This window comes from Solanum lycopersicum, chromosome 7 (genome assembly GCF_036512215.1).
Source record: "Solanum lycopersicum chromosome 7, SLM_r2.1".
NCBI classification, from domain to species: Eukaryota; Viridiplantae; Streptophyta; class Magnoliopsida; order Solanales; family Solanaceae; genus Solanum; species Solanum lycopersicum.
In genome coordinates, this window is record NC_090806.1 from 7,216,282 (window position 1) to 7,281,272 (window position 64,991).

The 64,991-nt window shown below is 34.2% G+C and overlaps 3 protein-coding genes across 3 annotated transcripts; 2 read left to right on the forward strand and 1 right to left on the reverse strand.

The window, feature by feature from the left end:
- Positions 1-12,476: 12,476 nt before the first annotated feature.
- HKT1;2 (sodium transporter HKT1;2) lies at positions 12,477-18,147 on the forward strand. The gene is given in 3 exon segments (NM_001302904.1): positions 12,477-13,567; positions 17,364-17,585; positions 17,949-18,147. Coding segments are annotated over 3 exon segments (1,512 nt in total).
- Positions 18,148-24,577: 6,430 nt separating this feature from the next.
- LOC101245180 (Na+ transporter HKT1,1) lies at positions 24,578-27,845 on the forward strand. Its single transcript, NM_001308344.1, has 3 exons — positions 24,578-25,828; positions 26,457-26,687; positions 27,379-27,845. Exons 1-3 carry the CDS (start codon positions 24,591-24,593, stop codon positions 27,575-27,577), a joined length of 1,668 nt encoding a protein of 555 aa, NP_001295273.1. The 5' UTR covers positions 24,578-24,590; the 3' UTR covers positions 27,578-27,845.
- LOC101252001 (dolichyl-diphosphooligosaccharide--protein glycosyltransferase subunit 2) lies at positions 27,621-38,798 on the reverse strand. The gene is made up of 20 exons (XM_004242829.5): positions 38,310-38,798; positions 38,081-38,220; positions 36,168-36,360; positions 35,975-36,064; positions 35,657-35,719; positions 35,481-35,550; positions 35,266-35,330; positions 33,564-33,618; positions 32,123-32,250; positions 31,920-32,035; positions 31,704-31,773; positions 31,237-31,338; positions 31,027-31,116; positions 30,757-30,905; positions 29,810-29,921; positions 29,648-29,731; positions 29,251-29,331; positions 28,855-29,079; positions 28,530-28,652; positions 27,621-28,136 (listed from the first exon to the last, which is right to left on the reverse strand). Exons 2-20 carry the CDS (start codon positions 38,215-38,217, stop codon positions 28,020-28,022), a joined length of 2,070 nt encoding a protein of 689 aa, XP_004242877.1. The 5' UTR covers positions 38,218-38,220; positions 38,310-38,798; the 3' UTR covers positions 27,621-28,019.
- Positions 38,799-64,991: the final 26,193 nt, after the last annotated feature.

A 64,991-nucleotide genomic window follows, 5' to 3' on the forward strand; every position in this document is an offset into this window, starting at 1 on the left:
TCAAGGAGATCAATGCTGTCATTAAGGAGGAGGTCGAGCCAGCTGGCATTCGTGATGCTGAACTAGGGGAGATGCTGCAAAATTGGACGACCACGCCATTCCTGATGTCCCGAACTCTGTGGTAGAAAGGAGTTATTTTGTGCATACTAAAATCGGTGGTCATCCGAAAGAGGCCCGAGACCCACAATTTCTGCATTTTTCTTGATTTTGAATTTTGTTGTGATGTTTAAAAAGCGACATAGACCTTTGCCATGACCCAAGTTTGCATTTTGTTTGATTTAAATGAAAGCCTCCTTATTTTGACTTTGTTTATTTAATTGCTTGTTATATTTTACTTTCCTAATTTTGTCTGTTTATGATTTCAATAACATAAGTTACAAACCTGCCAATGTCATGTCATGAGCAAAATGAGCAAAATGAGGCAAATAACGACGAGGTTGACGACTATGACGAAGAAATTGGGGAACCGGATTATGTGGCAGAAGAATTTCGACAGTTCGAGAATCAACATAAACCGAATCTGGAGAGGTGACAGAGACAGTGAATTTGGGAGATTTAGAATATGTAAAAGAGGTTAAGATCAGCACTCACCTGAATGAAACTCAGAAGGAGAGCCTGATTCATTTGCTTGCCGAACACAGTGATGTGTTTGTTTGGGAAGTTGGTGATATGCAGGGTTTGAGTACCGATGTCATATCTCATAAGCTACCTATCAACCCAGGGTTCAAGCCGGTGAAACAAAAGACTCGGAAATTCAAGCCTGAATAGAGATTGAAGATTAAGGAGGAAATCACCAAGCAGATAAAGTCTCGATTGGTAGAAGTAACGCAATATCCAACCTGGTTGGCCAATGTCGTTCCGGTCGCCAAGAAAGATGGAAAAATCAGGATTTTTGTTGATTACAGAGATCTCAACAAGGCTAGTCCAAAGGATAATTTTCCGTTGCCAAATATCCATATTTTGATTGACAACTGTGCCAAACATGAGATGCACTCATTTGTGGATTGTTACGCAGGTTATCACCAAATTTTGGTGGATGAAGAAGACACAGAAAAAACGGCATTCATTACACCTTGGGGTGTATATCACTACAAGGTCATGCCGTTCGGCCTCAAGAACGCCGGTGCCACTTATATGAGAGCCATGAAGACTATTTTTCATGACATGATTCATAAAGAGATTGAGGTGTATGTGGACAACGTCATAATCAAATCCCGTGAGAGTTCGGATCATTTGACATATCTGAGAAAATTCTTTGAACATTTGCGTCGGTACAACTTGAAGTTAAATCCCGCTAAATGCGCTTTTGGAGTCCCAGCTGGGAAGTTGTTGGGGTTTATAGTCAGTAGAAGAGGTATTGAGCTTGACCCCTCCAAGATTAAAGCAATTCAAGAGTTACCTCCGCCGAAGACGAGAAAAGAAGTGATGAGTTTCTTGGGGAGGTTAGACTATATCAACCGGTTTATAGCACAATCAACAGTGGTATGTGAGCCCATTTTCAAGTTGCTGAAGAAAGACGCCCCGACTAAGTGGACTGAGGAGTGCCAGACCGCTTTCGACGCTATCAAGAGCTATTTGTCTAACCCACCAGTATTGGTTCCTCCGCGAGAAGGGAGTCCTCTGTTACTGTAATTGTCTGTTTTGGATAGTGCCTTTGGATGTGTACTTGGCCAACACGATGAGACAGGAAAGAAGGAAAAGGCTATTTACTACATAAGCAAGAAATTTACTCCGCACGAGTCTCGGTATACTTTGCTGGAGAGAACGTGCTGTGCTCTGACATGGATCGCCCAGAAATTCAGACACTACTTGTCTTCATACACCACATATCTCATTTCCAGAATGGATCCATTGAAGTACATTTTCCAGAAAGCGATGCCGACTGGAAAGTTAGCTAAATTGCAAATGCTGTTGAGTGAGTTTGATATCGTGTATGTGACTCAGAAGGCAATAAAGGCACAAGCTTTGGCTGATCATCTTGCGGAAAATCCCGTTGATGAAGAATATGAACCTCTCAAGACATATTTTCACAATGAAGAAGTGTCATTTGTGGGTGAAGATATTTCTGAAGCGTATCCAGGATGGAGATTATTCTTTGATGGAGCGGCGAATCATCAGGGTAAAGGTGTTGGAGCGGTCTTAGTATCAAAATCTGGTCAGCATTATCCTATGGCAGCTAAATTGCGATTCAACTGCTCAAACAACATGGCTGAATACGAAGCTTGTATTCTTTGTTTAAAAATGGTCGTTGACATGAATGTTTACGAGTTATTGGTTATTGGAGATTCAGACCTTCTGATTCATTAGGTTCAAGGTGAATGGGCTGTGAAGAACTCGAAAATTATATCGTACGTACAGTGTGTGCAAAATCTGTGCAAAAGGTTTCGCAAGATCGAGTTCAGACATACTCCCAGAATACAGAATGAATTAGCTGATGCTTTTGCCACCATCGCTTCAATGATCAAACATCCGGATACTGTTTACATCGACCCGCTGGATATAGATTTGAAGGAGCATCCAGTCCATTGTTCACATGTTGAATCAGAACCAAATGGCTTGCCTTGGTATTTTGACATAAAGAGATACTTGGAGTCTGGGACATATCCAGAAGATGCTACATCTAATCAGAAGAAGTCGATACGTCGTATGACTCTCAATTTATTTCTGAATGGAGAAGTCCTGTATAGGAGGACTCCAGATTTGGGTCTTTTAAGATGCGTGGATGCTGCTGAAGCTGTGAGACTTATTGAACAGATACATGCTGGAGTTTGCCGCACACACATGAACAGGCTTACCTTGGCAAAAAAGGTTCTTCGAGCCGATTATTTCTGGATGACTATGGAGAATGATTGTTGCAAATTCGTGCATAAATGCCACAAATGTCAAGTGAACGACGATCTGATACGGGTGCCACCTCACGAACTTAATACTATGAGTTCACCTTGGCCATTTGTAGCTTCTGGAATGGATGTCATCGGTCCTATAGAGCCGTCCGCTTCTAATAGACACAGGTTCATTTTGGTTGCCATTGATTATTTCACCAAGTGGGTGGAAGCAGCCTCTTACAAGTCGGTAACCAAGAAAGTGGTGGCCGATTTTTTCCGCAACAATCTGATATGCAGATTTGGAGTTCCAGAATCTGTCATTACTGATAACGGTGCAAATCTTAACAGTCATTTGATGAAGGAGATATGTGAACAATTTAAGATTGTTCATCGAAAGTCAACTGCTTATCGCCCCCAAATGAACGGAGCTGTAGAGGCCGCCAACAAAAATATCAAGAAGATTTTGAGGAAAATGATTGACAAACAGCGAGGTTGGCATGAAATGTTGCCATATGCTCTGCTAGGTTATCGAACGACGGTCAGAACATTGACTGGGACTACTCCATACTTGCGAGTATATGGAACAGAGGCAGTCGTACCTGTTGAAGTCGTGATACCGTCGTTGAGGATCATCCAAGAAGTCGAATTAAGTAACGCCGAATGGAATAGCAAGCGGATTGATCAACTAGCCTTGATTGATGAGAAGGGAATGGTCACCGTTTGCCATGGCCAGTTGTATAGACAGAGAATGACTCGCGCTTTTCACAAAAGAGTAAGAGCCAGAAATTTTGAAGTTGGTTAGTTGGTTCTTAAGCGTATTTTTCCTCATCAAGACGAGTACAAAGGAAAGTTCGCACCAAACTGGCAAGGCCCCTACATGGTTCGTAAAGTACTATCTGGAAGTGCTTTGGTCCTGTCAGAGACGGATGGCGCTGTGTGGCCCAGACCTATCAACTCAGATGCTGTCAAGAGATACTATGCGTGAAGTTTCATTTTGCATTTTTCTGTTATTTACTTGTAATCGTTCCGTTGGCTTGTATTTGTTCAATTTGAATTATTATCCCTCTTGTAACGAACTACGTCTGACCTGAATTCTCGAGGACGAGATACGTAGGCGTCCTATGTCGGTTTCGATCACCCCATTTACCCCCCTTTAATTATTTATTTGCATCTGAACTACGTTTGACCTGAATTCTCAAGAATGAGATACGTAGGCGGCCTTTATCGGCCTCGGTAAGTCTTCTTTGTAAATTTTATTCTTGTTAACCTTTAAGGGGAACTACGTTTGACCTGATTCCTGCCTCAACGGGATACGTAGGCGCCACACGGGCTCGGTCATATCTCTCGTAAGATTTCTATTCCCCTTTACAATAGGACTGGGACAGAATTTTTGAGAAGATCTCAAAAATTCCGCGATCTGTGCAATTACAATGGAAAGATAAGCAGGACAGTAAACTGGGACAGAAATTTTGAGGATAGCCTCAAAATTCTGTTATGCGTCTTCCCTACAAGTCCAGAATGCCTCTGGAAACTCATCAGAGAGTGTTAGATTCAAAGGAGCTCGTTAGGCCTGACATGACATGACTTGGCAGTGACTTTTTCAAGATACTATTTCTTAAAAATTCCTTGTTTCTCTTAAAATTTCCCTTTTATATTTCATTTGTTTTGGCATAAGATATTTTCTTATCTATCAAGAGTTGAGAAATCGGGAAATCAATCGGAGATGTCAAGACAAGGAGCAAACAACCGAAGGGATCGACACAGATCAGTATATTTAAAATTGATAATTTTTCTGTGGATGCAGGTTTATAGCTTTGCTTTGAAATTGGCCGAATTCTTCCGACGGATGAACACGGAGAGCTCCCAAAGAGGAGAAAAATATCTCCAAAACCAGTGATTTTACTGAAAACAGGAGACATTTCATATCGTTTGTGTCGAGATGCTTGTGAATGTGCTTGTTTATTTCAAGCCATTCCCCCAACAATATGAAATTTACAAAAGTGTCTGGCCAGATTCAAAGGTGAATCAAACAAGAATCTCAGCAAAGATTTCGCGATTCCTATAGAAGACGCCATTTGCATTACGTCATCGAAACAAGATAATTATTGTCGATCAAGACGACGCATTACCCCAGAAGAGATAGTTATTTTATTATTTACTTATCGATCAAGTCGATATAGTATTTGGAGGTCGTCTTGCCGTTATCATCAACAAAGACGATATGAATATTTATGCATTGCGGAAATCATGCATCACGAAAATCATGCATTGTGGAAAATCATGCATCGCAAAAGTCATACACTGAAGATCATGCATCGCGGAAATCATGCATCGCGAAAAATCATGCATCGCAGAAGTCATACACTGAAGGATCATGCATTGCAGAAATCAAGCGTCGTGGAAATCATGCATTGCGGAAGTCATTGCGGAAAATCATGCATCGCAGAAGTCATACACTGAAGGATCATGCATAGCGAAAATCATGCATCACGGAAGAGTCATGCATCGCGGAAAACCATGCATCGCGAAAATCATGCATTGCGAGTTAACAATTATGTGCGATGAGAAGATTTCATGGCTCGTCAAAATTTATAAATCGCGAGAAGATTCCATACCTCGCTGAAATTAAACGTCGCGAGAAGAATTTATACCTCGCTGGAATTCATGCATCACGAGAAGAATCCATGCCTTGTTGAAAATCATGCATCGCGGAAAAGTCATGCATTGTGGAAAATCATGCATTGCGAGTCAACAATTATGCACGACAAGAAGATTTCATGCCTCATCAAAATTTATACATAGCGAGAAGACTTTATGCCTCGTTGAAATTTAGACATCGCAGAAAGATTTTATGCCTCGCTGAAATTTGGACATCGCGAGAAGAGTTCATACCTCGCCGAGATTTATGCATCACGAGAAGAATCCGTGCCTCGTTGAAATTTGAACATTGTGAGAAGATTTCATGCCTTGCGAAAATTTACGTATCGCGGGAAGATATTCATGCCCCGCAAGAGGACATACACGGATAAAGAAAGAGCATCACTTATCCACTGGCCTCGATTACATCCTGTTATTTCTTATAAAAGTAATCATCAAGAAGAGCATCGAAGATAACGACAAAAGAGACATCAATATCACATCAACATTTATTTATTTATTGCGACATCATGTATAGAGTACATTGAAGATTATATTGCAAAGCACAAGGCATAAGCTTTATTTGCTGGACGTCAGACCGATCGAGTCAACGTCGACTATTGAGGAGAACAATGAGGTGTCGACATGGTAAAAAGACACTGTCTCCCATCCTAATTGCATTTTTAAGCTGACGAGTTTTATCTCAGTCTTTGTCGAGAGCATCCAAAAGGATGAATTCTCCGAAAACCACAGGTGCGGACGACATCACAAAGGATGCAACACAACGTGGAACTTTTTCTTAGTAGCGAACTGGGACACAGTCCAAAGAGGAATGTAAAACTCTTAGGACGCGAGCAGAGGAGCGACTTCCACCACAATCGAACCACCCTCTCGAGGCATGCAGGTCTTTCTTTAGTTCTATCAGTTTCAGTCTCGCGTCCGGAAGTTTTGATTTATCGGAAGCAAGTTTCCAATCTGAGTGACGATGCGCCAAGAGCTTTGGAAATCATGTCCGTGTAAGTTCTTAATTATAGGTGTGAAGCGCGCCACATTCATGGTTAAGAGGTTACAAGCCTCCTTTTCATACTCGTTTAATTTGTAGCTTGTCTAAAACCGAAGGTTATCTAGCATAATAGACTCCTTTTCCACCGATCGAGTCGAACTACACACAGCCTGATTCCTGAAGCTTTAAGGATATGTAGGCGGATTCAATGTTGAAAACTCGGCTGTATTCCAACATTAGCTCTCGAATTCTATTCTCGAGCATTTCGATACCTTCATAATTCGGTATCGAGGTGGATTTTGATTCTTTCAAAATCGTGCGGCAAATCAAGCTTATCGAACTACAAGTGGCCTGAATTCTCAAATAGCCTAAGATATGTAGGAAACTCATTTCAGGGGTTCGGCCATAACTCCTAAACCCTTTGTCGAATCCTTCCTTTAGAGAATGAATGGGGTTGGTCAAAATTAGCTTAGTCAATTTCATTTTCCTCGAATTGCTTGCATCAACCCGAGTAAAATGAGGGACAGTTGTTGACACCCAATTTTTGACCCGCGTCGATATAAATTAATTATCGAGCATCTTAAATTTTCCTAACGATTTAAAATAATTAGTTTTACAAAATTTGCGAAAATAATATATTAATATAATTGTGTGCTATTTTTGAATAGTTTTGTCATTTCTTATAACCTTTAGATAATATATATGTTTACGTAGTTATGTATATAATTGGTATATTTTACGTTTATTCGAAATCATCCCAAAAATATTTAAGTTTTGGTAAGCATCTTATCTTAATTTAAATTGTAATTATACTTTGAATCACTATTTTATAATTATATTACTAAAACAAAAAAAAGGGAGCTCGTGAATTAATTAATATAAATTCATTTTTTATTTAAAGTTTGGCCAAATTCATTATATTGGCTCGAATTGGCCATTTATTAAATAAGCCTTTTTCCCTCAAACTCTTTTGAAAGACCAATTTGGGCCTTTTCTTCAAAAGTGAGCCCAACCCATTTGAGTTTTACTTTTCAGACCGCCCCATCCCCTTTCCAATTAATTCCCAGCCCATAAATTAATCCCCAAGCCCATTCCCCTCCGACCCAACCCAACTCCCCTTCTCTTCCTTCACCCCAGGCCCACTTCTTATCCCCCAACCCAATTAATCCCTCAACCCGGCCCAATTCTTTTTTTTAAAAAACCCGCCCAACCCTCTTTTGACCCAACCCAAATCCCCTTTCCCCCTTCCCCCCACGCGATATCCCCCAACATTTCCAGAAAAACGCCAAAAAAAAACCAGAAAAAGCAAACTCCCAAAAAACAGAAATCCCTTCCCTTCACACGCGATTCCTATGCAATTTCCCCCCACGCAACTCTTAGCAAAACAGAGCCCCCCACACAGAGTTAACTCCTTTTCGTCTCCCTCACGCGCGATGGTTTTCGGAAAGGATGCCCAGCCAACTCGCAGCAACGAAAACCTGCACTGCAGCTGTCGCACGACTCTGCAGTGCACAAGGCGACGCAAAATCGTCCTTGTAGCACGAGATCGCCCCACGTCGTCTCGCAAGGACGCACAATTCATCTCGACCCTTCGCTTCCCCTTTTTCGTGCAATTCTTCAGCTTTTGGAAGAGAATTTCGAATTTCAAATTCGGATATGGGCCGAAAAATCATCTTCCCGCCCTCCTCCACAGAAACCCTAGTTTTTCTTTATAAAACCCCCTTTTTCTTCTTCAAGGAGGGGGTTAGAATTTGTTGGGAAGAAAATTCGGAAGGAAGTTTTTTTTTCTTTTGGCTCTAATGTTCATTACGGAAAACTAATACAGCAGGTTGGAAAAATTTTGTTGAGAGCGAAAACCCTTGGACCGTTTCTATCTGCTTCAGAAGACGGGAATAGAGTATAGGTGGGAGTATAAAGTAGACTTGCGTTTCAATTTCGATCGCGATATCGTCTTCCCGTTCCGGCGGCGCCAGTCTCTTTGAGCAGGTTCGGGGTGGAAGCACTCTTTCGAGCTTGTCGTCCCTGTTTCACTTCCATCAAAGAGGTAAATCCTGTCATCTTCATGCGTTTTTCCTCATTCATGTGTGTTTCTTGATCGATATGGGGGTAGTCTGTTTGTTGTCGCGTGGGGATTCTGGTTGCTTTCCGTCTAGTTGTTAAATGTTGTAAAGTTTGACTTTCGTCGTTTGATTTGGGATTCATTGTCTATCTGTTGAGATTCCGAATAGAATCCTTCCCTTGCCCGCCTTGTTGAGACTGTTTCTAGCTATTTTTTTTCTTTTCTTTGATAAAAAAAAAGAAGAAGAAGAGATGTGTAAGGTTTGTTCCTACTTGCCTCTCCTCTGTATTGCATAGCAACTCTCTTGCTTATTTTCTCCTATATGTTAGGTGAGTTGGTTAGTTTGTTCGAAATTGTGTATAGAGTCACGTTTGGTCCTGTTGTTGTTTAGGTTTACTGTCTTCTCCAAGTTGAGGCTTAGATGTTCTTTGTTGTTCTTGTAGCTATTTCCTTAAGGAACACCAACTAGACTTATTCAATGTCTTGTTTGGTTTTCTTCGAGTTTTCTCTTGTGTTTATCGCTTTGAGTTGCGAGCAAATTCGGGTTGTCTTTGGTTCAGGTTAGAACCTCGCGTCTATTTAGTTCTGATCTAAACGTTGGAAATAGCACTCGAGAATAGTGAAGGAAGGTCGTTGTTAAAGTTCAGTTTCTTATTGCGTTGGTAGCCAGACTTTCGCACCTACTTAAGGTCAAAACATCGTAACTGTCGATTTGGTAGCTTGAGTTACTGTTTTATTTTATCTCAGCATGATACAAAATCCTTGAATGTCAATTTGTTTATGATATTTTCCTTGGGATGTTTTATTTATTAATGTTGGCAGTTGACATCTTTGCTTTGTTGGAAGTTAATGAGTCTTAAAGTTAGCTCGTTGGCTAACCTTGGCTATTGTTGGTTGGTTTTCATTTGGTTTTCTATAGAACTATTTTCTTTATTTTACTTGTTAGGTTTCATTCGAGATACATTTGATTTATTTTGTTGTTTCATACGCTAATTTGTCTCTACTTTGTTGTATGGGAAACTCTTTCTCGAGTCCATGTTGGACTCCACTTTATCATCGCATTTTGGAGAGCCATGAAGGCTCGGAAACTCTGCCAAGTCAACCCATCAAGGAAAAACATGCCCGATTCGAAATATCATGAAGATCGAAGACAGTCGAAGGCGTCGGATTAGAAGACCTCTTATTATATATATATATATATATATATATATATATATATATATATATATATATATATATATATATATATATATATATATATATATATATATACATACATATACTCTTTTTGTATTTTGTTTGTAAATGGGCATAAGCCCTTGTCACTACTTTCCTTATAATTATTTGTGTATGTTTAGACTAGGACAGGTACGAAAGAAGACGGGTTAAAAACCCAAAAGTAGGTGGGTCCAATATTCGGTCAAGGCGAACAGAACCGAAATTGGACCCAAATCTCTCTCTCTCTCTCTCTCTCTCTCTCTCTCATTATTACTTGTTTGTGCGTTTTTTTAAATGTTGTTAGCTTAGAGTTAGTAAACTCCAAACCCCCATCGAACGCCTTTTGCTTTATCAAACTCAAAACTAAAAATTGAAACTTTAAAACGATAGATATTTAAATTAGCGAGTTTGATTAGAGTTAAGGTTTAAAAGGTTTAACTTTAACGGAATTTTAAAACCATAAATATCACAAAATTCGTAAAAAAATTTTTGTCTAGATAAAACTTTAATAAGTTCAACTTCTAGATTGCAAAAGTTAAAATAAAAATAGTCAAATTGTTAATCGCCGGAAAACCGTATTTAACGGAGTGTCTTAGGTGCCTTCAACACCTTCCTAAGACACTAATAAGAATCCCGAACCCTTAAAAGTTTTCGAACAATTTCCTGTTTAATTATTTGAAAACAAGTTTTCTTAATTTTCTCAAAATTAAGTGGCGACTCCTAAAAGTCAAAAATACTTTTAAAATCAACAAACTCTTTCCGAAATTAATTTTTCCGATAAAACAAATATTGTTAAATATTTGCCAACTAAGATTTTCTCTTAAAATGGCCTAAAACAATGTCACATATTTAACACCATTGCTCCCTCTTTTCAAGTCTTTTTTATCAACCAATTAAAAGATTTAGATAATATTTTCAATTGAAAAATGTGATTTCGTTCCACTTTGGTACTAAAAAGATGTACTTAGAATATGTAAAGTATTAAATGATGATAAGAATATAATAAATAATAAATAATAAAAAACAAACATATGCACAAACACGTATGTGGAATGGCCACCCATTCCATCATTTTTTTTTAGTGATGTTTAAGTTTGGTCTACATGAAAATAAATTCAATTGCAACCTCCACTTCAGCTCGTGTGTTGTTGGGAAATAATAATTCCATTTAGTAGTAAGATCCACCTAGAAAATAAGAATAAGAATAAGAATAAATAAATAATAAAAATATCATGTGTCATAATCAAAAAATTGAGACCATTCATAACAATATCTATTCAATTTCTCTAATGGAATCATAATTTAAATTTAAATCCATTTTAATATTATATTATAACATGTAATAACATACACTTATCGTATGCATAAATGATTAAATGAAATAAATCATGATTTATATGTCTAAATAAATTTTATCGATAAATTTAAAATACATTAATATATTAATTAAGCCTTTAAAATCATCATGGCAAACAAGTTGATGATATGACATGACCTGCAATGACCAATGATGCATGTGTATCTTACTACACTTTGACACTTTCATTAAAAATCAACGCAGTGCCAAATAAGTGATCGATAGGTCCAATATAATAAGATGTGGCTAAAATCATTTCAATCAATATCAATTATAATAATTTTATATTATTTCGTATTATTTATTTGGCTATATATTGTCGGTGTTATTTGCAAGCTAAGTCACGTCTTTAGTACATTATATAGCATCATGACGGTGTTAGCTATGCGAGATTCAACTAAATCCACGAAATTCCCTTTGTTTCATTTATGGATCGACTAAATCAATAAAAAGTAAAGAAGTACACAAATCTATAATTTGAGATCATAAAATTAAAAAAGTTCTATTATATTTTAAATTTTGTGCCTGAACAAACTGAGAAAATATATATAGGAGGAGTACCTTTTTTTCCTCTTGACAACCCTCTCCCCACCCATGCCACCCTCTTCTCCTACTATGATGCATATTCAACAAACTAATTATTTACTTGAAAAAATTCTTCATTTCTCACATCCCACAAATCTCACCTAAAATAATAATTCCATTAACTAATCTCCAACTTTGAAAAAATCTTATAAAAGCAATCTCAACAAATTAGTAGATTCTCATGCGAATACAATTATCGCTCTAAACATTAGATGAGGTGGTCACACACTTTAATAAGATTTCAGAGCAGGTTGAAATCTTGTGATCGAATCTCACTCCACTTATGTAAAAAGAATTTTCACATGCTTTGACCCATAAAATTTTTTTTGAATAAGATAATCTCACACCTCAACATATTCATCAGTCTAACTCATGTAAATCATCCATCTATATACTCTCTCTCACAACACTATATTACTAAGTAGATACTAATTATGAACTTGAAATGCATAGAATGCCTATTTTAACACGTTTTTAACAAATAATAAATAAGTTGTATAGCATCTTATAATTCCACTAACTCTATGATAAGGAAATATCAGTGATCATTTGGCAAGAATTATTATATTCTAACTCCTTTTGGTACGTACCATATGTTGTTGGGATTAATTTAAATCATTGGTAAGAATTATTATATTCTAACTCCTTTTGATACGTACCATATGTTATTGGGATTAATTTAAAGCTTACACAATGTGTCTAGTATAGGCATTCCACTACACAATTTTTACTATAAATTGAACCCTTGAGTATTATAATAAAACTTAAGAGACAAACAAATTTATTTTACTAATGAAGTCATCACTTTCAATTTCTTTCTTTAAGATTATGATGAGTCTTAGGGTAAAGCCATTTTGGATTGAATTAGGGTATTTCACAACCCTTTCATTGTTAGGTTTCTTAGCTTTGAATTATGTTTCAAAACCTAGAACCCTACCGTCTTTTCGTCCTCAAAACCTAGATGTTCTTTTCACTTCTGTTTCTTCAACCACAGTTTCTAGTATGTCCACTATTGAAATGGAAGTTTTCTCAAATGTTCAACTTGTTTTCATGACCATATTGATGTTTCTTGGTGGGGAAGCTTTTACCTCTTTTCTTAGCCTTAAACTCATCAAGAATAAAGAAAGCAAAGATAAATCTTTTAGTAACAAAGATTATGAGCTAGGGAATGTAATAAACGTTGACAATAAGTTAGAAGATGTGATAATAATAAACCCTATCGAAGATCATATTCATGATCATCACGATGAAATTATAAAGATTAAATCGATAAAATTGTTGAGTAATGTGGTTTTTGGATATATTCTTGTTGTTATTCTTCTTGGTTCATCGTTAGTTTCTCTCTATATAATAATCATCCCTAGCGCCAAACAAATCCTTGACCAAAAAGGCCTTAATTTACATACTTTTTCACTATTCACCACAGTATCAACTTTTGCAAATTGTGGTTTTTTACCTACAAATGAAAACATGATGATTTTCAAGAAAAATTCAGGTCTTCTTCTCATTCTTATCCCTCAAGTCCTTCTAGGGAACACTTTGTTTGCTCCTTGTTTACGCATCGTTATAATGTTCTTATGGAAAATCACAAAGAGACATGAGTATGAGTATATTTTGAAGAACTCAAAATGTGTTGGATATTCACATATTTTTCCAAGTTATGAAACAATTGGTATTGCTATTACTGTTGTGGGATTAATAGTATTTCAATTTGTTATGTTTTGTTCATTGGAGTGGAATTCTGAAGGTACTTCTGGATTAAGTACTTATGAGAAGATTGTGGGATCTTTGTTTGAAGTTGTGAATACAAGGCATGCTGGTCTATCTGTATTTGATCTTTCAACTTTTACTCCATCAATCTTAGTATTGTTTGCCTTAATGATGTAAGTATTCTCTACAATCTATGTTCTTTCGTGTTCTGTCTCAATTTACGTGACATATATACTACTTCTTTGTTTTATATCTGTGTCTCTGGAAGAATTAATGTCAACTTTCTATAGTTAGAAATAACTTAATTTTCAAATTCCCTTTTTATCTTTGATTCACATGAATATCTAAGATTTGCTTTATATTGCAAATTTTCAAATTTGATGTTAAGTTATTAAAAAGTATCACATGAACAAGAGAGAGGAGAAAGTAGTTCATTGTTTAGAAATTTATCATCCACATGCAACTATGTTAATACTAACATATTTGTTTAAGTTGTTGTAATAGGATATGATAAACTTTTAACAACAAATTAAGTTTAACTATTAAACAAATGTGTTAAAAGTGTTACACCACTATTAAATCACTTCAAAATAAAATATGAGTGCACGTTTATAGGAAGAGGGGATTGATGACTTTGGAAAAATGATATAATTGAAATTAATTTAATTTAAAATTCTCTTTTTATCTTTAACAAAATGATTTATAGTTATTCAAATTTGTTTTTTTAATTTAACTATACTATCAAATCAAACAATATCACATAAGTTAGGAAAGTACAATCTTTTAATCTATGTTGATAGTGTAATTTATTTTTATATTACTGTATGTATATTTTTTCTGTCCCAATTTATTATGTGAAGGTGTTTAACTAGCTATATTTTGTTTTGTGTGGCTGGTTGAAGAGTTAAAATTCGAATATGGCTGTGTAATAAAAGTATAAAACTTACATAAATTTGAGTCTGCTCAATAATTGGTGAACACAGGCTGGCTAGCATTTGTTTTAGAAATGAAGAGATATAGCATATATCCATAGTTCATTCTCCACTAACAATATTCATGATAAGTTTGAAGTACTACATATTCATATTGTCTCTATTTAATTTCAATATTTTAGACTTTTGAACTTATTTTTCCAAGCCACAAAATTTTCTTAAAAGATCTCAGGGTATTAAGAGATTTTACATCTTATATATCATTTATCAATCTTTCTAATTGTTAATGTAAGACTACACGTGCGTCTATCAATTCTTCTCTTGAACTAAGTTTCAGATGACACGTCATGATGATTATTTATGTTGAATTAATTTTTGAAATTCACTGCGTGCACTTATATTGTGTGAGTATTTTATGGCAATAGTAGCCCACAACTAGCTTGCCCCACACTATCATCTTCCTTCATCGTACTAGTCCCCCGTAGTCTAAGCTTTGATATCAATTGTTAATATAAATTAGTTAAATGATACTTTTAATATAATGTGATATAGTCCGCTTTGAAATAAGTCCTCATGATTTTACCACTACAAGAAAATAAGGAGACAAAATTTAGTACTTAAACAATAAAATTTTATGGTAATTCCATTTAGGAGCGTCAACGACGAATTATATGAAAATTCAAATTCGTTAGGAACTAATTAATGACAAATTAACTATGATTAATTACTGTTGAAAAAAAACAACTACTCCTTCCGTTAACAATTGTTTGTTTGGATTTTTTTAAAGAAAAATTTAATACAAGGTGTAATTTTACTAATATAATCCTACTATAGCAAAAATATCAAAAGTTTACATAACTTTTTAATTCAATAACATGAAATAATTATTAAGGACGGAATTGGAAAAAAAAATGAATTATTTCTTAATTGTTTAAATTAACAATTAATTTTAAATATTTATTTTTAATATACCTATCAAATATTTGTGGAGAGACGAAGCCAAAAGAAACGATGTATTACTACTCCATAAATAGATAAGTCATGTAGATACTCTACTTTTTGGATATTCCATTTTTAGTGTCCCAAAACAATTCTTCATATAATGGAATATCTAAGAAGAACATATTCTTCTTTTCTTTAAGCCACAAATCAATTTCTTATTCTTAGACAAATATTCATCACTATTTATTTTTATTTTTTTATTTTGACTATATACCTTGACTTCAAATCAGTGATTTGGTGTATCTAGCACATTGCATTGGATCCAACATAGGTATTTCTATTAAGGTTTTAATATATTCATTAAACATCTCATTTAATACTGAAACATTTTGTTATAAAGCTTATTTAACTAATTAGGTTACACTTTATATCTTCTCAAATTACTTTCATCATTCTTTAAACCTTTTAGAGCATCTATTTAAGTAACCATAAATTTTAAAAAGATATTCTTTTAATTTTTCTAAAACTCACACTTTTCGTATAAGGAAAAAACTTAAATATGTCATTGAACTTTGAGAAAAGAATTCATTTATGTCATCTGTTAAAATTTAAAAATGTGATTCTATCTTATGTCATTTTCATTCGGAAAAAAAATTCATCCATTTCATTATTTGTTAATTGAAAATAATTTTGATTGATTTTGCAAAACTTCTTTTACCCGTTGTGAATTATAATTTGACCGCGTCATTAATCAAATTATTTTTTAAAAAGAAAAAAACTTAAATAATTCATTGAACTTTGAGAAAGCGCTCATTTATGTCATCAGTTAAAAGTTTGACTCATCTATGACATACAAAAGTTTCTTCTAAAAAAGAAATGACATATAAGTCAAACTTATAACAAATGACATAAATAATTTTTACCCAAAATTCGATAACATATTTAAATCTTTTCTATTTTATATATATATATATATATATATATATATATATATATATATGCTTCTTGTCTCTCCACATCTTCAGTTTTTAGTTCTTGATCCATGATTCACTTCTATATACTATATACTAGGCATCTAATATTTCTTGCCCACTCTTTTATTATCCTTTTGCAAGATTTATTCTTATCATCTCCCACTATGAAAGGAGAAGGTGAATAAGATGCCAAAATATTATATTTTATAAACCTTATTAAATATTTTTTTAGGCATCTCAGTTTATATGATACTTTTTTTGTCAGTCAATATAAATAGAAAATGATATTTTTTAATGTTTAGTAATAATTCGATTTTAAAATATTTATTTTTATTTTTAATGAATTCATCTATAATCACAAATATCTATGACTTATTTCAGCTTACTAGTTTTAATAGCCTTCCCTTTCTTTTTCTAAGGACGTGACCCTGTCAAACACTATCATATATGTAGGGTCGGAACCTCTCAGTAAAAAAATAACGTTATATATATCGAGAAAGTAGATGTTAAATTCTCTTTGACTTCTTTTTGTTTTTAAATCTACATATTTAAATCCGTTTAATGAAAATTTGATTTTGCCAATTATAGGTATTGAGGAAGTATGTCATGTAGTATAACAATTACTACTCTATTATTGTTATACACAATTATTTGTAATGAACATTTTTGCAATAAATTATAAAGTGACAGGAAATAAATTGTTACCACATATAAACTATGAAGAAACCAAATAGTTTATTGACAAAAATTGTGGGTATAACTTTGTTTCTCCCTTGATTCTTTTCTCATACGATTTATCTATGATTCGCGGGGTATTTCTCGAATTAGGATGATTTGAATTTAATCTCTTTATGAATATTCTATGAATTTTATGGAATATTCGAGATGTTTTCAAGTTATTATAGTACTCTTTATGTAGACATGAACTAGGGTTTAAGACTGAGTACCCTCCAAAATCCTAGTAGGAATTGGATACATCTTGTAGAGTCTAACTCGAATTAAACACGTATTATGAAGTCTCAAAAAATTTCAATGTCGAAAGCTTTCTATTATAAAGTTAAAATGTAAGAATTGCATTGGTTGTTAACTTGTTTTAATAAAATTTTGTTTTGTCACTGCAGGTATCTATCATCCTATACTACTTTTTTGCCTGTTGATAATTATGAAGAGAAGTCAGAAAAAATGAAGAAGAGAAAGGGAAGAAGCTTAATGGAGTACATATCATTATCACAACCTTGTTGTTTGGTCATCTTTACCATTCTTATTTGTGTTGTGGAGAAAGACAAAATGAAAAATGATCCACTCAACTTCAATGTACTCAACATTCTCTTTGAAGTCATAAGGTGAGTCCACCACATATTCTCTTCATAAAGTTTAATTGACACACACACACACAAAAAAAAAGAATCATATGGAAAAATTAGAAACTTCCTAAAAGGATCTATTTTTCTATCATATATTTTTTCAGTAAGCTGATTCGATCGAAAATGAATGAAAAAAATCATGTTATGTAGCCAACTTGAAAGTTGATTTTATAACATTTTTCATTGATCCACATGCCAAAAAGAGAGTGTATGTGTATTTATAGCCACTCAATTTGCCACATCAGCATCAAATAGCCAAATTTATGAGTTATTAAGACTACTGATATTAGTTTAAGAGATGTAAATAAAAAAGGGTCTAACTATAATATGATAATTTTGCAGTGCATATGGGACAGTTGGATTGTCAATAGGGTATAGTTGTGCAAGGCAAATAAATCCAGATGGTCATTGCAAGGATGTTACATATGGATTTGCTGGAAAATGGAGTAATACAGGAAAGTTCATTTTGATAATTGTCATGTTTTTTGGAAGGTTGAAGAAGTATAATCAAAGAGGTGGCAAGGCTTGGAAAGTATTATAACTTCACAACTATGGACTACTTAGGTACAAATTGTATGTAAAATAAATATAAATGTGCAATATCTTTGAGCTTTCTTTTGCACTTTTGTTTCTCCCATGTAAAACAAGGTATTGGTATATTATGATATATAGTTGGTTATCTTCCTTGTATATATATGTGAAATTTGTGGATGAATTGGAAAATTCTACTATGATATCAATTTTACATAAGGTCACAAATATAATGTAATATGTTTGTCAATATATTCATGTCCTTTTGTTCTATGTTAAGTCCTTAAATAGAGAATATTTTGTTTCTAGTCCTTACTTTAAGCAATTGTTAGAAAAACTTGGTAAATAGTCTTTTAGTGTCAATTCATCCATCAACATTTGCACACTTGTTACATAAACTTGTTCCTAGTTGTTTTTTTCCATATATATGTACTTCTTTGACACACATTCGTCCTCATTAAACAATTGTATACTCATAGGGTCTTTTGGTATCTTTATATGACATTGATGTGCTTCATCCATCTTTTTGTATTTAACTTGTTCCTAGTTAGTTTTGTGCTTCATCCATCTTTTTGTATACTCACTATCGCTAAGCATTGGGTGATAGTTTAGGTAGGAAACTTATACTCGCAATGCTTCAAGTGAAAAACTAGTTGAGATGCGTTTTGCTAACCATAGTTCAGGCACGTAGGAAACTCATACTCTCAATAGTTCAGGTGTGAAACTAGTTGTGCGCTAACCATTGAGCGATAGTTCAGATAGGAAACTCACACTCTCAATAGTTCGAGTGGGAAACTCAAAAAATTGAATAGCGTAAATATGTTATTTACCCTTAACTCTTAGTTAAACAAGTATGTCGGAGCTAAATATTTTTTTAGGGAAAATTGTATATAATAACAAACTATTAATTCAATTTAAATGCTATAAACATAGTTTGATTTAATTGTATCCCATTGCATTCTGTTGCTATTTCGCTTCTCTCCCTGGTGAATCTCGCTCACCACTCTCGTTCTCGCTGGGTAGTCTCGCTCGTCTCTCTCGCTTTTATACAAAAACAAATGTAAAAAATGTGTTTGTGTTTGTATAAAGCGAGAGAAAATTGTATATATACATATATTTTCGATTCCTTTCTCTTCCCTCTCCCAAATCTCGCTCTCCACTCTCTCAGATCTCGCTCACCTATCTCCCTTTAAATAAAATAAATCTATACATTGTGTTTGTGTTTGTATAAAGCAAAAGAAAATTGTATATACAAATACAAATGCATACATTTTCGTCCTATACACTTATGATTATACAAATACGGTCTTCCCCTCCCATTTTTCTTTTGTCTTTTTCTCTTTCTCACTTTATACAAACACAAATTTTACAATTGATTCTTTTGTATATGTATACCGAAATAACTTCTTTTGTATATATATATTAGCGAAATAGTCATACAAACATAAAGTTTGCTACGAAGCGCAATTATACAAACGATAACTATGACATACAAATAAGATTTTTGTGTTTGCTAGTTGTGAAAATTACTTTTTTTTAGTTATAAACTGGGTGTAGGTCAAATTACAACCCAAGCCTAGATGGTCAAACCTCAAAATATATTTATATCCCCAAGTTATCCATAACTCTACAAGTCCAAATCCTTTAATATGAAATTACATGTTTGTAAATCAAGGTCAAACTCACCCAATGTCCACATCATGGATCTTGTGTTGTAGGTGTAATAATTCCTGAAAATTCAAACATAACAATTAAATTAGGCGTTATAAAGCTAAATTCAAATTAAATATCGCTATATAAATTAATACTAAAGTAATATTATCTTGCACAAAATTTTATATTATGATAAGTTATTTTAGTACCATCAACCGGACAATCTCATAAAAACCTCAACATACACAGGTTCATGTGATTGATAACAAATAAAAGAAGAAGTCAAATTGACAATCATAAAAAAAAAATGGAATTGTTAATAATTGGATAAACAAATAATTTGTAAGAACTTATTTTTATTAAACCCTATTCTTTTATATATTTAATTAGGATTAAAAAATTGTACAAAGGTTGACACGGTTTCTACACGGCTAGCTATTTTATTTTATTTTTAAAAAAAATTCAAACATGGCTATCATTGGTTAGTATAAGTGAACATGCAGAATTATTGATCCCTTTTTCTTTTATTTTTTTTAGTTTGAGGGAGGATTTGGGGGTAGGGATACATAACATTGATTGCCAAGAGAGAGGTCATTTCAATCGGTGTTTTAAAAGGCGGGAACGTGAGGCGAGGCGAGATGAGACTTTTATACAGTTCGAAATATATCTTCATGTATATTTAATTTTATAATTATATTATTAATAAAATAAATAAAATTGAGGTGAGGCGAGACGAGACGAGACTTTTATATAGTTCAGGGCATATCCTCATGTATATTCAATTTTATAATTTTATTACTAATAAAATAAATAAAAGTAAATCTTTCAATGATTTATAATTTTTATTTGAGATAAGTATTAATAATAAATAATGAAAAAAAGTATTATAATTATTATTTGAGAAATATTATTACACCAATAATAAAAAATATGACTTAAAGCAAAAAAGATTTAAAAAATAAATTAAAAACGCTCGAGCATACGTTTTTACGCCTAGTACTTACGATTTTATATTTAGGACTTACGCCTCAAATTTTAGAACTTACGCATTATGAATCTATGTTTTATTTACGTCTAAGAGCGTTTTTGATACACCTCCCAAAAACTCCCTCCAAAAATGTTTTCGAAAACACTGATCTGGACCTTCACATTGTATTGATTTATTTGATGAATGTAAGTAGAAAATAAGCATTTATTACGAGAGTTTTTGGTTAAGGTTATAAGTTTGTATAACTGATTTATGAGTAGGGGTGGGCATTGGATTAATAAAAGTAAAAATTGAAATCTAACTGAAATTACTTTGATTTGGTCCCATTTTCTAAAATTTTGATTCGATTTTTCAATTTACACTTATCATTAAATTTCTAAGATTGGTAGATTATGAAAGAATAGAAAGAAAAAAACAAAGTTGAAGTAAAAAAATACTTTTAAGTTGTGCAGTTAAACTATTTATAAAACAGTAATTGTGAATGATAATTATTATAAATTATAGTAATATATGATAAACACATATCATATGTTTGTTAAATTACGTAATTTTAAACATTCAAAGTATTTACGAGACAAGTGCTCATAGTCCGTGAATATCGAAATTTATGGACTCTACTAGATGAGCACGATTTGATTAAGTAACGATTTTTTATAGGCTAATTTATATAAATCCTAGTCCATGTCTCTAAAAGATACTTAATATATTCTCTGAAAGAGAGATTTCGAAAATTTTATGAACTCATAAAATATTTACAAAAATATCAAGATATAACCAAATTCACGCTTACTATTAAAATACATTTGTGAAAAAAACATTTCTAACTTAAGTTTCCTTTTTTCATTGCATATGAAGGTTCCTCCTTTCCTATATAAAGTAGCAAATATTTTTTTTTTTATTGTTATATAAAATAAATGGTTGAATATCTTTTGACATGAAAATAAAATTCAAGCAAAGGGATTGAAAATTACTTTAGGTTATATGCACAAATTAAAACTAGGACCTTATTAAAAAAATTGTCTCTCTTTATATAAATTTCTGATTTTGTGATATAGTGACTAGGCTGCCCCCACCATCTTAATAATCACTAAACGTCTATCATGTTCATCTTAACAATTATGATTTGACCCTAAATCATGTGTGGGATATATAATTAAGGTTTTGATGATGAAACTCTAAATACAATGTTTCTCTTTGGTTAGGATATTCCAAGGTATTTCATCATAGGATACAAAAAAAAAAAATTATTTCATCGAATGATTGATTTTAAAATATTTAATCCTCAATTATGGAAGAATTGACTTAACTTAAAAATTTAAGATGATTGCCATGTTATACCAATTAATTGAATGCAATGTATTATTCAGCCACGGAATCAACACACAATTGCATTTGTTATATATGGAAATGTGGCATGCCACAAGTTAAAATAGTATTGGTTAGTCTAGTTATAACTTAATAGTAAATGATTCAAACATGTTATTGTAGGCCTAGCACTATAAAAACAGCGTGAATTACTGTAAAAATTCACAGGTTACTTATTATTTTTGTAAATTTTCATACTGATTCGCAGGAAAAAATTTCTACATAATTTACAGTTTTCTTATATTGTAGGTTGCATATCGATCGATTTGATTCATTACTTATCAATTTATAGACATATTAAATCGTTTTAGAATCATATGCATATGCAGTACTGTTGTAGCTATATATTGTAACTTAAATAGTAAATGATTCAACAAGTTGCAGTATTATAGCTTAAATTATTTGTATATCTTTGCCCCCTTAAAGCCCATTATAACATGTTACTACTATTTACGAAAAATTCAAACTATTTTCATGATCCATATTTCTCTTGCCACGTGTTGCTTCCTAATTTGACCATGTGTCAAGCACGGTTTGTACCCCCCTACTATACATAGTATATACATATATATACATATATAAAAATGCAATAATGCAAAATTATTTCTCTAATATAAATTGATCAAAACTCCATGGCAGGTGAGTTGGTACTTCTAGAGGCCCTCTTAATTTCAAGCAACCAACTAAAATAATAACAATAATTGAAGCCTCAACTAAGATAAATTTTCGATTCAAATATTAGACGTAATTTACAACATTATTGTAGGTATGACACAAACAGGATGAAAATTGTTGCATTAGAAAATCGACATTTCAATAGTTTTTAATATATAAAGTAGTAGCAATTATTTTGTAATTTTCAATATATACTTCTACATCTATTCCCCTAGTAAAGTGTTTAGAATCTTAATTGTTTATATATATATATATATATATACATATATATATAAAATAACATCACAATTTACCATTAAATCCTCCCTTATCATGACTGTATATGTTTGGATGTATCGTACTGTGTTATAGTATATTTATCGTGTATTTTATTGTATTATTTTAATTAATATAATATTTGAATATATTGTATTGTTCTCCGTCATTACATCAATAATTTAAATGATAAACCTACAAGGAGAGTGGATATAAGATAGAGCTACTATAAAATGGTAGTATAATGGTAAAAAGGATTATTAAATAATAAGTAAAAATAAAACGAGAGAAAATATTAAGATAATGACGTGATCACATCAAATCGATCGTTATATAAAATGAAACTTTTTATCGACAATAAATTTAAACAATACAATAACCTACCAAAACAAGCATTATATTAAACTAAACAATAAAATAAAACACAAACGGTAACAATCATCTAAACAAGGTGTAAATTTCTCTATGATCACTAGTAATTCTCTAGCTCACTACTAAAAATAGGAAATTAGCAACTCACTAAATTATTAATGGAACAACAAAAATTTCATATTGATTCAATTTAGTTATAAAATAGCGATAAATTATAAAAAAAAAATCAATGAAAGTAGAAAATCTTTTAGCAACAAATTATTTAGGAATAACTAATAAATTTCATGATTTATATTAGTAGACCAACACTTGGCCTAAAGATTGTCATATTTTTTATTTGATTTATTAACTTTCGATAGTTAAACAAGAATCATTTAAAACAGAAAAAAAAAACAGTGGTTTATTATACTACAATTATTATCCTTGAATTTAATTTAACCAACAAGATCATGTTACAAGAGCATCATATACATGTACTTGTCTTTGTACGACCCATTAACTTGTATTATTTTAATAAAAATATTTGAATCATTTAATGTTGTTAAATTGATATATATTTGTTTATTGAAACATTGACTTCAGAAAGCATAACTAGTCAATTATTATGAATCAATCATTCTAACGGATAATATATTTCCTCCCTCTCATATTTGTTTCAAAAAAAAAAAAAAAAGATATATTCTTGGGAATCAAAGTGATCTCATAAAAGTAATATATGATCTCAAGTAAAGTATATACAGATCTTACCATTACTTTAGAGTAAAGAAGTTGTTTTTGATAGACCTTCAGCTCAAGTAAAATACAAATAAAAATAGTACAGAGAAAAAAAAATCATAAATAACCTATCAAATCATCCTAATTTAAGAGTAGTGATCATAATAAGATAAAACAATAATAGAAGAGTAAGAAACTATACAATTTTCTAGTTAGTTTTTTAGAAAAAAATCAAAAAAGACAGAGTGACCTACCTTAACTCATGGGAAGTTTAAAATTAGTAAATCATTGATAATATTTCTTCTGAAATAAATTAAATAAGATAGAGAATAATTCATATAAATCTAACTGAAATATTGTGTGTATATATATATATATACCTTACTACTCTAGATCCAAAATTAATAGAAGTGGTTGTAGTTTTTTTAAAAATGAGTAGCTTATCTTATTTGGGAGAAAAGCTACAACATCTTTTTAGCTCTATATTTTTGTATGTGTCTTGTTTGTGTGGATCAACATGTTTTCTCATTTCTTCTTTATATAGATCTATTCTTTTTAAAGTTAACAAGTTTTTCATACAACTTTTTTACTTCATCTTCATCTCTATTTTTGGTTTTTTGATTCTCAGAAACTTGAACCCGAGACATAGTGAAGATTTTACGTCTACCAATTTAGACTTATTCTTCACTAGTGTTTCTTCTGCTACTATTTCAAGTATGTCTACTTTAGAAATGGAAGTCTTTTCAAATTCCCAACTCATTGTTATAACATTTTTGATGTTCATAGGTGGTGAGGTCTTTATTTCTATGATTGAACTTTATTTAATAAGACCTAAGTTTAAACCATGGAGAAAAAATAGCAAAATTGAGTCAATACTTAGTAGTAATAATAGTACTACTTCTAGCCCAAGAAACTCAAATTTTAATAATGATGACGATTATAATATTGAATTGGACATTGTTGTTTTACCTGATTCTCCAAAATCTATTAAGTCAGATAAAGATAAAGATGATTTTACGTCATCAGATAATAATCTCAAGTACCAATCTATTAAATTCCTTGGAGTTGTAACATTAGTTTATCTTCTAGTCATCAACATTGTTGGTATGTCACTAGTTCTAATGTATTTAGCCTTTGTTTCAAGTGCAAAAGATGTATTAATAAACAAGGGGCTAAATACCTACATTTTCACGATTTTTACAACCATTTCATCCTTTGTTAGCTGTGGATTTGTTCCAACAAACGAAAACATGATGGTGTTTAGCAAGAATTCAGGTCTTCTTTGGATTCTCATCCCTCTACTTCTTGTTGGGAACGCGTTATATCCAATGTGTTTGAGATTTTCGATTAGGTTGATGGGAAAATTATTTGTGTCTAAGAAAAGAGAAGCTAAGTATTTGTTGAAGAATTCAAGAGAAATAGGACATTTACATTTGTTTTCAAGACAACATTCAAGATTGTTGGTGGTTACTATGTTTGGTTTCATTTTGGTGCAATTCATATTGTTTTGTGCTTTGGAGTGGAACTCTAATGGTCTCAATGGACTAAATAGTTATCAAAGATTTGTGGGATCATTGTTTCAAGTTGTGAATGCAAGACATACTGGTGAAACTATTGTTGATATCTCCACTCTTTCACCCCCAATTTTGGTGATGTTCATAGTCATGATGTAAGTTCATCTATTCCATTATATTTTATTTTTATTTCAATCCTACTTCGATAACGATATTTTTTTTATCAAAATTAGTATTTATACCCCCACAAAAGTGGGGGTATGGTTTACATACATCTCACTTTTGGAATTACACTAGGCTTTCAAGATGGTGACCTAGTGATTAATGAATTATGGTTGAGAATCCTGAGTTCTTAGGTTCAAAACTTAACAAATATTTAAAAAAAAAACACTAGGCGATTCTTCTTATCTATCCTTACTTTGGTGGACGGAGTTATCTGATACTTGTTGCTAGTGCGAGGTAACAGATATCTCATTGAATTAGCGCAAAAATTGGCTCGAACATCATGATCATCAAAAAAAAAAAAATTATACTGAAATTGTTATTGTTGACTCGCTCCTCCTTTTTCTACTCTCACTATACTAACATTTTCTCTGTTTCAGTTTGTTTTGTCTTAGTTTTAAAAAGAACTATTTTTTTGAATATCTAATTTAATAACACGCTGTTGTCACTTGACATGTGTAAGACAAGAAGTCATACGATATGTTTGGTAAATTATACGTATATTTAGTTTAATGTAAATAAATAGAGGGCAAAGACATTAATTGTTTCACTTTTTTTCAGGTATCTTCCTCCATATACATCATTTATACCAGTTAAAGGTGTTGAAGAGAACACGGAAGAATATTTATTTGGTGAAAAACAAAAAAGAGGAAAAGTTGTAGAAAACTTCATATTTTCCCAACTTTGTTACCTATCCTTGTTCATTGTTCTTATTTGCATAACAGAAAGGAAAAAGATGAAGGATGATCCACTAAACTTTAATGTCCTCAATATCACTCTTGAAGTTATAAGGTACTCCACAAAAATTTTTATCTCTCAAAAATAATTCGTTTCTTTTTTGATAACTTTTTAATTTAAATTTTCAAATGACATATTCAAGATCATAAAAATAGAGGACATTTTGTTTTAGATACCATAATCAATCTTTTAGGGATTAGTTTATGTCTCCCATTTACTGAGGCTAATTGCTAGACTATAATGATAATTCCTAAGTGATGTTTAAATATACTGCACATTTTCTTGGATTTAAATTCCATGTAGTTTGACTAAGGATAGTAACACCATGTTTGGGTGGTCATTTATTTCTCATTGTCTTGTATTGGTTAGTTTAAATATAATGTTCGTTTTGAATATTGTTACTCAAATTTTATTTTATCCTATCATTAAGCTCATCGCTAGATAAATAATTGAAAGTCTCGTTTCGTGTAACGATCGATATGGTATCCTCACCTTTATTTTTTCTTCTTCTCATTTTGTCTTTAACTTATTTATATAATGATCTTATTTTATCACTCACCCTATCTTAGCTCTATCTTGTATTCTACTTTTCTAGTAGGTTTATCCTTCAAACTGTTGATATAAAACCTTATATACATAGAACGATATGATCTATTCAACGTTATATTCATTAAAATAATATAACAACCATTTAAATAGAGTTTAGATTGTGAAATAATTCCTAATTTGAGTTTTTTTCTTGTAGTGCATATGGGAATGTTGGTTTCACAACAGGATATAGTTGTGATAGGATGATAAATGGAGACCAAAGTTGTAAGAATAAATGGTATGGATTTGTAGGAAAATGGAGTGATGAAGGTAAGATAATTATCATTATTATCATGTTTTTTGGAAGATTGAAGAAATTCAATATGCAAGGAGGGAAAGCTTGGAAGCTCTTGTAATTACATTAGAGAATGGTATTCAAAGTTTTTATAATAAGAAGAATTATTTAAACAAATTTGTAAATATTTCCCATTCTCAATGTAATAGATCTTTGAACTTTTTAACAATATATGAACTTCTTAAAAATGCATTTAGACAATACAGTCTATTAGGTGAAAACTTCTGCAAACATCAGATACAAACACAAGTGATGAATTACCATAAGTCCTCATAGTAAGTACTGTAGGTATATATTCATGATGTCGAGAAAAACGCCCCTCAGACAAATCACTGCAACTTTACCAGGTTAACGTAGCAACTATCGATCATTTGAAGACAAAATCTGGTGTAGTTAACATCATACTAGATACGTATGTTTGTCGTACAACAAAATTGGATTATCCAACTCTCTTTTCTATTCAAGGCTTCCTCACATCTATAATTAGAAGTGATCTGTCTAAATTAGGCTGATTTCAACTTGGCAGATGATGATGCTAAATATGAAAGGGTTCTATGCCCAACAAACATCAAGAAGATCCCCAAAAATCCAAGCGCTTGGAGTGTTGTGAATAGATTCAGCTGCACGTTAAGAGGCAAATACGTATGTTAAATTAGCAAATATAAACATGCTCGACAAATATATAGGCTTCAATTAGAGCATTCACAAACACACTAGAGGGTATGTTATGGTTGACAGAAGTCAGTTCATCATGGTCAATAGGAAACAAGACATTCTAAAACCTTGCTGACTTTCCAGCACTGAAACACCAGTGTTTTTTTTTGTTAGACAACAGTAAATTTAGTTCAAGGAATGGGAGGAAAAAGGATAGGGAAGTTGAACTAATTTCTTTCTCCATTTCTTGGTGTTGTTACCTTAATTAGAACGGAAGTAATAGAAATGCTGCAAAAAGAAAGTTGAGCAATTTCATATAAAAGACAGACAACCAGAGATTAAAGAAAGCATGGACGGACCTTCAACCAAAATAGTAAATAGAGTGTTAAGACAGCTGCTATGCCAAGGTGGAAAAGAATGGCAAATGTAGCAAGTGCTGATGCTTTTGGGAAGTTCTTCAGGTTGACTTGCAGCCTCAAAAGCTGTTGAGACATGGAAAACAAAATAATTATCATAACAAAAGTATTATAGGAAAGAAAAGGGAACAAAGCTCCCCATTAAAGTAAAGACAAAAGCAAGTAATAAGGAGAAGAACCAAACATATACTAGCCATTATCTCTTTTCATAAGGGAGAATAATCAACTGTTCACATCAACTAATCAAAATAAAAATTCAAGAGCATACCCCGACCAAAAATCCAATAAATGGCAAGAGAACAAGGGCCAAAAAGATGAGAGAAAGCCCCTTAGGAGGTCTTTTCTCGGGAGCTCTGAATATGTGAGATATTTCTGCCTTGGGCCCAAATCTTGAGGTAGAATCAATAGGTTGTGGAGGAGGGCGAGTTGCCTTTTCTGGAGGCTCCGGCAGATCTAATTCAATTGAACCCAGTAGTAGGAAGAACGAGTTTTCCTGGAGGAAAAATTGATCTGTTTAAGATACAACTCAAAATGCTTCCAGATCAAAATTCAAAGAAGAGCGGGTGCCATAAGAAGAAATTTCTTTACTGTTGTTCTACTTATAAATTGACCAAAATGTACACAATACTTGGAACATTTATGGAGCGAAAAAATCAATACTTACCATGACAGCATCCCCAACTGTAAGTTGGATGTCATATCTACCTGATAGATAGAAAAACTTCTCAACTAGTCCAAGAAAATCCTACAAAACAGAAATTCATTTACAATACAGCAGGGTTAGCTCTGCTCATCATTGTTGGTATTGGAACAATTTTAGTGATGCTTTTTATTGGCTTGGAACTTGAGGCTAGGAAATTATTGATGTTTCCTGCATAAGAACTTATTGGCAGATCACCAACCCCATCAACTGGGACGGTAAATATGGTAAAGATATTGGTTGAAATAACACTAAGAAGAACAAACAAACAGGCTTGTGCTAAATTTACGAACACGTCCATAGTGCACTCTATGTTAATAGGAGGTAAGATATATAGAGCAAACGATTAAGAAAACTTAACTAGTATTATTTCAAAGTTTTTTCCAGAATTTTCCACCACAAAGATGTGTTCCACTTTGCTCTCATGTCTCAACTTGAGGAAAGCCTGCAAAGGAGAACAGTAAGTCCACCAATGTTCTATTACAGAAGACAATACACTAAAAGGACAAGATGAGCTTTCAACCTGATGTGGCTTAAAAACATTCCCAAGAGGAGAAGTTAATTGGAATGACAACCGTAGCTTTTGAAGATGGTTTGCTGAGAGAGAGAGTGTGTTCTTCCCTGCCAAATCAAATCTGTATGGAAAACACACATGGATAAGGATACTATTGCTGTGGTGAAGGCACAAAACACGTTGCACAATTTTCAATTTGTATCAGTAGGCATAGAACTGTCCATATGATGATATGAAAAAAAGTACAAAGAATAAGTTAATAAGACAGTAATCAAATGATAATAATAATTAGATGAGGTGAAAAAATAGCACCTTCCGTAAAATCAAGGAAAAATCGTAATGCAGTGGAAACTATATAAAGGTAAAACTGTATGTCAGCTTCTAAGTTTCATTGAGTGACTGACTGTTATAATTCTAAATAGGTCGATAGGAATGCAATGTAAACAAAGTCAAAACTGATCATCTCTATCAAAAAGGAAAACCATCAACAGAACATCTCTATCAAAAAGAACTTCAACCAAGCTATTTAACCTAAAGGGGGAGCACTACCCAACACCTATCCTTGTGGGCTGTAGCAAGCGACCTTGTAGATTAATTGAGATACAAGCAAACTAAGACCAAACACCACTATCATTAGGTAAAGTGGCCAGTTCTTCAAATCTAATTAATGGCAATGTGATACAGCATGTAGAAAGAATCTAGATCTAGCTTAATATTTTTCTTCTAAATGAAATGCTTAAATGTCAAAACAGTTAATTAGTGTCATATGTTTCATAATTGAGGCAAGATATTTGCATTTATCATAATAGAGAACAAGTTAACTGTAATTATCAATACAACGGATTACAAAATGAAGACAAAAGACCAAATAAATAGTCAAAGATTAAAACAGAAAATCAGTCCTTAAAGTATATATGTGCCAAAAGTAGAGTAAAAGAAGAGCAGAAATCTCATACCTCTTTTGAGTTTCCACATTACCAAGATCACTGTCAAGCACAGCAACATCTGGATGGTCAACTTTGATAAATCCCGTCACATATATGGGTACTTTTGTTCGTCCTCCAGTGGCATAGATCTTTTTATCCTCTGGATTGTCAAGGACAATCTAAAAAGATCATCCAGAAAAGAAAGATAAAATAAGAATCAACGTAAAGGCATGAGAGATTCCAAGGGATGGAGAATGGGAAGCTGAACATTTTCACAAGGAAAAGAGAGCTAGGCCATACCTCCAAAGAAAAAATGTAACTGCCAACATCAATGTTTTCTGGCAATGCATCCAAGAAATGCACAGCATTTTCAGGATCAAATTTGAGATACTGCAGAGTACAAATTTGAACAAATTAAAGTTTAATAAGAGCAAGGAAATCTACACTATCTTAATCAAATTATTTTAACTGCTACTAGATATCCATCGGCTGTATTAGATCACAAACAACCTGATCAATGATTGAAGCATCCTTTGAACCAGAGCTGAAGATCTGCTTGAGTTTCACAGACAGAGAAGGTGCAGCAGAGCCCAAAACAGTGTTTACATTCACCTGATTTTAAGAATGATAAATGTCAACAATTGAAATCTAGCGGTGAGCACTTAAACAAACCAAGACAACCAAATTCTATGTGCAAGCAATAATGCTGATAGCACTTGCACATGTAAATCAAGGCCAGCTTAACCTTCTTGTGAGAAACCCCTTTCAAGCCATCATTTTATTTTTACTCTAAACCAGTCTTTCAAGCCATTAATATTGTTTTATTGTACAGTATCACTAAAGAAACAAAAATAATCAAGCAAATGACATCAATGAGACTAAAAGCCAAAGGAGTGGTTAGAATAGACATGTATGAAGGAAACTAAGCAATACAATGTACTCAAAACATAAGGGAAAAAAGGATCAACATGACACACCTTAAGCTGGTCTTTCCTAGTCAATGAAAGCACAGCAGTTGGGAGCGATAAAATCAATGGAATGGAGACCCTGTATTGAAAATAAGTTCTTATCATATATAAGTAAAGAATGCTGCTAACTGATAAGGTGCTTCATCTGAAATTTACTACAAACAAATTCCCTGAGTTATTGAATTTGCGAAAAGGGAAAACAGATTAAATCGTAGCCAGGCCCACCGGTTGTTTTCTAAGGAAGCCAATGCATCAAGTTGATAAAACAAGTCTTCTGCATTTGCAGGTATTCCAACACTCAGGAAAAACCTTGCTAAACCTAAAATTTTGTCACCTGGCAGCTGCATATAATAGAGGAAAATTATTATTAAGTGTGCATATGATAGTTCGAAAAAAAAATGAAAGGATCAACTATTACACTACCGTACATTTAAATCTTCATCAGATGCTGTGGCAAATGCTGTGATACCACGCACCACCGCTGATGAAGCTGATAGGGGACTCTGATGTCCATGAGCATCAACAAGCTTTTCATCAAAGTAATAGGCGCCATCATCTGTAACATGACAACAAATGTTTTTAGAATGATGTTGAGTTGAGTTCCCCAGCATGACAAGGCAAACTGCCGCATCAGCTCTAAATAAGCTTGAACGGTATTAAATTGATTCATGAACTACTTCAATAACATCTTCTATGGAGAACTACAAAAGACATCCCTTGTAATTATGGACAGCTGCAGTTTTATGTTGCAGAAAATAGTTATACAAAAAACATTACCTTCTCAAAAAAATTTCATAGAAGACACAAATAACATCTAGTGAATGTGTCAAAGACCAAGCACATCAGAGCTGCTCAATCAACTAGCATCAGATATATTTAACAACGGGAATTAGTTTTACTTTTGTCAGTTAGACCGTCCCAATAAACATGCTTGGCTTCTGGCCCCCCTTTCCTTACCTCTTTCTCGACCAGCTCATCAACCACAACAATTTTTGAGTCGATCACATGTTTATACATTTATGAGTCATGTATTTCTCTAGATTAAGTAGGTAGCCCTTCTTGCATAGACTCAGCTTTAATTTATTTCTTGATTAATGGTACAGACAAGAGAGATAATACCTTAATATACATCATTATATCCTACTCCAACAACAACTCACAATATTTTTTTATTGACTTTATGCTTTCTTTCTTTTCTTGGCCCGCACCTAAAGCGACATACATTATCAGATGAAGGACATGTTTCACATTGTTTTAATTTGCAGCATCCATTAATGACCACTTCTCATTTGAACTTTCAGTATCAAAAAAAAAGGCATGCACATCATATTCATTCCTTCATTTCATTTTCTGATAGGTCAATCCTTTGTTTCTACCACACTAATATCAATAACCACATAAAATAGCAAGAACAACAGATTTCATCTAAAATAAAACTATGGAAAAGAGCAATTATACCCTTTTAACATGCATCAGTAATTCAGTATCACCTACTCCGACGATTAATCAGAAACATTCACAATATTTACAGACTATGTTTTCTTTTTCTTGGCTGGAAACTATTGCAAGAAAAATTTGAATACTATATCTTTTTCCAGTATCTTAAAGTTGTGCTTTGACAAGAAAATATTATCTGGTACATCCAAATGAATAGCACAGACCTAAACAATTACAACCAGCTTATGCCATTTATTCTATCTAGCATAAGCACATCATTGTACATCCCTGTAAGTTCAGATCTCAGAACAGAGAATCTCAAGCAAAATTTACTAAAAGCTACAGAAAACATCATCAAGAAAAACAAAGAAAAAGTATCAGAGTGAACAAGAGAATAAGGAGAACATACGAAAGAACAGAAGAGGTAGATACCATATTTCTCAACACCATCTAGAAGCTTTGATATGTCATTTTTCACCAGGCTAATCTGCCAACACAAAGACATAGAGTTAAAACTAGTTAACTCACGAATTCCTGTGCACGTAGAAAAAAAAATCAGTGATGACATATGATGTACTTCCAAATGAAGCAAAACACAAATTTAGTGATAAGCACATACTGGTCCACAAAATTCAATACTACCTAGACATATATGATAGACATGCAGTTTTAAATCAAATGACCGTCAATCCTTTGTCTCTGCTTTATCTCCTTTATGTCAGCCTGCTCAAACATGTTACATTCTTATGTTCATCCTTTTAGCAAAAACAGCAGGAAAAACATAAGGTTTCAGATAATTAGTATCACATGAGAGGTGTTATAATATTTTATTGATCCCCTTAGAAAATCACCCAACAGCTCAGTCAATCACCCCATATTCCCAAACCTTGTAATATGTGAACTTAAAAGGCATATTTTAAACACACATTAAGTGGCACAATAGTAGAAAGCAAAATGAAATAAATGCAATAACACATTCAGTAACCTCTCCAATGATAGCTGTAAGGAATCTCACATTCAACACCATCGAATGAACTGAAACAAAATGAGCAGTGTACTTGAACCATAAACAGCTATGTTGTAAAAAAGAAACAGCTAAACTTGAACTGCAAAGTGAATCTCAATATCAAGTATTCCAACAGGATCCCATATTTCCAAAGCAAAATGCTCATTCAAAAGAGGTATGCATGTGCCTCCACGACTTCCGTGTAGTTATAAAAGCGTAGCTTCTAAGGTGTGGTTTAGGTGCACGTTAGATATTTTTGTCTGGTATTTGGAGGCTGAAGGGTAGAGGATGGGCCCATTATCCACCGAATTTTGAACCTTGTGCTATACTGCTATTTACCTTGGAATTTCTATGTTATCCAGAAAAAAAAAAAGAGGCATGCACATAAATGTGGTAGGGGTTTCCGTGAAATGTAGGTGACAAAGCAGAAAAGCATAGAAATGCATCAAAATCTGTTGTGGCTTTAACAAAAAGCACAATTGAAGTGGTACTCTAGCAAATATGGATGGACTCCACATACATGCATGCATGCGTCCATACATTATACACACATACATAATTACATAAGCATTACACATAAACACATAAGCTCAACTTAATAAAGAATGAAGAACAAAACACTGTTTTTATAGACAAAAGAACTGAAAAAAACTGCAATTAAATAAAATATTCTTTTTGGCAACGAGAAATTATCAAGGGCGACAATTACTTCACCCCTCCACTTCTCCACTTTAATACCATATTTTTGTTAATAGATGATAATGAACTCGCGACGTGCACCTAACCCACACACGTTGTGCTCTTACCTCAGGACCAAAGCCATCAGGTTGAAACAATGTAAACATTTAATTCAAATTATAAGTAATTATACTAAGTTTCTAGATTCATATCCATAGTGCCGAAACGCACATCTTAGCATCTTCACGTCTACATGGAGCTGCCTTAAGCAAGGCAAAGCACCCAGCCTGTGCTATACCTAGTTTCTGGGCTTATGTGAGCCTTCAATTACAGTGATAAGGAGGAATTTAGTGCTTACTGAAGTGAATGATTTTACATAAAATACCGGTGACCAAAGTACAAATTAATGTTCTCGGGAATTGATCAGTAGGAAGGACAAGTGTCACTCACCAGAGAATGATCGATCTCAGAAGATGCTAATGAAATGACACCAGCCAGGCTCTCAAGTGCAATTCCTGTAAAGGAATATTTAAACCAGGAAAATAATAACAAAAAATACAGCAATCAAACAAGAAGAGGGGGCACCTTAGGGACTCATGTTTACAGATAGCCAATTGTTTTTGTAATATAATGCAAAACTATTGTCTTCTAGAGAAAATAATCACCTGCAGCAAATGTACTAGACTCGGGATTATTGGAGCTATAGCGCCATCTTCCATCACTTTGGCTAAGAGCCTGCCAAGAGTTCTCAAGCGTCCCTTATGCATTCTTAGACCAAATATTACAGAAACAAATATTGAGCAACAACATGTAAATGATAACAGCAAGTGCAGTTAGAAACCTTTATGGCACGGAAAACTGAATCAGCACCTCCAAGATGTACATCAACTTCAGAAGTTTGACCCTACAGAGGAACAATGACAAGGTAAGAACAGAAAAACAATCTTACCAAAATTCAACTCCGTTATGAAACACATTCACAGATATTGCCTACTCTATATTACTGAGAAGCTTCAGCTTTGCTTTATAAAAATCTGGTTTTGTTTACATTCTTTCAAGGGGTTGAGAGCATGAGAAGGAGTATCAGTTAAGTCAGGTCAATATAAAAGAAAGCAGGAGACATAAAGAAAGTATGAGACATTGCTCCTTGTTGCATTACCTTGATAAGAACTAAACTACCAATTGAATAGTAGTAGTCCAGAAGCGAGCTGGCAGTGTTCACAGAATCCTTAAGTCTTGAAGTTATGCCCTTCACACATACACAGCAGTAGCAGAAAAAAGGAGGATATAGATAAATATAATGTACTAAAAAGAATTACCATAAATCAGATTAGCAGTAAGCTTAAACATACAGCAAAAGTCTCCTTGCTAAGCTCGCACTTCAATATCCCATTTACTTCCAATGCTTGGAACAAATCCTTCAATGTGGAAGATGGAGACCCAACAGTATCCACCACTGATTTACATGACTTCGCCTTGATGTCAAACTGATGTCCAATCCCAAGAACCTTAAATGTCCTTAAGGCCTCGTATGTTTCTTTAAGGCTGGAGAGAGATAAAATTATCAACCGCCAGATAGATGCAATTGAAATTTCAAGATATACCACAAATATCAGCTATGACTATAAGTTTGTAAACACACAAAGAGTGCAACTAAACAATTTTGAAATTGGTGACCAGCAACAAAATTTTAATATAGAGAGCACAGTGAACATAAAATTGTGTTCATCCCAGGCTATCACAGATTCTGATAAGAATCGTACAATGAGGTGCCAATAATTGTTTCCTTCTTACCCCTGTATTTCTTGTAGAGGAGCTGCAAGAAGAGTTTAACAGATACCTTTTAGCAACATATCGAGATTGCCAATGACCAAACTGTCTAGGAAACGAACCTTGGTCCTAATTCAACAAAAGGTAGCTTTTTGAGGAGAGGATTGCTCAAGATCATATAGGGATACAACTCATTCCCTCAACTAATGTAGGACACTTTACAGACCCTGCATTATGACGTTCGGAAGTATGGAGCATGGAGAAGTTAACATGGGGGACAAACTAATAATATGAATGGGTCTGCCTCTGCTATCATATTGAGAAAATGGAACCTTGGCCTAACTCACTCAAAGCTAGCTTATGAGGTGAGGATTTCCCAAGACCATATAAGGAAGCAAACAGCCCATCCCGAAACCAATGTAAGACACTTAACACCAACTATTCCTCCTCAATTGAGTTTTTTGGTAACCAAGAAATACGTTATTACTAGCTTCGAAACTATGTCAGTATCGCGCGCACCCCTCTAACCTTCTCCACTTGAATACTAGACTTGGGTTCACAAGTTAGCTTTCGGACTTGTGAAACTTTCCTCCTCAGTTAATTACAATTCTCACAATGACTTACATATATTGCTCAGACTTATATATTCTCACAATTCTTCTGGGCTCGAACATAATTTTTGCATATATATAAATTATTCGTACTTGTGAAACATGCAACTGCAACTTTTTAAGATATCTACAATTTCCATATGTGCTTCTGTGGACTCAAAGATTCTCACAATTGTTCTTCTTTTTTCCTCTTCTTCTTTGGATTGAACATGCATCTATATAATACACACAATTTAAAAAGAAATAAAGAGTAAGATGAGGTTCATAATTCTAAAATCTCTTGTTTTATCTCATTGCCCTGCACTTAATTTCACTAATCCTAATTATCCTGGATATTTGATTTTATAGTCCACTATAAATGTCATTTTAGTTATATGACCTTCTCAACAGAAGATCAATATCCATATACAAAACACAAGATATCTTTGTAGGTTCATTTACTTCTATTCAGATTGTAAGTGGATGATCAATTCCTAGGATTATCCTTGTCCACTTCAAATCCAAGCCCCAACAACTTCCCTCCACCAACAACCCAAAAACTAAAACTAGTATAGCTATGCTCTTGCAATGCCCCAAAATAATATTCCAAGAGCAACAAAATCCTAATAAAAAAAAATCAAATCACCATATTGGGGGGCAATAGTACTCAAACTGGACGAGTAAATACAGGTCAACAAGGGAAAGAGATCTGACACCAAAAAAAATCTTAGCTTTATAATCATCATGATCAAATTTGTACAACTAACAAGCCAATGTTCAAAAATTCAGAAACCCTTCAACTATATCTCCTTATTCAAACATTATAACATGACACACTCAACACATCCAAAATCACTAATTTGCAGGCTGAGAATCAAGGGGGTTTAGTGAGGGTTTAATCAAACCTAGTAAAAGATCCATCTTTGGGTGTAAGCAACTCCAACGCAGCAGATCGGTGAGAATCTGAAATAGGTCTGAAAATTGCAGCTTCACAGATCAATGCACACAACGCTAGAATCAAAATTCCTAAAATTTTCCCCATTTTCTGCAGCAACAAAATCAATAGAAACACAATTTTATGTAGAAATTTACGCTAAATTGGAAATGAATTCGAATTCGGGGAAGAAGACTTACGAGTCTGCGCCACAGTAGGGACTGGTAAGAGTGAGGCTAGATGCACTATTGAAAATGGCCAAAAAGCGCACACACACACCCAAACTTATTACCGAATTTTTAACTACGCATTTATTTTTTACGGAAATTCTATAACCCCTAAACCTTTTAAATGTGAAATATCTATCCCCTACAAACTCATGCCCAAATTCGTATTAGATAGTCATCAACACAATACGACGTAATATTACCCATTTTTATATTAAAAATATTAATTATATTATCCTTTTATATATTAAAAAATTAATTATTATTATTATTGTTATATATATATATATTCATCTTCACCTTTTCTCTTTCTTTTCCATTTTTCCATTTCTTTTTCTTTGAAACTTCTCCAAATTTGACAATGGAATGCCATGACTATTGCATCTTCGACTTTCACCAAAACTCTAAACACCACGAAATCTCATTCTCTAAAGCTAGCGACAGAGGAAAATTTTTATCACTGATTAACAATTTCAATTAAGGGTCTTCTTTATAAGGGTGTGTCACCCAATGATGAATTCTTCTCCATTAATTAAATATATTACTTAGGGTCTGTTTGGAAAGCCACTTAATAGTTGGAATTGGTGTAATTACTAGGGTAGTAATTATTAACCTAGTAATTACGTTATCTAGTAATTACACTAACTTATTTGATTGTCACGGTGTAATTACACACGTCCTATTTGGATGCCACAGAGTAATTATATATGTTCTCTTTGGATTCACATTGCAATTATAAATTATAATAAATTTAAAAAAAAATTAATTGTCTAAAATTTTACTAGACAAATAAGAAACTTTATAAATTACATTAAATAAAATATTCAAGAAGACCGGAGTCTACCTTCGCATTAGGAGTTCATATATTCTTTTTAAAAATATATATTAATTAATAACATATTTTCTGTAGCTAATATTATGAAAAAATAATTGATTTATAGTTTTTCAAATCAAAATATTTCATTTGAATTGACAGTAAAAACTAAAAGTATGTTGTTTCTACGAACAACGTGAAATGTATGTTTGATAAAAAGAATAATATATAAATATAATGTCATAAATTATTGAATATTTGACAAAAATATAATCTATCAAGTCTAATTAGAAAATGGCGTGCAATGTAAATTCAATATTACTAAAACAAATGAACTGAAAATATAACATAAGTTATAAATTCAAAACAAAAAATTTAACATATTACTCTTATAAGAAATTTCAACATAGCAATAAATATGATTTATTTTTATTTTTTCTTAATTTAAGAAAACATAAGTCGATAACCTTACTTAATCATAAATCTTATTTTAATTTAAAAATTAGAATACTAATAAAATTATGCTAATGAGAAAATAATAGATAATACAAGAAAATTACATAGAATCACGTAAAGTAAGGTTGAAAACAAGAAGAAATGAAATATATAAATATAAAATAAAAACAAACTTTTACGATTTTTAGAATTAAAAAAATAAAAAAAGAACTTAAAATAATAGAAGTAAAAAAAAAAAAAGGACATCAGGTGGTAATTAGACCATCTAATTACCAGGAATTCACAGTCTCTGTCTGTGAATTGTAGAGTGCAATTACACTCTGTCAATTACACCAATTACCTGTCCTTCTAAACAGGATAAGACAGTGTAATTACACCAATTACTCTAAATTCAGTTACCAGGGTGTCCTTCCAAATAGGCCCTCAGTGAACTCCTCCATTAATGATTAGCCTAAAGTTCGATTCTTCTAACTTTCAATTCTGATTTTGATTCTGACCTACCAACAAATTTTTAAAGTGATAAAAAGTGGAGATATGATGAAAAGTATGTGATTTGAATATATGAATTGGCTTAGTAATGAAAAGTTGATGAATAACGAATTTATGAATGATTTTGAATTAGGCAGCATTTGCTTGAAGATTGGGATTCCCGTGTTACAAAAGTGCTAAAGACGTCCGTTATAATTGAGTTGGAAGTGATTGTTAGTTCGCCGAAGATATACGATTACACTGGATTTACAACAACGGCGATGGCAAAAGCGGCAGCAGAGGTGAAATTGGAAGTGAAACTAAATACGGCGACGGTTATCCTAGTGGTCGAGGTGAGCCGCTGAAATCTATGATTTTATGAACATTGAATGGAAAAGATAAAGAAGGTAAAAGAGATAAAAGAAAAGATAATTTCTTTTTCTTATAAATAGAATATTGATATGAAATAAATTAAATATTTATAAAGTTAATATTTTAATCATCTTTTAATCTATCACTCTCACAAAGAAAGTGGACTACACCTTCTTTGCAATATCAACATTTAGAGACCAAATAACTACACTTTAACATAGTCCAAGGGGATAATAGGACTCTTGTAAAGTCTGAGTATGTAGTTGAATAGGTTGGGGAGTCTTTTGGCCATTTTCTCTGTAAAGTCTGAGTATGTAGTTGAAAATTCGGCTATAGGTTGGGGAATCTTTTGGCCATTTTCTCTTATTTCCTTTTTAAGTTTGTAATTAATGATATAACATACACATCATATTATATTATTTTTACGTCATAAAGGATCAAAATTGGGTGCCAATACCGACATGTTATATTGTTATTAATTGCATGGAATGCGTGTGTTTAATTGGTGTACAAGTCTAATTGTATTCGTTGTGATTGTGGCTATGATTGTAATGTGTGATTGTTGGCTCGGATATCACATTAGATACAAGATATCTTTTAGTTGACTTGGGTATCACACTTGGCACATATTAAAGGTTGGCTAGGGTACCACATCTAGTACGAAATATCTATATGGTTAGCTCGGGAATCATGTCAGTACAATTAATTAATAGTTAGGTTAGATACCATATCAATATAATTAACTAATGATTGGTTCGACTACATATCGATACAATTAACTAATGGTTGGCTCTGTGATTGTTTCTATGTGTTGGTTTCATGAGTGGGACCAAATATATATAATATATTATATTCATCACATATTAGTCCTTGAGTTACTAGATTAGTGTATAAATGTCAAGATAATTCTTTTATAAACTAAGATTACATGTTAAAAAAAATCTTTAATTGTCTGATTTACATTGAAAGGTGTAACGAATTAGGCATGAATGATTGTTATGATTTTTAGACATGTCTCATATGAATGTTAAATCAGAAAGTTAACAGAGAGTTTTTTTATTCACTAGCTTATATTGTATTCATCTGTATAGTCTGAGACTTATTTGATTTTTTTTGTGTGGGAGGGGGGGAGAGGGGTTGAATTAAGGTGGTTAAGTAAGAATTTTGTGAGTGGTCTACTAAATTGCTAAGGTAAGGGGTAAGAGATGGAACATATCGATTAATAAAGTTAGTTGGTGGATTTGAATTTAAGAAGGAAATTTAGTATGGAGAATGGTGTTAGTAGAATAGGTGGTTTTTGAACAAATTTTATGTGATAGAAGGGCTAGGCTATGATCAGATTAGATGATGAAATTTCCTTGATGGTGGAGTTGACAGCGGAACGATGTGGGGTGTCTTGTGATAAAGTGTATGAGTTTAGAGGTATTTTTGTCTGGTAGTACGGCCTGTCGTAAAAAAGTTGAGGTTGTATAACTTCAACTTACATGTTTCTTCTGATTAATTACCAGATATAATGTGGGATTCGAGTAGACCGATATACTGGTGGGAGTTGTGTCCATTGACATATAATTCTTCTTTTTGGAAACTTTTGTACTTGTTTAAAATAGTTTCTATGAATAATTTTATGTCTTTTTTAAAGGACAAGATGTATTTTATAAGGCTTGAAATTTGTTTTATTAATTGAATCGGTGATGCAATGAATTTTATTTACTTTCATAGTCTTTCTTTTTAAATTGGTTAGAAAGAATTTTTCTATCTATATGTTAGAATAGGTGCTCGCATATATCGATGGATTAGATCATGACAATCATACATATGAGTTTACCAATTACGAAAAGCAAACATTGTCACATTTTAGAATAAAATATGAAATTGTAATGACTCGTGTGGTCATTCTTTTGTGTGTGAAATTTACCATTTTATCCTCCCAATATTCACTCTGAATCTTCTATGATTGACTTTTAAAAAGTTGGTATTGGATTTTAAGTTTAAAGTTGAGGGTTTGGTAAATTTTGAGCTTGAAGGCTAAGTTGTAATGATTTTTTTAGAGTTTGGAGTGTCGAAATGGTCTGGAATTTGAGTTGTGAGAGTTGTCAATTTTAAATAAGGAGTCCTTTAGATGATCTGAGGTCCTAAGTTTGTGGAAATTTAGCCTTTGGGTTGACTTTGGTCAACCTTCAAGATTTTGGTGCTTGAATAGAAATTTTGACAGTTTTATTGCATTCGGAGGATGATTTTAGGCCTAAAAGAGGTCTTGGTTGATTTTTGAGAGGTCCTGAGATTGTTTTAGCCTTTTAGATGTCGAGTCAGTTCTTGTAGTTCTCATGGATGTAAGATTAAGCAGACCTCGGATTCGTGTTTTGATGATTCCATTGAGTTTTGAATGTCGAGTGTAATTTGAGGTACATTACGATCGGGATACTCAACTTTAATAAGTTAATTTTTTTACTCATCGCAATCGCGATGAGAATTTGAAACCTGGGCATAATATTTTTCTAAAGTTCAAATTTTAACCTCATTTCACCATTTTTGAGTTCTGGGAGCTTTGGGGTGGCGATTATATAGGTTTTCAAGAAAAACTTTTGGATAACAATTCTTAACTCTCAATATTTTATTACCTATTATTATTTATGGATTTAAAAGTTCAAATCAAGCTTTTGAAATGAGAAATTTGGGGTTATCTTCAAGAACACAAGAATTTAGCAAAGGTGATTGTGAACTGATTTTGAGTCCCTTTTCAAACTAATTTTCATCAATGACTTCCTAAGACCTTGAGCAACATTTTCAAGTATTGAATTTTGGATTCAAACCTTATTTTTCGAATTGGGATTGTGTTGATTTACCCATATTTTAAAGAATTGATGTGGGTATTGTTGTTTTCAAAAATTTATTATGAATACTTGATTTTTATAGATTGTGTGATTTTGAAAGTGATTTGAAAGGAGAAGACTCAACTCTTGGAGTGATTAATTGATTGATTTTAATGCATGTGATCTATTGATTTTAATGCATGTGATCTACAAAACATTGTATTCTAGTAGAATTCGTGTATTCCCTTTGTTGTTTGTGTGTTATGAGTAATGGGAATGAGGTGAAAGGGTTAAATGTCCACTTGCAAATTCTTAATGAGTAAAAAAGAGTTGAAATTGAAAAGGCTATGTGATGAACATGATAATGTGAGCTCTTATTATAGATTGGTGAAATGCTTGATAACATGAATTTGGCATTGAATTGCATGAGTTATTGTCTCTTCCATGTGGTGTGATATTGCTTATGTGCATTGATTATGAAATATTGTAATGAGACAAGTGATTATGATGTCGAGGTCATTGTTGAAGAGAAGTATTATGTCGAGGTCATTTTCCAACAAGTGTTGTGATATTGATGTCATTTTTAGATAAGCATTGTGATGGCGAGGTCATTTTTGGCTAAGGGATTGAGACAAAGCCGATGAAAAATGATTTTGGCTAGTGATATTGTGTCGATAAAGACGGTTTCAGAGGGATTGATTATTGTGACTTGAAGCATTTGATGTTTATGTGCGACTTGCTTTTTATAAATATTAAACTGTGAATATTGAGCCTTGTGACCTGTGTATTGTAGAATTATTAGGCTGAGTTGATATTTGTGCAGGTTGTAGTTTGTGGAGGTTCGATTAGAGTGTAATGGGTATTTGATTTCTGACTAGATGCCTTGTTTGATAAGTTGTTTGTTGGGTACAGTACCGTGTTTGGTACTTACTCCTTATTTTTACATTTGTATATGCTTTGAGCCCGGAAAAATCAATGGATTATGGGTAGCTCAAAATCAAGAAATGGAGCCAACTAAATGAAAATGTTTGATATGGGCTCTTTAGAGGAAGCATTTAGTGCTATTCAACTTTGGTTACCTACATTCTTATGTGACCACCTATTTCTTTCTGTACATGGTTTGGAGTATGATTCGCGGTTTAGAGTATGATTCACTTGATATGTCCACACATGTTTTCACTTTTGTGGGTAGATCCTAGTGGTAGATTAGATGTGATGATCCGACATTTTTCTCTTGATTGATTAGGATATTCGAACAAACTTGGTTACCTCAGATGACATATTTGGTGTTGTCTTGGAGCTGTTGAAGTATTATAGTGGTTCTACATGTACCACATTACTTATTTTGAATTTATATAAAATCTACCATGGGTATTTAATGTCGTCCAACATTCTTATAATTCATGTAGTCGCCGAGGTCATGTTTCGATTATGTGTGATTGAATGTGGGACCATTGAGTCTAGTTCTACCGTTCTTAAGGGTCATCAACAACCACAATTACTAATCTAGTACTTCGACAGTGTTGTTAGAGGTTCTGTATGCTTGGGGTGTATCACTCGATGAGTGGTTACTTTATCATTTCCTTTTTTGGATTAAATAAGTACATGCTGTCTAAAATTCATTTTTTTATAACTTAAGCTCATGGAAAATTTATGTTGTAAAAAAAATTGTCACTCCCCGAGCTACCCCTGAGATGCGGATGGGACCTAGGATCATAAGTGATCCCAAGCTAACACTGTTGGCATGACATTAGCATACAAAGAATAATAATACTGATGCGGAAACTAAAATACCATGAAAATGAAAATGAAAATGAAAATGATAAGGAATACTCATGTACAAAAACTAAATTTATCAAACGTAGAGTTTAATACAAGAGAAATATCAAATTCGAATGCTAATTTAAATCTAACTATGTCTGGAATAAGCTAAATTGACTGGAAATGATGGGACATGCCCCTACTAGATCTATCAAAACTGAAACTAAAGCCTAAAAATGATAAAGATAAACATGTCATTAGTCCTCGAAGAATGAGATGTAACAAGCCGGAGAACTAGTAAACCAAGTTAGAGTCTAACGAAAACAAATAGGTGAAAGTAGAGCTTAACGTGTGAGCTTTTTAGCTTGATGTTTGGTTTTAGGTGTATATTTTCTGTCCGAGATTAAATTGAGGTGTCTAGGGGTTAAACGTCAAGGTATGCCCCCCCCCTGAAAGACCAACCAAGGGTCAAGACCCTAAAGTTCAACTCCCAAGCTGCCTAAAATCACAAAAGCTGCCAAAATTCCAGAACCACGAATGGCTAACTATGACCAGTAGATTTAGTGATGCCCCGTAGGTCATAGGGCGTGGTTCATGGCCTGGTTGAGGAGTTGCATATCAAAACCACGGATGTGCAACACACCTTGTAGATCAATTGACGGGCAGTAGGTCCATGGGGCATGGATTAATTGCACCTGCAATCTGCCCAAAGTCGGCCAATAGGTGGATTAGTAATTCATTTTAGTTTGTCTTAAGTAATCGGTTGCTTAATATAGGTTTATTTCACATATATATAAAGTATTTTAAGGCATTAAAAACTTCATTAACTCATTATAACTCAAGACCCCAAATCAAAACTCAACTACTCTTCCCTTCAAGAATCTTCATTGTAGAACCTCCATTGAAGAACCAAGAAAGAATCCAAGTTAGAGCTTGAAAAAGGAATTTTTTTTATTCGATTTTCATGGGGTTCTACACCTAAGGTATGGGAGTTATTCATCGTTGGGAAGCTGTCACAAAAGGATTCCTTTCAAAAGGTTTTGACTCAAATCTAGAAAATCCAGTTAGCTAGGGTTGTAACTCAACTCCAGGGATTCCTTTTAAAGTTGCAGTTAATGGTTGAATGATGTTTGTATATGAATATATGATGGATTTTATATGATTTTAACTCATCTCCTTCAACAATCCATGAGACCCTCAATCCTATCTGCGATTCTTCTTTGCATTATCTAATGGGTTCACAAGTTAGTCCAATTGATTAGATATGCGTTAATTATGATGTAATTGCATGGTCTAAGTATGATTCTACATGTATATGTGATTAACCTAAGATTTCTGAGGTGAATATGTGTGATTAGGGCTATGCCATGAAAAAATAATTGAGGGTTTAAAGGTGATCCCAAGAAAGATGAATTTCTTCATGAAATGCCTTATATTAGATCACTTAGACTTGAATTGATTTAGGGTAAAACTTCTAAACATGAATTTACTTGATTATGACTTATATGATTGATCAATAATGAAACATGTGGTTAGGTTACCTTGATAATTAGGTACACTCGATGCTTAAGTGAGGCATTTTCTTGATGGTAAGGCTTGTAACATAAAGATGATTCCTAAGGAATTAAGAATGAAGGCTAAAAATGGATAAATTAAGGGGTGTTAAGGCTTCAAGAATGAAGCTATCATGTAATTTGAGTTATATATGGCCCTATTGTGAATATACTTCACCTACATGACCTATAGTATGATCATATGAGTGTATGCATGAAATAAATGAGCTACTTGAGTCATGGTTGTATATATATTTCTTATATTGAATACTAGATGTATTGACTCAATCGGGGGGCAACCATGCATGGTACTTCTCGACCCTGTCTCCGAGGGACAGTTGATATGACCCTTGAATGCAAAATATGAGGTGTATACATGATTGTGATATTATGAGTATGGTTATGAAAACTTTTTGAATAAAGTGTCTTTTATGGTAATGTTGTTGTGTCATTGGAAGGGCAATCACATGACTAAGATGTTGATTGTGTTATTGAACCTTGATATATCCTCTTATCTAATGTGCTAAAGCTAGATGTATGGGATGAGTTGGTTCATAGCCTTGAAGGGCATATCATGAAACTTTTTATATGTTGACAAGAATTGTATATGAACTCATGATTTACTTATAAGGTGAAGATCCTACGACTATATGTTGTGTGTTTGTGGTATTGATTCAAGTTATTTCTCCCCTTACAGTTACACATAAATATGCATAAATTGTTTAGGACCATGATAATATGATTGTGTTGATTGAAAGACTATTCTCATTAACACCATGAACATGATATAAAAGGTTTACTCACATACTAATGATTCTAAGGTTAAAAGGACATTCTCACCTAATGAATCCATGATCTACCATGATATTGTATTGGATTGTGTGTTAAGACACCCTTCTATAAACATGCACTTAGGTAAAGACTTAACATGATTATTAAAGGAAATGAATCTTAGAACCGAGTGGATAAAAGTATGAGATGGAAGATTTTACGTCAGCAACTCCGGCTTTCCAATTCAAGTTATCTCATGGGATGGAAACTTTTTACATCATTTAGTCCGGGTTTCTAGTATTAATCCCTCTATCGCGTAACTATGTGCTCACATAAGTTTGTTAGCTAGTGGATCCACCTATAAGCTAAACATGTTCGTTATACCTTAGGCAAGTAGAACACCTCTTTTTGGTGTGAGTTCATGACATAGGATTTCATGTAGCTCGCATGGTCTATGTCGGTTAAGTCTAGAAATATATATATATATATGTGTGTGTGTGTGTGTGTGTGTGTGTGTCCCTACATGAAAAAGTATGAATCATGACATGAACAAGTAACATGAAAAACACAAGAACATGGGTTATTTACTATAGTCCCTTAAGAGGTTCTACTTAGTGTGAATGGGGGTATGAGACTTTATTTATGCATTCACAATTGGGCTTTGAGAGTGGGTATGGTAGTATTCCCCTAATGACATGATGATTGTAAATTATGCATCATTTACTATGAATTATGCACATGAACATGAATATGAACACGGACTAGACTTATGACTTCTTAATGGGTTCACTGAGTGTGAATAGGGTTATGTAACTTCATTTGACTTCTTAATGGGTTCACTGAGTGTGAGTGGGTTTATGTAACTTCACTTGCACATTGCTCAAGTAGACTTGTAAGGGAGTAGTAATGTGGTTTCCTTATGCTATAAAGATATGTAAATTGATATATGCATGATATAGATTGTAGTTATGAATGACTTTACTTATTACAAGTTATGTATGAAGTGTTGGTTTGGTTAAGGTAAAGGTAAAGGTATGTGATGTATGATCATGGTGGCCTATAAGTGATACTTAATGTAGGTAGGATTATGGAGTCTTATATATGCATTGCATAAGTAGAACTCACTTGTGTGATAATTATGATGAGATTATTTGGTATTTGACTATGTATTATGTTATGATTGACGACTATGTATTGTGAAGGTTTGGATATGTTCTATGCTTATGTTGGAGACTATGTTTGTAGTTATGATGATATCTCTTATGCTATAATGAATTGTATGTGAGTTTCTTTATGAGTTGAATTCTCCAACTATCCAAGATTATGTGCTAAAATGACATATAGCATGATTTCAAATGAAATGTCCCTTGTATGTATGTTTTAAGGTTTTTGTGCATGGCTTCCATACTTAGTACTTATTGTGTTAACCCCATCTTTTTACATTTTCTACAAAGTGTAGGCTTTGGAGATTGGATTCCATTCTCGCGGCTAGGACTCTAGTATATCATAAAGAATAAGATTGTTGAGTTCTCATTGTATTCGAGGGCTTGACCATGTGTCTTTCATTGTCTTTCTTTTATGTTTAGACTTATGTAAGGGCTATGCCCCTAAGATTGTATTTCAAGAGTTTTAATCAAAGAATTTTTAGATGGTCTGAGACATAGTGTTATAAATACTCTCCCACTTTATAAAAGACTTTAATTGTGAAGAAAAGTTTTAAATTCCACATTATTTCCCTATGATCTTATGACTATGATTATGCTAAGGTCTTGTACGATATCCCTTCGGGGTCGAATATGTTGTGTCACGTCTAGGGGGTAACCTTGAATCGTGACATGAGGACTTACCACTAATGGTGTTGAAATAAAGATTAGGAACCAATCTACTCGTGATGTGACTGCTGGGACCTGAACCTACATCACGAGAAGATATAGCGCAATGTATAAATCAGTACGTGAAAGGTACCGAGCATATAAGATAGAGTAAAGCTGAAATAAACATATAACTAAATAAGAAATAAAGCAAAAGTATAATCTGAACATGATATAGGTACTGAATACTCAACTAACTAAACGCAATGACCAATTTAACATGTTGAGACTGAATATTGACTATACTAAAATGTAGTCAATGCAATAGAGTCTGACTAAACTGTAGGAGCTACTAATAATTGATAATAAAATAACATGAGCTAAATGTGGAGTCCAATGTATACACCCCATCGAGAGGACCCAATAAACCCTACCAGAGGTACAGGGACATGCTGGTGTGATCACTAAAATGATATCCATAGAGGGGACTTACACCCTACGTGGCTCGTAATTCTGGGACTATATGGGTTGCTAACCCTAGTCCAACTCAATTTTTAAGCTACTCCCAATAGATAAAGTGATTTAGCGCATTATGAATAAATTTTTATGTTATACTGGAAAGCTCAACGTGACATGCAAACTGAGAATGCGCAATAATATACTGATAATGACACATTCAAAAGCTGAGACATGTAAATCTGAAACAACTGAATTATCTGACCTAGTATGTATAATTCACGAACTAAAAAGTACATAGCTAGGTTCTGAAATTCATGCAAGAACAAAGAAATAACATGATATTCTGTTTTGGACATGTAAATAACAAATTCATGATAATCTACTGAAGTTCTAGAAACCTAGGTCTAGTCATGATAAGGAAATCAAGAATATGAATGAAATCCAGGGATCCAATTAGCGAAAGGAACCCCATAGTAATATACCACATACCTGGTGACGAATTCAACGAAGAAATCTTTCAATTTTGGGGCTGCAACTGGAGGGAACTTGTTGCATTCTTGAACTAGGTTACTCGCCTCTTTCTCCTCTTTCACTTCTAATCAAAACTTAGAAAATTTGACCCTCGATTTTGATCAGACCCTCAAACCATTGAACCAAGTGAGGACCAGAGAAACCTTTATGGTCCATGGTCCCTCACACGGTCCGTGAGAGTGGCCGTGGTCATCCCGTCAACAGTTTAAGTCAGGGGTCTTTTAATCTTTTCCTTTTTGTAAGATCCCTAAACTACGTAGTTTAAACCCTAAACTACGTTATTTTGATCAGTTTTAGCCTAGAAACATAAGTAGAACTTATTATGTTTTATTCTAGTAGTATGCATCAAATAGGTGTTTCTTTGCATTTTTGTATCCTGTTGTGACTTAGCTGCACAGTTAAATTTTGTGCTAGAATTTAATATTTTGTTGCTATTTACTATTATTTACTATTCAAGCCAGACGACTATTGCTATGATTAGGCTTCGATTCTTGGTTTTTCTGCTTTAAAAGAGTTGAGTTCTTACTAGCTTGAGTCATGAAAAATGTTAATTTCCATCATCCTTTGGTTAAGCTGCTATTAATAGTTTCCTATTCATGTTTAGAAGTTATTAATTGTTGTCTTAGTGTAGCCTTCAAAAAAAAATTTCTACTATAGTTATACCCATTGTAGCCTTGATTCAACAATATGTCCTTATTTAATTAAATCTTACCTTGTGCTTGAGTTATTGTTGCTGCAATTTGGTCTTGTTAAGGTTGAGCAATCTTTCTTTCTTTAGTTTTGAATATAGTACTGTTGTAACTTCATTTGTCATATTATTACATAACTTAGATGAAATTTTGGTAATGTGATTTTGATGCCAAATCTGGAAGTCATGTCCCCTATGGTGTGACACCCAATGTTTGAAACTTAAAGCAGTAGTAAATGGTTTTTTTTACTTGATGTTTTTCAATATTAATACAATGATTTGTTACTCATTTATATATTGTTTATTTGTGTCACATGTGCTGCTTCACGAAGTCTAAATTGGATTCTTTTCATCATATTTCCATATCTTCGAGTATCAAGTCAGCCTGTAGTGTTTGAGGGTGAAAGGGAAAGCTAATGCGAGCCTCCAAAAGCTCAAAAAAGGGATGTACACCTTCTGTATACAACAATATAAATAGATATATATAGGGAAAATACCATATTAAGGGTCAAAAATACAGAAATACAAGGCGAGGAATATAGATATATGAAGTTTGAATAAACTACAAGTTTTGAAAAGCCCAAAATAGATTACATACAAGTCATATGCCTCTATATATACCCAATATATGCGAAATATATAGGAAAGTGGGCCTGAAATTCTAGGAAATTTAAGCTGTGAATTTTTTGGTGAAAATGAGCCCTAAGCCCTCTTGAAATTCAGCAGAATGAAAGAGAGTTCAATATGGGCTTTTAACAATTATTTCATAGTTTAGGTCAGGTGGGCCAAAACTCAATTTATTTGGATTTGGGCAAAAAGACTCAAGTCCAATTGTCTCTTCTTTCCTTATTATTATTCATGTTATTGATTAGCTAACTCTATTTGTTTTTTATGGTTTAATTTAATTAAGTTCCTCTTTCTTATTTTTGAAATATATATTATTTACTTATTCATATATATTCAATTACATATAATTTATTATGTCTTTATAATAATTATGTCATCTTTCCCCTAAAAGTAACAACTAAAAATTATCTTCCTTTTTTTTTGAATTTAAATTTAGAAAGTTAATTGAAAAGTCATTTTAGCCAAATTCCCGGTCAATCGCAAGTTAGCGAACATTTCGAGGCCCTAATCCTTCTCGAAATTTACATTGAACTTTGAACACTTTTATTTTCATTTGATTTTATCTGTTTAAGTCTCTTGAAACCTTAAATATTTTCTTGATTTTTACTAAAAAATCAAGTGGCGAGACTGTTTCTTTTGGAAATTCGATTTCTCTTAAATAATAAGTTTAATTGATTTTTCAAAAAAACATAGTCATTTTTCTTTTTCTTTTAAAACACTGGCTAGAGGGCCTAATGATTAGGCCCCACGGACGCCCCCACGACTCATCTTCAGAACCACAGACCATGAAGGTCTTCGTGGTCCTTATTTGGGCGAGGGGTGTCTGAGGGCTAGGCTAGGGGGTTTACTGCCTAGATGTCACGGACATCACCACTACCCGTGAATGTCCCCATGGTTTGATGACTGGCTTTGTGAAGTCCAAAAACTGACCATGGGCAGGTTAACGAATCCTGGACATTATAATGATTCATGAACCTTGCCGTGGTTCGCCGTTGCAGGTATTTTTCTACAATTTTATCTGGGTCTTATTTTTGAGGTATTACAAAAATATTGATAAGATCTATGATTGTTTGTGTATTGTGATTATGTGGTGGTTGGTTCAGGTTCACTTATGATTATAGCCATTATTAATTTGGATTTTATCAGTAATGGCTACAATGATAAGTAAATGTGTCAAGGTCCTTGAGAACAAGTTGTCCAAAAGATTTGTCCAGATGATTGTGTCAGGGTGTCACGACCCAAACGAGCCGCGAGTGGCACCCACACTTATCCTTCTATGTGAGCGAACCAACAAATCTAAACCCCAACAGTTCAACCATAATGAACAAAAATATAAAGCGGAAGACTCAAAACTCATTAATATAACCAGTAAATAAGCTTCTAAAATTTATCAACTATCATCCCCAAAATCTGGAAGTCATCACACCAAGAACATCTATTATCAAGTTTCTAAATCTAAGAGTAATTAAGAAGCTAAAGCAAGTAAAAGGATGTCCATGTCCGAACTTCAAGACATCAAGACGTGAAGGAGAAAATCCAGCACGAGCTAGGAGTAATAGCTCACCCTGAAATCTGATGTGCTGAAGACTAGCTAGAGTTGTGGATGAGTCGAAGTCGATGGCACGTTTGCTGCACTCCATAAATAACAGAGAAGAAAATTACAATTAGGGGTCAGTACAAGGCACAAGTACTGAGTAGGTATCATCGGCCAACTCAAAATAGAAAGCAATATATATCGAATAATAATATAAAATCAACTACAATACTTAACAGGTGACAAAAACAAGTACAAGAATCATTGGCAACAACACCAAACACTCCCATGAGGACTCAAGCCTCTACACCATACTCATTTGGGAAATAGGTTCTTTGAATTTGATTACATTTACATAATTCCAGATTCATTCCCTCCAATGTTACCGTCTCGGAACGTGACACTCCGATCCCCTAATACTACCATGTTGGAACGTGACACCCGGTCCCCTAATACTACCGTGTCGGAACGTGACACCCGATCCCCTATTTCTACGTATCGGAACGTGACACCCGATCCCCTATTTCTACGTGTCGGAACGTGACACCTGATCCCCTATTTCTACGTGTCGGAACGTGACACCCGATCCCCTATTTCTACGTGTCGGAACGTGACACCCCGGTCCACTAATCTCATTACTTTAGTTCATCAAGCCTCTTTTATGTCAATGTATCATCTTAATAGAGAGGGATAAGATTTAGGATTCCACAATCACAACATACAAACACACAATCAAGCATATCGAAGACTTCACAATACTACCCAATACATATCAATCGCTATTTAGAGTTTACTATGAAATAGCATAAACCATAACCTACCTCCACCGAAGAATCGTGATCAAGCAAGCTACTTCCCAAAGCCTTTTTGCTTTTTCTCTTCGTTTCTCTATTCTCTCGCTCGTTCTCCCCTTTTCTTGTTCTTTTTATTTTTCTTCTGCAGATTCTTTTTCTTTTACCCTAATTATCATATAATCAAGTATCAAAGATGATAAAAGTAACCCATTATTTATTTTAAAGGTTACCTCCTTTAACCCCCAAGTAAATAAGTTATTAAACTTAGTCACTAATTTCATACAGTTTGTCATAAATAGTCCAAAACACCCCTTTAAAAGTTTAAGCAGAAATCTGACCCAGTCGGGGTTACGCAACTCGTGACGGTCCATCGTACCTGCGACGGTCCTTCTTGCAGTTCTGTCACAAAGTTCAAAGGGTCAAATTCGGTAAGGATGTTTGTGACGATCCGTCGTGTCTACGACGGTTCGTGCTGCAATTTCGTCGCAAAAATCAAAGAGTTGATCCCATAACCCACAGGAAAATTACACAAGTATGGGACGACGGAGTCCATGACAGTCCGTCATGACCATGACGGTCCGTCGCATGATCCGTCGACCTAGTCAGTTTTATCACAATGATTCTACTGCTCGAAACGACTAAACAGGTCATTATAATAGATACTAATTTACCCATCATTCGTCCTCGAACGATCACAAGAAGAAAAACAAGGGCGAGAAAGAGTACATGAATCTGTAAAAAGGTGTGGATATCTTTCTTGCATATCAACCTCCCTCTCCCAAGTGGACTCTTCAATTGGCCGATTCTTCCATTGAACCTTGATGGATGCAATCTCCCTTGATCTCAACTTGCGGATTTCTCTATCGAAAAAGGCAACAGGTTACTCCTCATATGACAAATTCTCATCAAGAAGAATTGAATCCCAACGAATAATGTAGTTTCCATCCCCATGGTATCTTTTCAGCATAGACACATGAAATACCGGGTGCACTCCTGACAGTCCTGGAGGCAATGCCAATTCATAAGCCACCTCCCCCACGCGCTTTAGAACTTCAAATGGACCAATATACCTTGGACTAAGTTTACCTCCCTTACCAAACCGCATCACCCCTTTCATGGGTGAAACCTTCAGCAAGACTTGCTCACCCTCCATAGAATCCAAGTCTCTAACCTTTCAATCTGCATATTCTTTCTGCCTGTTCTGAGCGACTAGAAGCTTTTCCTGAATGAATTTCACTTTATCTAACGACTCCCTCAAAAGATCGGTACCCCATGGCTTCACCTCAATTGCATCAAACCAACCAATGGGAGACCTACATCTCCTCCCATACAGTGCCTCAAATGGGGCCATATCGATACTTGAGTGATAGCTATTATTGTATGAGAACTCTGCTAAAGGTAAGAAGTTATCCGAATGACCACAAAATTCTATCACACATGCATGAAGCATATCTTCCAACACTTGAATTGTTCGCTCAGACTGACCATCGGTCTAAGGGTGAAATGCAGTACTAAGATCCAATCTAGTACCTAATTCAGCATGCAATGTTTTCCAAAACATAAAAGTAAACTGCGTACCTCTGTCTGATATGATGGAAAGTGGAAATCCATGCAATCGAACAATTTTTGAGATATAACATTTGGCTAACTTCTCTGCATTGTAAGTCACCTTGACCGGAATGAAGTGAGCAGACTTTGTTAATGTGTCAACAATTATCCAAATGGATTCATACTTACCCAATGTCTTTGGAAGACCAACTACGAAGTCCATTGCAATTCTCTCCCACTTCCATTCAGGAATGGGCATTCTCTGAAGTATCCCCCCAGGCCTCTGGTGTTTATACTTTACCTGCTGACAATTCGGGCATCGAGCAACAAAATCAACAATGTCACGCTTCATCCTTCTCCACCAAAAATGTTGCTTTAGGTCACGATACATTTTGGTTGCACCAGGATGTATAGAATACCTTGAACTATGAGCCTCTGTAAGAATAGTGTGAATCAAATCATCGACGCGGGGCACATATACCCTTCCCTTAATTCTCAAAACGCCTTCCTCATCAATTTTTGCTTCTTTAGCCTCTCCTCGCAATATCATATCTCGAATCTGGATCAGTTTCTCATCAGTAAACTGTTTTCCCTTAATCTTGTCAAGAAAGGAAGATCTTGCCTCTACACAGGTCAAAAATCCTCCCTTCTCCAGTACTTCCAACCTCATAAAGTCATTAGCCAGAGTCTGAACCTCTCTAGCCAATGGGCGTCTAGAAACCTACAAGTGAACTAGACTTCCCATGCTCCCAACCTTTCTACTTAAAGCATCTGCACAACATTAGCTTTTCCTGGGTGATACAAGATAGTAATATCATAGTCCTTCAGTAGTTCCATCCACCTCCTCTGTCTCAAATTCAAATATTTCTGAGTAAAGACATACTGTAAACTGCGATGATCTATATAGACTTCACACTTAACCCCATATAGATAATGTCTCCATTGCTTTAATGCAAACACGACTGCAGCCAACTCCAAATCATGGGTCGGATAGTTATGTTCATACACCTTTAGTTGCCTCGAAGCATAAGCAATTACATTCTTCTCCTGCATTAACACTGCACCCAAACCAGAATATGAGGCATCACAATAAACAATGAAGTTCTTACCTTCCACTGGCAAGGTGAGAATTGGTGCAGTAGTCAACAAGGTCTTGAGTTTCTGAAAGCTTTCTTCACATTCATCCGACCATACAAATGGAACACTCTGCTTAGTCAAATTTGTCAGTTGGGAAGCAACAGAAGAAAATCCCTTGACAAATCGATGGTAGTAGCTAGCTAAACTAACAAAGCTCCTTACCTCTGTAACATTAGTAGGTCTTACCCAACTCTTCACTGCTTCAATCTTAGAAGGATCCCCCATCACTCCATCCTTAGAAACTATGTGACCCAAGAAGGACACTGAATCTAGCCAAAACTCACACTTGGAGAATTTGGCATAAAACTTTTTCTCTCTCAACACTTCCAATACCATTCTCAAATGCTCCTCATGTTCTTTCCTGCTCTTTGAGTATATCAGTGTATCATCAATGAATACAATGACAAAGAGATCTAGATATGTCTTAAAAATCCCGTTCATCAGGCTCATGAAAGCAGTAGGGGCGTTCGTAAGTCCAAAAGACATTACTAAGAATTCATAATGCCCATACCTGGTTCGAAAAGCAGTCTTTGGCACATCTGCTGTCCGTATTTTCAATTGATGATAACTAGATCTCAAATCAATTTTTGAGAAGGTACAAGCACCTTGTAACTGATCGAACAAATCATCAATGCGAGGAAGAGGATACTTGTTCTTAATAGTTACCTTATTCAGTTGCATGTAGTCGATGCACATCCTAAAACTTCCATCCTTCTTCTTCACAAATAAAATCGGAGCACCCCAAGGGGATGCACTTGGCCTAATAAAGCCTTTACCCAACAACTCCTGAAGTTGGGCCTTTAACTCCCTTAACTCAGCTGGAGCCATTCTATAAGGGGGTATGGAAATGGGGCGAGTACCCGGTTCCAGATCAATGCAAAAATCAATATCCCTATCCGGTGGCATACCAGGAAGGTCTGCAAAAAAACACATCCAGAAACTCACGGACTATCGAAACAGACTCAATCGAAGGTACTTGGAAAGTATCATCCCTGAGATGTGACAAGAAAGCTAAACAACCCTTACTAACCATTCTCTTGGCACGAAGAAAGGAGATAATACGAATTGGGGTGGAAGTATAGTCACCCTCCCACACTAGCAGATCTGTCCTAGGCTTGGCCAATGTCACAGTTTTAGCATTACAATCTAAGATTGCAAAATTTGGAGAAAGCCAAGTCATACCCAGAATTACATCGAAATCAACCATCTCTAGAATGATCAAGTCTACACGAGTATTGCTTCCCACAAAAGTCACAAGACAAGACCTATACACATTCTCAACTATCACAGACTCACCCACCGGAGTAGAGACACGAATAGGCATATCAAGCAATTCACAATGTAAATCAAGACCAGTAGCGAATGAGGAAGATACATATGAAAATGTGTATCCAGGATCAAATAATACAGAAGCCATGCAATCACAAACCAAAAGATTACATGTGATAACAACATCAGATGTCTCTACTTCAAACCTCTCGGGGAAAGCATAACAATGGGCCCTATCACTTGTCTGCCCATTGCCCTTACCATGTTGTGCTGCAGTGGTTCCAACTTGTCCGCCACCTCGGCTGATTTGGTGACCATCATTACGTTGACCAACGCGTCCTCCAGAATGGCGGCCTCTCCCGTGACCACCTCTACCCCTAATTATTGGGGGTCTGTAACTCTGTTTTGGACAAAACCTTCTAATATGTCCAGTCTCTCCACATCCGTAACACTCTCTGGAGTCAAGGATAGGCCTCTGTGAGAACGATAAAGTCTGGAGATAACCTCCAAACTCAGAGAAATGCTGATCGGTCTGCGGTGAACCCCTAGCTACAGCCTGCAGTGAAGACTAAATAGGACGGGTTGGGTAACCACCTGAACTCTGCCCTCTGGAGTAAGAACCACTAAATTCACCTCCCTTACGAAACTTCTTAGATGTCGATGCCATGGTGAAGTCGTCTGGCTTCACTCCCTCCACCTCTATCACAAAATCAACCACTTCCTGAAAGGATTTTGCTGCAGCAGCTACCTGTAAGGCTGGGATCTGCAAATCTGACCTCAATCCTTTCACAAAACGGCGAATCCGCTCTTATGGACTGAAGCAAAGATGGGTGGCATATCTGGATAGTGTACGAAACTTAGTCTCATAAGTAGTAACCGACATCCTGCCTTGCTCTAGGCTCAGAAACTCATCTCTCCTCCTATCCCTCAAAGTCCGGGGTATATACTTCTCCATAAATAGGCTAGAGAATGATGCCCACATCATAAGTGGTGCCTGTGCGGGTTGACACTCAACATACGACCGCCACCACATTTTGGCATTTCCCTGAAACTGATAGGTCACAAACTCAACACCAAATCGTTCCACTATGTCCATTTTATGTAGCAGTTCATGACAATCAACTAGAAAATCATAAGCATCCTCAGATTCAGCACCCTTGAAGACTGGAGGTTTCAACTTCAAGAACTTAGTGAAAAGTTCATGCTGACCACTCGTCATTATAGGCCTTGTAGTCAATCGAGGAAACGTGCCTACTCCCAATGCGGCATCCATGCGGGGAGCCACAGCAGCTGCATGTTGTACCCCCGGAGCCTGAGGTGCTGGTGCAGAAAACACTGGAGATGTCTGGCCTTGATCAGATAAATCGCTAAGATAAGCAAGAACCTGGTTAATCATCTCTGGGGTAGGTTGGGGTGGTAGTTCCTCATCTTGCACTTGCTCATTTTCCCCTTCCTCACCCTCTCTTACTACCTCCTCAGTCGGTGGGGGAGTCACCGCCCTAGTACTAGGTTGGCCAGGTGCTTGTCCTCTTCCTCAAGAGGACGTCCTCCCGCGACTCTACCACGGCCTCTTGCCACTGCTCCTCTTCGAGCTACAGCCCCAGTGGCTGGCTCAGACGCACCCTGTCTTGCCGGTGTTGGTGTTGGTACAGTTGTTACTCTGGTTCTAACCATCTGCGAAATAGAGTGAGGATGCCAGATACCAATTTGTATCACCTAGATACCAATTGGATCCAAGTAATAGCACGAAAGAAAGAAAGAATGGAATTTTCCTAAAGCCCTATAGCCTCTCAAAGAAAAGTAAGGGCGTCCCCCTACCGTTCCTCAAGACTCTACTAGACTCGTTCTTGTGTGATGAGACCAACGAACCTAATGCTCTGATACCAAGTTTGTCACGACCCAAACGAGCCGCGAGTGGCACTCACACTTATCCTCCTATGTGGGCGAACCAACAAATCTAAACCCCAACAGTTCAACCATAATGAACAAAAATATAAAGAGGAAGACTCAAAACTCATTAATATAACCAGTAAATAAGCTTCTAAAATTTATCAACTATCATCCCCAAAATCTGGAAGTCATCACACCAAGAACATCTATTATCAAGTTTCTAAATCTAAGAGTAATTAAGAAGCTAAAGCAAGTAAAAGGATGTCCATGTCCGAACTTCAAGACATCAAGACGTGAAGGAGAAAATCCAGCACGAGCTAGGTGTAATAGCTCACCTTGAAATCTGATGTGCTGAAGACTGGCTAGAGTTATGGACGAGTCGAAGTCGATGGCACGTTTGCTGCACTCCACAAATAACAAAGAAGAAAATTACAAGTAAGGGTCAGTACAAGGCACAAGTACTGAGTAGGTATCATCGGCCAACTCAAAATAGAAAGCAATATATATCGAATAATAATATAAAATCAACTACAATACTTAACAGGTGACAAAAACAAGTACAAGAATCATTGGCAACAACACCAAACACTCCCATGAGGACTCAAGCCTCTACACCATACTCATTTGGGAAATAGGTTCTTTGAATTTGATTACATTTACATAATTCCAGATTCATTCCCTCCAATGTTACCGTCTCAGAACGTGACACTCCGATCCCCTAATACTACCATGTTGGAACGTGACACCCGGTCCCCTAATACTACCGTGTCGGAACGTGACACCCGATCCCCTATTTCTACGTATCGGAACGTGACACCCGATCCCCTATTTCTACGTGTCGGAACGTGACACCTGATCCCCTATTTCTACGTGTCGGAACGTGACACCCGATCCCCTATTTCTACGTGTCGGAACGTGACACCCCGGTCCACTAATCTCATTACTTTAGTTCATCAAGCCTCTTTTATGTCAATGTATAATCTTAATAGAGAGGGATAAGATTTAGGATTCCACAATCACAACATACAAACACACAATCAAACATATAGAAGACTTCACAATACTACCCAATACATATCAATCGCTATTTAGAGTTTACTATGAAATAGCATAAACCATAATCTACCTCCACCAAAGAATCGTGATCAAGAAAGATACTTCCCAAAGCCTTTTTGCTTTTCCTCTTCGTTTCTCTCTTCTCTCACTCGTTCTCCCCTTTTCTTGTTCTTTTTATTTTTCTTCTGCAGATTCTTTTTCTTTTACCCTAATTATCATATAATCAAGTATCAAAGATGATAAAAGTAACCCATTATTTATTTTAAAGGTTACCTCCTTTAACCCCCAAGTAAATAAGTTATTAAACTTACCCAATAATTTCATACAGTTTGTCATAAATAGTCCAAAACACCCCTTTAAAAGTTTAAGCAGAAATCCGACCCAGTCAGGGTTACGCAACTCGTGACGATCCATCATACCTGCGACGGTCCTTCCTGCAGTTCCGTCACAAAGTTCAGAGGGTCAAATTCAGTAAGGATGTTTGTGACGATCCGTCGTGTCTACGACGGTTCGTGCTGCAATTCCGTTGCGAAGTTCAGAGAGTTGATCCCATAACCCGCAGGAAAATTACACAAGTGTGGGACGACGGAGTCCATGACGGTCCGTCATGACCATGACGGTCCGTCGCGTGATCCGTTTACCCAGTTAGTTTTATCACAATGATTCTACTGCTCGAAATGACTAAACAGGTCGTTACATGTCAGGGTCCTTCAGAACAAGTTGTAGGTGTGTCTATATTAACTTTGGTTATTAGGAATAGTTTTTGTTGTTTGTTGAGTTTACATACAACATTAGTAATCACTCGAGTATTGAGATGACCGCATTTGAGGCATTGTATCAGAGAAAGTGTAGGTCTCCAATTGATTGGTTTGATGCATTTGAGGTGAGACCTTGGGTACTGGTATTTAGCAGGAACCATTAGAGAAAGTGAAATTCATCCTAGACAAGCTTCTAGCAACTTAAAGCATGCAGACTGAAAGGTTAGATGCATAAAATATATAGAGGGAGAGAAAGTGTTGCTGAAGATTTCACTCATGGAGGGTGTGGTAAGGCTTGGTAAGCGAGGTAAGCTTTGTTCGTGGTATATTGGGTAGATGTACTTGATGTGATAACTTTCAAATTTTGGGAAATGATGTCTAATAGACTTTAGTGAATTTGTGTTTCTTACATTTAATATGGTTTGAGTTTCTGCATTATCGTTTGAATTTCGTAAGTTGAACAATAAATATAAGTTGGGGTTGAATTCATTGATTCTCCCACCTAGGAGGTTAATTGTGAGTGCTACCCATGACTCATTTTGAATCATCACAGTATGAGTTGTTTCATTTTGCTATTAATTACTAAATGTTATTTTTGAATATTCATTATAAATTTATAGATCTATATATTAAGGTTTGTGATTGATAACTAAATTTTTCTTCATATTGGTATGTTTGATGTAATAAAAATCTAAATATCTTATGATAAATAACTAACTATAAAGAGATGAAACATCTGCATATCGACAAATTTACTCGATACAAAATTTGTAATACACTTGCCAAATGTATTCAATTTTCTTTCAAATACTATTTTCTTATATTTAGCCAATGTTGTGTGTATTACAATATTTTAAGTACAAAAATATTATATAGTAGGTAGATTGAATTTCAACAGAAATTTTTTAGTGTATATAAACATATGTTGAAAGAAATTGGTTTATAAAGTTTTACCATATATAGAAACATAATCGGGATCTGTAGATATAGTGTGCTAAAATACGATTCTTAACGTGATAAGAAGCGAGATTTGGAAGTGAAAGGAGATATAAATAATTGATTCATATATTTTTGCGAAGAAGAAGAAAAAAAAGTTTAAGACAAAAAGTCAAAAGTTGAAGAAGAAGAATTTGAGATTGTCTTTAAGTATCTCCAAAAAATTTTTAAGATACCCCTATTAATTTATTAGTTTGAAAATGATTTTGTGTTTTCGTCCATAAGCTTGTCATTTCGATTGACGATTTTTAAATTTTCTTATTGGATTAATTGATAACCCAGTTTATTTCTCCAATATTGGTAAGCTTCTTCCTTTATTATGTAAACAAGTATGTTGAAGCATTACTAGATAATTTGTCGAAGTTTCAAATTAGACAAAATGACGTTTCATGTATTTTTAGTGTGGAAACACCATGAATAGGTCCAGGGTATTTAACTGAGTCCGAAACTTAAAGGGTACAAAATATTAACAAAAATTTCAAAACGGTATATATAATTTTATATTAACCAAAAGGGTAAAATCGCTGCAGATGCAGCGACTTACCTCACCTGAAAAGCAAAATCGCTGCCTCAACAGCGATTTTGCAAAAGTTATTTTTTTAATAAAAAAAGGAAATCGTTGCATAAGCAGCGATTTCAAATTTTTTTTTTAAATTGCTACCACACCGGCGATTTAACATTTTGTAAAATTAAAAAAATAAAATTTATAAATTACTGCCTTGGCAGCATTTTTATAACTTTTTTTTATATCGCTGCCTAGGAAGCTATTTTTAAAAAAATTTAAAAAAAATGTTAAAGCATCGATTTTATATAAAAAAAATTATAATTTTTTTTAAAATTTAAATATATAACTTATAAGAAAATATACATTATTTTAAAAAAATTAAAAATAAGTAAAATAAAAAATATATTTTCTTTCTAAAAAAAGATATTATATTGAATTTAAATTTAAATAATATTTGAATTCAAATAAAATTTTAAATTCAAATAATTAATTTTTTAAATAAAAAATTATAGGCGGCGATTTTCTTGAATTTCTTTTAAAAACAAAATGATATATATATATATATATATATATATATATATAATCTGTCCATTCATGAATCTATTATTACTGTTCATCTCTTTCTCTTAGCCTTTGTTCTTAAAAGTAATCTTCTTTAACCACACCCCGGATTTGGTTATTCATAGTTCTTTTCTCAGAACATTTAACCTGACAATGTCCTAGGAATTTACAGGTTAATCCATCGATACTTTTAAGAAGCTAAGAGCATAACCATATATTAAGTAATAAATTCATGATGATATTCATAAATTTACACGAGTTTATCAAATAATTAACATTTTATAAAAATAAACACACATAATTTACATATATGGGAAGTTTACTAAAACTTAAATATGAAGACTTACATTATTTAGAACAAAGTGAAGTTTCCCTTTCTAGAAACCCGAAAAGCTTCCAAACTTTTAAAACAAACTTTTAGAATAAAGAACTGAAATCTTTACTACAATCTTTTAAAAGATAATTTTAAAGAGAAAAGGGGTTGTTTTGAGGATTTTGAGAGAGTTTTTGTTGTGGTTGTCTTATCCTTTTTTCGCCTTCTGCCTTTTCTTGTCTTGATAATGCTCGCTTTTATAGAGATATTCGGACTTCAAACTTCGGATTTCAAATGGAAAAGGAATCTTATCATCTCAGCCGGGTACACATCTGGGCCCCATCTTCACGTGAAATAATGTTCCTTTTCTTGCATTATTGACCTTCTAGTCTGATATCTGTCTGTCAATACTTATCTCTTATCTCTTACCTCTACATTATTTTTATTTTTAAAGTAAAGACGCGTCCTAACAGTTTTTCCACATGTGTGGTAGTGAGTAAAGTGGGACTCACATTTTTTGACAAAAGAGGCATTCCTCTTTAAAACTATAATAATAATAGATTTTTTTTAAGTGTCTAAATTATGTAATGCAATTGAATCAAAACTCATACCAGAGTCATCATCATTTGGGTCTTGAGCAAATTGCATTGAGTCTGAAATATTATCTGAATTATTAAGGCTTGAAACAGAATCTTGTCTTGGGCTTTGTATTGGGCTTGGGTTTATATGTTTATCTTTTTCTTGTTTTTGTTTAAGTAATTTTTCTACAGTTTGGGTTATAAGGGATTCTAGCCAAAGTCTAAACCTCTCTAGCCAAAGTCTGAACCTCTCTAGCCAATGGGCGTCTGGAAACCTGTAGGTGAGCTAGACTTCCCATGCTCCCAGCCTTTCTACTTAAAGCATCTGCCACAACATTAGCTTTTCCTGGGTGATACAAGATAGTAATATCATAGTCCTTCAGTATTTCCATCCACCTCCTTTGTCTCAAATTCAAATCTTTCTGAGTAAAGACATACTGTAAACTGCGATGATCTGTATAGACTTCACACTTAACCCCATATAGATAATGTCTCCATTGCTTTAATGCAAACACAACTGCAGCCAACTCCAAATCATGGGTCGGATAGTTACGTTCATGCACCTTTAATTGCCTCGAAGCATAAGCAATTACAT

Excerpts from the sequence above, each read along its gene's own strand:
- LOC101252001 (XM_004242829.5), bottom strand. The coding sequence starts at position 38,217 with ATGGGGAAAATTTTAGGAATTTTGATTCTAGCGTTGTGTGCATTGATC. Across the intron at positions 33,619-35,265 it reads CTGAGATCGATCATTCTCTG|ATTAGCCTGGTGAAAAATGA; the intron begins GTGAGTGACACT and ends TTGTGTTGGCAG. Across the intron at positions 29,332-29,647 it reads AAAACTTTGAAATAATACTA|GATTTTCTTGGACTAGTTGA; the intron begins GTTAAGTTTTCT and ends TCTGTTTTGTAG.
- LOC101245180 (NM_001308344.1), top strand. The coding sequence starts at position 24,591 with ATGAGTAGCTTATCTTATTTGGGAGAAAAGCTACAACATCTTTTTAGC. Across the intron at positions 25,829-26,456 it reads GTGATGTTCATAGTCATGAT|GTATCTTCCTCCATATACAT; the intron begins GTAAGTTCATCT and ends ACTTTTTTTCAG. Across the intron at positions 26,688-27,378 it reads ATCACTCTTGAAGTTATAAG|TGCATATGGGAATGTTGGTT; the intron begins GTACTCCACAAA and ends TTTTTCTTGTAG.